The sequence below is a fragment of the Oncorhynchus mykiss genome, chromosome 10 (assembly GCF_057628025.1).
Source record: "Oncorhynchus mykiss isolate SJ-2025 chromosome 10, ASM5762802v1, whole genome shotgun sequence".
NCBI lineage: Eukaryota > Metazoa > Chordata > Actinopteri > Salmoniformes > Salmonidae > Oncorhynchus > Oncorhynchus mykiss.
Window position 1 is genome coordinate 37085977 of NC_143031.1, and position 57063 is coordinate 37143039.

The 57063-nt window shown below is 40.8% G+C and overlaps 3 protein-coding genes and 1 long non-coding RNA gene across 5 annotated transcripts; 2 read left to right on the forward strand and 2 right to left on the reverse strand.

Annotated features, from left to right (window-relative positions):
• Window positions 1-6565: 6565 nt before the first annotated feature.
• On the reverse strand, window positions 6566-9965 carry LOC110533793 (dicarboxylate carrier UCP2). 2 transcript variants are annotated; one of them, XM_021618315.3, is made up of 8 exons: window positions 9773-9965; window positions 9274-9380; window positions 8745-8951; window positions 8373-8580; window positions 8074-8271; window positions 7869-7970; window positions 7594-7774; window positions 6566-7409 (listed from the first exon to the last, which is right to left on the reverse strand). In XM_021618315.3, exons 3-8 carry the CDS (start codon window positions 8868-8870, stop codon window positions 7295-7297), a joined length of 930 nt encoding a protein of 309 aa, XP_021473990.1. In that variant the 5' UTR covers window positions 8871-8951; window positions 9274-9380; window positions 9773-9965; the 3' UTR covers window positions 6566-7294. The 2 variants fall into 2 exon arrangements, with proteins under 2 accessions (XP_021473990.1, XP_021473987.1); XM_021618312.3 differs by having other exon boundaries at window positions 9274-9409; window positions 9773-9934.
• A 5299-nt stretch (window positions 9966-15264) lies between these two features.
• Window positions 15265-15807, forward strand: LOC149980011 (uncharacterized). Its single transcript, XR_016483688.1, has 2 exons — window positions 15265-15362; window positions 15537-15807. It is a non-coding gene; the product is annotated as an uncharacterized LOC149980011 (long non-coding RNA).
• An 11531-nt stretch (window positions 15808-27338) lies between these two features.
• On the forward strand, window positions 27339-50648 carry LOC110533794 (protein phosphatase methylesterase 1). The gene is made up of 14 exons (XM_021618316.3): window positions 27339-27697; window positions 28257-28350; window positions 36147-36239; window positions 38117-38174; window positions 38299-38350; window positions 38835-38989; window positions 39197-39287; window positions 39393-39458; window positions 39527-39653; window positions 42320-42449; window positions 42581-42625; window positions 42812-42876; window positions 49611-49678; window positions 50187-50648. Exons 1-14 carry the CDS (start codon window positions 27612-27614, stop codon window positions 50188-50190), a joined length of 1134 nt encoding a protein of 377 aa, XP_021473991.1. The 5' UTR covers window positions 27339-27611; the 3' UTR covers window positions 50191-50648.
• Window positions 50649-50715: 67 nt separating this feature from the next.
• LOC110533795 (odorant receptor 131-2-like) lies at window positions 50716-51807 on the reverse strand. Its single transcript, XM_021618317.3, has one exon. It carries the CDS (start codon window positions 51805-51807, stop codon window positions 50845-50847), a length of 963 nt encoding a protein of 320 aa, XP_021473992.3. The 3' UTR covers window positions 50716-50844.
• Between the last annotated feature and the right edge of the window lie 5256 nt (window positions 51808-57063).

A 57063-nucleotide genomic window follows, 5' to 3' on the forward strand; every position in this document is an offset into this window, starting at 1 on the left:
ACAATTTCACATTCTTAAAATTAAGTGGTGATCCTAACTGACCTAAGACAGGGAATTCTTACTAGGATTAAATGTCAGGAATTGTGAATGAGTCTAAATGTATTTGGCTAAGGTGTATGTAAACTTCCCGAAATCAACTGTAGCTGATATGGCTGACTTGCTTAAACAAATGTGGTTACTACTGACTCCTTGTGGATTTGGGCAAGTCGATAAGAACCACATTCTCCTTCAATATTAACAAACTCCAAAATGAGTTTGGACTTTTGAACCACATACAAACATTATTACATTTATTTTCACAATTCATAATGTTTATTCTTATATTATTAACACTTAGCTCTAAGTGCAAGCAAACGAGCTACGACGAGGTAGGACTGTTCCTTCAGCACTTTCAAAATGGACACCGACAGAAATTCAGATAGATGTTAGTTCAGATATATTCAGCAAGATGTTGCGGCCTTAACTTTACTCTTCTTTAAGTCACCACACAGAGAGAAAGAGACGGTTAGTCTACCATTTTAATTATTTTATTAGGCATATGTGGTCTAAAAGGGAAGGAAAATACAATCATGAGGGTCCACTTTTATAGACAATATACTGACACACAACCTTCGCAATATGGAATTACTGGCAAACATGGTTACAGACCTAACAACATTATGTAGTATCTTCTCCTGCTCAAGAAAAGCACATGAGCTAATTATAATACACAAAGTAAGCAAAATAATGAAATCATTCCAACATTGCCTAAATGATGAATAAGATACCAATGAGCTAGACTTATATAAGCAATAGGGCTATAACAATTGAGATGTACACACTATGGCATAAGGGATTGATGAGTGATAAAGAGGCAATCCGTAATTTCGATTAAGACATTAATGAGTGAGCTAAGATGGATGTTGTCAAAAAACTATTTGTTCAGCACTTTTGAAAGATACAGTAACATAATTCAGAACATGGGCTGTTCTTACAGGATTCTCCCTGTACACCAAGTCAGAAGCATAGGATAAATAAAGGGGGCATTTAAGCAGACAATGAAAGCTCTTACAATATTCAGTAATAACATTTCTCTAAAACATGCTATAGGCTACATGTGCACCACCAAGTCAGAACAGTAGGTTAAGTTCTGAGGGGGAAAGGGACAGAATTATTAGGGTGAGGCACATGGGCTACTAACAGCTTACTACACAACATACACTTAGTATTACTTTCTTAGCTACAGTATTCATACCTCCCTGGCATATTACATAATTTATGCAGCAGCATACAAGACCTTTTTGGACTCACCATTGTTGTGCTTTGCTCACTTGAACAGGAAGGTTGCACGGTAGTCTTTCTAATGGGCAAATGTTGTCAAACTTTGTCATCAAAGTCTGGCATTCTCTGGATTTATGGTGCTTTCAAGACAACTGGGAACTCTGAAAAAGTTTAAATCATGGCGTAAGTGATCTTCAGGTCAGAGCTCTAGAAAGAGGCCAGAGTTCCCTACTTGGAATTCCGAGTTGGATGACCGTTCAAAATGTATTTTCCCAGTCGGAGCTCATTTGTTTCAGAGTTCCCAGTTGTCTTGAACTCACTGAAGTCTGAGATTTCCCAGTTCCAAGTTTCCAATTGTTTTCAACAGGGAATAAGTCATGCTGTATTGACAGCATGCCCAATGTATTCAACCTTTTCTGACCCATGGTGTTGTGTGTGCATGTTTATCATTTAAAGATTGGAAAAGAGAACCTGTCAGAAATATGTTTTAAATCCTTAAACCCAGACTTGGACCACACACACTCTCCACAGAATGGCAGGCAGGGAAGAAAAATTGTGATTGCTTTGCAACACTTTCAGTTAGCCACTGATTCCTTCCAAACCACTCATTGTTGAATTTGTGATTTCTGAATTTTGTATTATGTTTATGTCCAATAGCCGATGAGCACCAATACGTTTTATCTATAATTTATCTTAATATGACAAGGTTGAAAAGGATTTGCCAGTAGATCGTCAACATGATTCATGTCGATGACTGCTTGTCTAGCTTGCTAGCTAAGATTATGAAAGTATGATGTTGACATGATCAGTCCAATCAAAGCTATGGTAGATATAACGTGCTTTGACATCATTTTATCTGTTGCCAATGACCTTGAGCCTTTTTAGATGGGCAATTCTAATGCAAATCTATGGTAGCACCCAAGGGGGATTGAACTGTCTAGCTCTCCCTGTAGATACTGCGGTGACGTAGTGTCCCCATGAGTGAACACTGACAGAACACTGAGCCAATCATGGCGCAACTAGAGAAGATTACCAACGCCTACGCTCTGTATTTTCTGCTGGATGCCCCTCCACCACAGAAAGTACTGAGCTAGACTGAAACACCTGCATGTTGGAGCTTCCTTACTCAAGAAAGCAAGAAAGAAACCCTGTTTGTGTGCAGCTTTATTCACTCAATAAATGTGTTTTTACATTGTTTGCAAACTGATATGTGACACGAATGAATGCCAAAATAACATGCAAAACAGGCAACGCATTAATTAATTAGTGTTTTTTAGCTAGCCCCACCTGCGCTGAATGATGGGTCGCCACTGTAAACCGTATACCCACTTTTCATTCAGTGAGCATTGCATATACTCACTTCTAAATCCTTACTAATGCATATCAAAGTAGTGTAGTGGAGGTATACAATTTATCAATTATGTGGTACAATAGAGAAATCATGCACAAAGTAGTCTACACATTCGCAAACGTAAAATATATTCACATGCGAGCTGCACACAATCTAGTTTAGTGGAATATCATCTGCAGGTAGAAAGAGTGTGCAGCTCTCAGCTGGTTTTGGAATGGAGCAGCTCACAGAAGAATGACATCAGTAGCCGGTAGGGTAGGAAAGACGTTTCAACTTATGATATCTACCAGTATATGCTAACTAAGGCAACAATGGGTATGCAAACCAAGTATTGAAAAAGTTTAGTCCGAAGTGTTGGTAAGTAGGCTATTTGTGAACAGCAATCAGGGGCACAGACATGGATGAGCCTGGGTGGTCAGAGGCCCACCCACTGGGGAGCCAGGCTCTGACAGGCCCACCCAATCAGATTGATGTGATTTAAGCATTGTTGTGGACTTAGACCATCACATTTTTGAAATATAAAACAACGTGTGGTTTTGAGAGTGAAAATCTGAAAAATCTATCTGACACTCATAGGATTTTTCCCACAGGGTGCTTTCCTTCACTGGGCGAGCCGTTTGGGAACTTTTTGGCAAAATTAGAGTATACCCAGTTCTCCAGGTACCACTGCATAGGGCTGATGGAAAGACAGCAGTCACACACAGCATGATGTTAAAGGATAAGCAGTCCATAAACCTGGACATAACAAGCCAGTAGGTCCCAATCATAAGAATACAAAAACACAACCATTAAAACCTTTTAAGGATGGGCCCCTTTTTTTAAATGTTCACCTAAAATGACATACCCCAATCTAACTGCCTGTAGCTCAGGCCCTGAATTTGTTTATTAATAACTTTTCAAAACTGTGCACTCTCCTCAAACGATAGCATGGTCATCTTTCATTGTAATAGCTACTGTAAATTGGACAGTGCAGTAAGATTAACAAGAATTTAAGCTTTCTGCCAATATCAGATATGTCTACCTCCTGGGAAATGTTCTTGTTACTTACAACCTCATGCTAATCGCATTAGCCTATGTTAGCTCAATCGTCCCACAGAGGACCCACCAATCCTGAAGAAGTTTTAACTACTTTGCGGAAATTAAACAAACAGACAATCATAATATCAGTAAAAAATATTACATTCCCAGTTTATGCTACAAAACCAACTTAATAGGAGGTTTTAAAAATAGGTTATTTGACTCAACGTTCCTGGGAATGTCAATACAATCAAACTAGCAAGGGTAACGATCACAAGTCAGTCATAATGTGGCAAATAGGCTAAAGTATCTATTTATGTAGTAAGCTAAAAACACGGAGCCTAACGTTAGCTAGCTAGGAGGATGTCATATTATGCCATTGGAGGAGTGGGTGAGTGACTGACTTTTTCCCCCTCATATTGTTAGAAATGCAGGTGTGATTTCTACTCCGATTTCAGAGAACTCTCGTCTGAGTGTGCCAAAGTGCAGAGCAGCTGATGAATTTACGAACGTGCAACACCTGCTGAATATGACCGGTGTCAATAAACTTAAACAAAAACACTCTAGAGAACACTCTAGATAACATGTAAACAGCCTAACCAGCTCTGCCACAGCTGGTAAAATGGTCAGAGTGAGTTGTTCTCTTATTTATGTCTGGAAGTAGTTAGCTAGCAAGCTAGCCAACTTTAGCCAGTTAGCTTGGGTGCTTGGTTGGGAAAACCATGCATTGGCAGGCAAGCTGCAGAAGGATAAGGAGGCTACAATTCCCCATAGTTTATCAGTGCAATTTTGAGGGCCAAGTAGATGAAAATGCATTAGTTGTTGATCTTGTTGTTGTTGATGTGCATAACTGAGAGAGAGAGAGAGAGAGAGAGAGAGAGAGAGAGAGAGAGACTACCTTTTCATGGTTGTTTGATAAATAGAACTGTAAAGTTTCCAAATGTAAGAGGACTCCAGTGGCGTTTAAATATTTGCAGAAATCCATTCAGGTTTATTTTGTGGCTTTTGGGAATGTGTTCTAGTGATCTAAAGTCCCGCTGTTGCAACTGCCTGTAAACACTCGGTCGAGTTCAAAGGGAATGATGGCAGGCCCGTATGGCATATTGCTTGTTTATATAAAGGCCTACTGTAGCTCTGATTGGCTATAGAGAAACGGTCTGTGTAGACTCCGGACAATATTTTTTTTTTAAATCTGTTTTATTTACTGCAGTGTCTATTAATTGTCCAAATGCACGGCCGCTTTTCCACTTTATTTGGCTATAGAATTTTCAGAAATGCCTTAGTATACATAATTCCCAAACATTCTAAGGATCTACGAAATGTGAAAATATCTTAGGTGGTCGCTTGTCAGAAAATGTTTTTTAAAAAGTGTCATATTCTACTCACCAGATGATGATCATTTGAAACTGAACTTCTTGTTGAAATTTATTCTAGAAATGGGAGAAGCTAACAAATTAGCAACAACATCCTCTTTGATAACACCTGCTGCAGCCGCTGCAAAGTAGCCAGTAACAAAAGATAGGTAGCTAGACCATGGGAAAACTACTGCTCGCTATTATGAAATGACCTGTTGCAGAAGTTTCCATAGGTTTTTGTAAAAACGTTCCCACCCATTAAGTCAAAATGTGATTGGTTGATTCCTCTGCCCAGTTGAATGGAAGATGCCTTTATCTAGCTAACCAATGGCTGATTTAGCTTGCTAGATTTATCTCCCCAGAGACCAGCAAAGAAAAATCTGGATTGTATCTTTTTTTCTCTTCAGTGTTAACCCTGTCCTTTCCAAAAAAACCTGAAGAGATTAAATCAGAACATAATTGAAAATAATAGTACAATCATCATGATTATTGTATTAATAGAATCATTATTATATAAATCCTTAGCCCCTCTCTGAAGGTGTAGAAAGTCCATTGTTCTCCACTATGTCTGGGTTAGTAATAATTTGTAGAGTGGCTCTATTGTTCCTCAGCAGCATTGATTCACTATTCTGAATGTATAAAGAATCCATATGTTGTTCTGAAATATGAACACAGAAATACTGGAAATGTTGAACTCTTGTGGTGGTGATTTGACAACATTACAGTCATGGTCTTGTATTGGACTCTTGGACATTTTTCTAGCCTCAGTCTTGACTCTGTCTCAGACCCCATGTCCCCCTCCCAGTGTTGGTCTTGACTTGGTCTCAAGTTGGACAAGATGGGTGTGTTACATTTATAAATCTGATCAAGCTGAAGATAATATATATGGATTTACTAACTTTGGACTTAGCCTTAAGTCTAGTCACAGGATTGGAGCCCTGACTACCACCACCTCCACACATGGTTCATCATTGAGCCTCTGGCTTTATCAGCAATCACAGGCTGAGAAGGGCCGTCACTGGGAAACAATCAGCTTCCTCAACTGACACAAGCTGCCCTGTTGATAACAAGGACACATAACAACGCATGGCTGTAATGACCAAGCTCCTTGAGAGGATCAGTAAGTGTATTACTTTAAAACATGAAATTATATTAAAAACAATTGAGTGCATGATGCATGTAGAATCAGTTGGTGCTAATATAACTTTAAGCATTTCCCTCTGTTTCTGGCTTAACTCTGTTGTTACGTGTCTCTCAAATATTATGGAAGAAGGTATTTGGTTCACTAAAGTCAATGGTTTGGGCCTGCAGTTTTAAATCTCACTTAGCACACTATTGTATGTGTATGCCACTCTAAAGTAAGGATAAAGAAAGTATAAAGATGCTCCATTTTGTAAAAGAAAGCAGGTGTGTATCGAGTGAAGTCTCTGTACCACTTACACGCCCATTTTTTTTTTCAGGGGTCAAAATTGAATTTTACAGAGAGAAGATTGATCCCATTAGATAAAGAGCTGTAAGTGAGGTTAGTTCTATACTTCTCTACCATTTATAATGTAATTTTAAGTCCAAAAAGGCAACCCAATTGGGGGGAAAAGTGCAGCTTTATTTATGTTTTAGGTCAACCAAATGTATTGCATTTGCATTGGAATATACATAATTCATGACCTGATAATGAGATATCGACCAGCGATAAACCAAGCTTTCACATCTTAATGAGAAAACGCCACATGTAAACAAATAATACATAGAAATATAAACAACTTCATTATAAGCGCAAAACTGTAAACATTTCTTTACACAGTCAAAGAAAAAGAATGAGGGAGAATAAGAGGAACGGTCTATGGCTCAGCTCTACTATCTAAAAGTGGCCATTGTTTCACAGGCCAATTGCTACCAGTCCATTTTACATGGGCCCCGTTTGGGCCTTACACCTTAACATGCATAGTGGTGGATAATCCTACCACAGGAGGCTGCTGATGGGAGGACGGAGCATAATAATGTCAGGAATGGAGCAAATGGAAGGGCATCAAACACATGGAAACCATGTTGGATGTATTTGATACCATTCCTCTCCAGCCATTACCAGGAGCCTGTCCTCCCCAATTAAGGTGCCACATACTTCCTGTGAATCCTACATATCTGACTCTCTGGCTTTAAAAATGAACATATGTCACCACTGTTAGAAGTCCACTCCAGAAATCCATTTCATGGAACAATGGGGGAGAACAGGCGTGATTTCCACAGTGCTGTGGTGAAGCCTTCATTGCCTGCAAGGCTCAGTCCAGAGAAACATTAGAAAAATAACAAAAAATCAGAATGGTGACTCCCAGGAAGTCTTTGTTCTCATCATAGTCCTCTTGATCTGCTCATAAGACACAAACATCACAATGTTCCAGGACCCCAGTCGCAGGAAGGAGGGCACAAACCTGTGAGAGAGTGGAAAGGAGATGCTATTATAGCTGCGTAGCAGACAGGCGTTTTCAAATCAAAGTTTATTAGTCACGTAGACAGTTTAGCAGATGTTATAGCGGGTGCAGCAGTTTTCCATTCTAATCTAGGATAATGTCATTCAAAAAAAATTCTAGCAAGCCTTCATGATCAAACTCTTACCCCTTGTAGAAGGCTGTTGGCCCCTCCTTAGTCAGCATAGTGTAGGCACAGTTAATTGCGCTGCTGTACTGGCCTGACGTTGAATTCATGAATCTGGTCTTAACCACATCTACTGGTGATGCGACAATGGTGGTACATAACCCTGCACCGAGCGCAGCCGTGAAGTGGCATGGAAGGTTATCTGGGGGAGAAATATCAAACATACATGACATTGACATTACATAGCTACATGTTATGCAACACAGTTCTTGGTCAAAACTAGAGAGTAACCTTACCCGTCATTAGGTCGTACTTCAATATGAGTTCCTTGATGATGTCGTAGGTGACCAGCTCGCAACAATTCACAATGGCATTGCGCGTTATATTCGGCATGCAGCCTGAAACAGAGGAACATAGATTTAAGTATGTTTTTTGTTCTCAGTTGCTCTAATATTTTCAGGACAGGCATTTTTCCTTCCTGACTGTGAGATTGCTACCAACCTTTCCAAAGGCCCCGCACCCCTTCATCTCGGGCGATGGTCCGATAAGCGTCCATAGTACCGTTGTATCTCTTCACCCCGTCAGCCAGACGTACTTGAGCCTGGAAACGCACCTTGACCACGTCTGTGGGCTGAGCAAACATCACAGCCATTGCTCCGGTGGTGCAGCCTGCCATGAGCCGAGTAACAATGCTAGCACCTGAAGAGAGGTGTGCACAGTTAGTTATGGGTCCCCAATAAATTAAGTGTATAAGATTGAGGTCAGCACACGTTAGGTTATATAGGGGTTGTAAAACCTACTGTCAGAGCCATGAGTGTAGAACTGCTTCATGGAATCATAGAGGCCGATACGGACGGAGGCGAAGCTCATCTGCCTCTGGAGCCCTGCCACCAGCCCGCTGTAGAGGCTCCTGGCCCCCTCTGTACGCACCATGGTGGTGATGGTACCAAACACGCCCCGATACCTCACAGCCTGGGCCCCATGCCCCAACTGAGCCTCCCCTTGAATCTGGAATACAAAGTAGATAGGATTGCTGACACCTGCCTGGGGGATGTTCACCACGGCTTGCGCTTCCTCACATTCAATCTACATTTTAACTGATTTGTACAGATTTAATGTTCCGTTTTAATCAAGGCCACCTAGCCTGCCTCTCATCCATCCACGCCCCTCACCTGTAGTCTGACTTTGGCAGTATCCAAGGGGAAGGTCACAAGGTCAGCGATGCAGGCTGCTGTGCCTGCACCAACAAACTTGACAGCCGTAGTTGGCGCCAGGTCTGTGGGTTTTATTCCAACCATAGCTGTGCCGGAGATGTGTTGCTTGAGTTCAAGACAATCAGTTCAACAGTAGAACAACAAGGATCAGCCTGCTGATCAACTCTGTGGTTAACAGAGGGGACAGGACACAGAGATAATGATTGGATACTATATCACATCACACAGAGGTATTTTCATGAAGGACAGGTGACCACTTGCATTTCACCATTCCATTCCATCATATATGAATTTGCACATAGACTTGTCTGGTTAAGATTACTGCTGCTAGCATAGTATGTTCATCCAAACTGACATAGTGTACTTGCATTGTAGCTATACAGAGAATGGTGTGGTCAATCACTGTCTTCCCCTGCTAAGCGGGACATGCTTTGATTTATTTGCTAAGGTTTTCCCATACAGTGCAGCTCTCAGTGGGATGTAGTACCTGTCAGTGAGCGATATTGATGAGGAGAATCTTCAAGTCTCTTTCACTGGTAAATGTCTTGCTTGGAGGTGTTTTCCTGATGAAATGCCTTGGTCCATAAAATCTGCCTGGAGACAGCAAAGCAGCATGCCACTATCTGTGAACGTCAACAAACTTTCATTGATTATTATGATTATGACTATAATGATGGTAAAGTATGACTTTATCTGCCATGAAATATGATAACTTTTCTATTACAACTTAAAATGCTACCACTCATTACAGTTGCTGCTAGTCCTAGCATAGGTACCATTTCTCCTTATTTTACCATCAAGTAGACCTACTGTTGCTACTTCTATTTAAATTTAAAACTATTTTAAATCAACAAAATAACCTAGTTACTTGTAAAACAAATTGTCACAAAATACATCTATAAGTGCAGGCTATAGAGTAAAGTGTAGGTTAAATTATTCAATGCTCTTATTCTGTCATATATCAAGCAATTAATCTGTATATTTACCTCTTGGAATTTTGTTTAAAAAAAATGTAATCCAATATATGACCGCAAAAATAAAAATTAATCCTCAATTTGTTTAATCCTGTTGTGTTTTGCGCCTTGCTGTTTCAGGGTACTGCACTTTTACAAAAGCACTCCTCAATTTATAGGCTCGTCTTACGCACTGCAGCTCAGGCATACCGTCAAATTGCGTAGTGAGTCACACATGCTATGTTTATCTCAAGTCAAGTGTTTATGGTAGGACAACAAGTTCAGGTCGTGCGTCTTGGGCTGTTGTTTACTGTATCTGCATCTTCAACCAAATCTGAACAGAAGTTATTTCTAAACTTGTGAAGTTGTACATTATGCAATGGGCCATTTCAAACATGCTCTTCACAGGTTATTAGGCTGAATTCAAGCCTGTATGAGACCATGTTTTTATCCAAATTATTTAACCTATTTGGTGAATTTCTTAAAATGTATGCTGTCTCACTAATGTATGCCTTTGTAAATAACACATCCAAAAATAATAGGCCTACAATATCTACATTTAGTATACAAGAAACAATATGGTATGAAAATGATTCAAACCATTATAGGCCTCATTTTCATTTTTCAAACACAGATCTAACAGCTGTGTACTGAGCTATTGAAATAGGCCTACATTTAATGTCAAATAGACTATAGAATTTTTATTTATTTAGAAAAACATTTTTGTTCCTAAAGAGCTGTGTGCTTAATTTATTCACATGACGAAATAACATTGACACATCATCTGTCACCTCTTTAACACAGAACATTTATTTACATATACCTCCTAGTATCCTGCTTACATCTTAAGCGCACTCATGTTATTGGTCACGGGTTGTATAATAGGTGAGAGTCTAGCCAATCAGGCGGAGGGGCTTGTCTGGATTCCAAAATTGCTCTTCCTTTTTTTTTCAGTCAGTGAGTGCAGAACTCTCACTACTCTCAGTCCTATGCTGCGTTCACTGGCTAGTCGGAAATGTCTGAGTTTTCTAGTTCCGACCAGTGGCAACCCGTTATTCAAGGCAGGTTCATTCAGGGCAGGTTTTTTGCCTGTTTTGCATGTTATTTTGGCATTAATACATGTCACATATCAGTTTGCAAACAATGTAAAAAAAAAAAAAAATTAAAACATGGTCTCTTTTTTTTCTTTTTTGAGTAAGGCAGCTTCAAAATGCCAGTGTTTCAGCCTAGCTCAGTGTTTTCTGTGGTGGGGCAGCCAGTGGAAAATACAGTGCGTAGGGGTTGGTAATGTTCTCTAATTGCGCCGTGATTGGCTCGGTGTTCTGTCACTCATGGGGACACCGTCACTGCAAAATATACGGGGAGAGCTAGAAAATTCAAGCCCCTTGGGTGCTGCTATAGAGTTACATTAGAAGTGCCCATCCAAGAATGCTCAAGGTCATTGGCCACAGATAAAACAATGTCAAATCACATTATATCTACCGTAGCTTTGCTTGGACTGATCATGTCAACATCGTACTTTCAAAATCTTAGACAAGCAGTCGTCCTGAGTCACATCGACAATCTACTGACAAATCCTTTTCAATCCTTGTCTTACAAAGAGTAATTATATCGGTGCTCATAGGCCATAAGCATTACACAACAAGTTGGAAATCGCAAATTCAACAATGACTGGTTTGGAAGGAATCAGTGGCAAACTGCAAGCGTTGCAAAGCAATCACTAGCCTGCCCATCAGTGGAGTAGGTGTGTGATCCAAGTCTGGGATAAAGGGTCTCTTTTCCAAGCTTAAAATGATAAACATTCAACACCATGGGTCAGAAAAGTCAATCCAGCATGACTTCTGCCCCGTTCAAAACAACTGGAAACTTGGCCAACTCAGACTTCAGTGAGTTCAAGAAAACTGGGAACTCTGAAAAAAACTAGCTCCGACTGGGAAAATAAATTTTGAACGGTCATCCAACTTGGAATTCCAAGTCGGGAACTCGGGTCTCTTTCTAGAGCTCCAACCTGAAGATCACTTACGTTATGATTTAAACTTTTTCAGAGTTCCCAGTTGTCTTGAAAGCACCATAAATCCAGAGAACGACAGTCTTTGATGACAAAATTTGTCGACAAGGACTGTCACGCCACCTTCCTGTTCAAGTGGGCACAGCACAATGGTGAGTCCAAAAATGTCTTCTATGCTGCTGCATAAATTATGTTATATGCCAGGGAGATATGTACTGTATACTGTAGCTAAGAACGTAATACTAAGTGTAAGTTGTTGTAACGGAGACGCTGGAAGTTGAAAAGCAGGTGCAGGTGGTGAGTTTAATAGTACAAGAAACATGGAACGAAACACATAACTAATACTGCCTGGGCAATGGAACTAAGGGAGTGACTGATATAGGGGAGGTAATCAGTGAAGTGATGGATCCCTGCTGCTTCCATTTGTTGAGGCAGTATTCTGTAACGGAGATGCTGGGAGTCGTAAAGCAGGTGCAGGTGGTGCGTTTGCAGGTGGTGCGTTTAATATTACAAGAAACGTGGCCCGAAACAAAACAAGAGTAGCGTCTAAACATGAATTACATAACCAATACTGCCTGGGGAATGGAACTAAGGGAGTGACAGATATAGTGGAGGTAATCAGTGAAGTGATGGATTTCTGGTGTGCCTCATAATGAGGTGAAGGTGCGCGTAATGATGGTGCCAGGTGTGCGTAATGATGGTTGCCAGGACGAGTGGTTAGTAAACCGCCGACTTCGAACGCTGGAGAGGGGGAGCGGGAGTAGACGTGACAGTTAGTAAGCTGTTAGTAGCCATGTGCCTCACCTTAATCATTTGTTCCCTTTCTCGTTTATAGCCTACTGTTCTGACTTGGTGGTAGCCTATAGCCTGTTTAAGAGAAATGTAATCATTGAATATTGTAAGAGCTTTCATTGTCTGCTTATACACCCCCTTTATTTAGCCTACGCTTCTGACTTGGTGTAAAGGGAGAATAAGAATAGAATGTAAGAATAGCCCATGTTCTGAATTCTGTTGCTGTACATTTCAAAAGTGCTGAACCTACACTTATATTAACTACATCCATGCTAGCTCGCTCATTTATGTCTTAATCAAAATTGTGGATGCCTCTTATCCACTCGTCGTCCCCTTATGCTATAGTTTGTACATCTAAATTGTCAGTAGTAACCACATTTGTTTAAGCAAGTCAGCCATATCAGCTATGTTTTATAAAAAGGCAGTAAATGAGGCTGAATGAACTGTTTCACTGCCAGACAAGGCTCCGCTGATAACCAGGTGTAGTGATGGAAAGAAAGCTCTGGTGTTGGGACAGCTTTAAGTAGGCCCTAACAGTTTAAGGGGACCGTTTGCCATCGTTACAATGCAATGAATGTATTGTTTAGTGTTGTGTTGTGAAGTGGCTTTAATGGCATTTATTTTGATACATTGATCTTTATGGTATTTTGTATCTGTATTTTGGAATTTTTGCCCATCCCTGTTTCCTCCACATACACTGCACTCCAGCCTCCTTTTCTGCTCCATCACTTAACTCTTAATGCTGACTTTAGTTTAACTTTTAATATTTATTTTTCCTCTCTCCCACACATGCATGCACACGCACACTGAGCAGAAAATGTTTTTTCTAGCCAGCTGATTTTATATTTAGAAACAGTCCATACACAGATAAAATATTTCACGCAGTATGATGAGTAAATGGCAAAGCCTTACGTAACATCCATTTGCACTTCTATTTGAGTCCCAAAGAAAGGTCAAGCATCGTGCTGGCCTGGGACAGCCCTTCACTGTCTGGGTTGACTTTACTCAAATTAACATTATACAGTGCCTTCAGAAAGTTCATACCCATTGACTTATTCCACATTTTGAGAATGGATTTTTTTTTACATCTCACCCATCTACATACAATACCCCATAATGACAAAGAGAAAACATTTGAGCAAATTTAATTTGAGAAAATTAATTGAAAATTAAATACAGAAATATCAAATGTAGATAAGTATTCACACCCCTAAGTCAATAAATGTTAGAATCACCTTTGGCAGTGATTACAGCTGTAAGTCTTTCTGGGTAAGTCTCTAAGAGCGTTACACACTTGGATTGTACAATATTTGCACATTATTCTTTTTTAAATTCTTCAAGGTCTGTCAAGTTGGTTGTTGTTCACTGCTAGACAGCCATTTCTAGTCTTGTCATAGCTTTTCGAACTGATTTAAGTCAAACTGTAACTAGGCCACTCAGGAACATTAAATGTTGTTGTTGGTTAGCAACTCCAGTTTATATTTGGCCTTATCTTTTAAGTTAGAGTGAGTATTTGTGGCTGAAACTGTGTTTGAAATTCACTGCTCAACTTGGGGACCTTACAGATACAGTAATTGTATGTGTGGGGTACAGAGATGAGGTAGTCATTCAAAAATCATTTTAAACACTATTATTGCACACAGAGTGAGTCCATGCAATATATTATGTGACTTGTTAAGCAAAGGTTTACTCCTGAACTTAGTTAGTCTTACCATAACAAAGGGGTTGAATACTTATTGACTCAAGACATTTCAGCATTTCGTTTTTAACAAATTTGTAAACATTTCAAAAAACAAATCCATTTTGACATTATGGGATATTGTGTGTAGCCCAGTGACACAAAATCTCAATTTAATATATTTTAAATTCAGGCTGTAACACAACAAATCTGGAAAAAGTCAAGGGGTGTGAATACTTTCTGAAGGCACTGTATAATGCAAAACATTTAGTGAAAAAAAACATAATTAGAGTTGAAAATGCGATGGACACCCATTTAACTTGTATTTTTTATTCGGTATATAGCGAAAGCTATTTTTATGTACACTATGCCATCGCACAACAAGTCAATTTGATGGAAACACATCTCTGGTGGGAAAATGCGCAAATTTGAGTTATGCAGATTTGTTAATATTCTCTTGAAAATCTGTTGCCAATTGGATGGAAACCTAGCTACTAACAAACTCAACTGCCACCCAATAGCACTGGAACACACCACTACACCATAGCTCTGCCTTTGTTCAAGCTCCACAAGGCACGACCACAGGAATCACAGGCATGTACTGTAGTTTGGGTACACTGTGACACGTTACTACAGGGGAGGAGAGACTGAGTTTCTGATGCCACCTACATGTCTTCTCTCTCTCTGGCTGGAACCAGTTTCCTTGACACATCCTATGACCTTTACGCACACACTCTGGTAAACAGCCACCCTACCCTCTCGCTCACAAGCCTGCCCTGCCCCCACTTCTCTTCTCTTATAAAACTGAAACTGATTCCAGACATGGCTGCCTCACACAGCCACCAGATGTCTCGTTCCCCTCCTCCCTCAGTCTACTATGTACTCTGGCTCAGGCTGGTGAAATAGATCATTCCTGCATCACTATAAATATATCGGTCAGTACATCCTTAAGAGGTTAGTAAAGCCCACTGACCCGACGGAAAACTGCCGTGTGACTGGACGTTTGTGTGAGGGTGGGTTTTTGTGTGAGGCCTCCTTTGACTGCAATTCATTTCTCAGATAGTATGATACACATGTACACCTGCTCCCTCTATGGACATAAGAGATCAGAACATGACCTATGGTCTATATATGCAAACTGCAAAGTAAGATATTATCAGTTCAAATACTTTACAAACCTTGAGCACTGTCACCTTGTGTCATAGCCTCACAGGTTTGACAAGTTGCCTTATTGACTAAATGAGCGATTTGATTGGATAATGGACTGATTGATTTTACAGGTAGCATATATTTAAACCTTGTTTTTTTCTGTGTTTTAGGTGGCTGCCCATGGGAAGTGATGCAGTCCAGAGGTCTGGCAGGTTACTGTTTGCTGGGCTATGTGTGAGATGGTTTAGGTTGTAGGACAATGGAAGTTAATAGACCATGGACAACCTGCCTCCTGGGCTTGTGTATTTTCCTTTGTTATGTTTTTGTGTTTTAATCCTGCATAGTTTTTAAAGCAATTTATTGATACAATGTAATGGAGCAGCAGAAGATTCTTAAGTTATGGAAAGAACCATGCCCTAAAATAAATGTTTTTGAAACTGATCCTTTGTCTCTACGTCACTCAACTGCTCAACCCTAAGAACCTGGTCATTTTTCCACCTTGTGACATGTACCTAATATGCTGTAAGTTGTTTACTAAGAGGGGTGAGTTAGGGCTTCATGGAAATATCTGGGATCAAGTTTCAAGCCACTGGCCCCCCAGCAAAGCTCTCACACATGAAGACAACTAACACCTTTGTATGAGCACAACACAAAATAGAAAAATAAAGTGTAATCAATTTGTTGAAAATTGTCTCAGAGTGAGAGAGAGCTTGAAGGGGTGTCTGCAGCATAGACTAGGTTAGAGGTCACTGGTGTGTAAACGAGCTGATGGTGGGGTAAGAATCTGCTGACTACCCAGCCAGGTTCCCAGACATACCAGACAATGTTCCTGTTTTCAGATGCACGAGGCTGTATCAAACACATAGCCTGTGGGATATGGGGTGCTTTCTGCCAAGTCACGTTATTGAGTTGCACATGATGGTGTTCACACCACAATGCAGCTCAGTGTAAACAAGCTGACGGTGGGGTCGGAATCTGCTGGCTACCCAGCCGCCAGCTCTCCCCAGGTACCCACAGCCCGTATCACATTTGAGCTTACAGCAAACTTCCACCATCAGCCCCCAGTCTTTACTAGGTCAGTTGGTGGGGGTCAGAGGGCATGTAGTGGTGTAGGATGATGACCCAGCTCCACATTCTGTGCCAACCCTCCCTGCACAATGACAGAAATAGTTGGGCAGTGAGACAGGCTGACAGGGCGTATTCAAGTGTGTGGCACTGGCACCATCATATCGGATCAATCGTATGAAATGGAGGTTGTTGTAGTACAGATTGTTGAACCCTTCAGTGAGAACTTTCAATTGACATTTTACATGGATTTACTCTACCACATATAAAAACGGTTTGATGTTGTACCGTATCTGATGACCATGCTACATCAGTCATCTATCCACTATGCCCACATGGCACTGACCCACCATATACATTCAGACCCCTTCCCCTTTTCCACATTTTGTTACGTTACAGTCTTATTCTAAAATTGATTAAATAAAACATTTCCTCATTAATCTACACACAATAACTCATAATGACAAAGCAAAAACAGGTTTTTAGAAATGTTTGCAAATGTATTAAAAACAAAAAAACAGAAATTGCTTATTTACATAACTATTCAGACCTTTTGCTAATGAGACTCGAAATTGAGATCAGGTGCATGCTGTTTCCATGACCTCAGACTGGGGTGAAGGTACACCTCCCAACAGGACAACGACCCTAAGCACAAAGCCAAGACACTGCAGGAGTGGCTTCGGGATAAGTCTCTGCATGTCCTTGAGTGGCCCAGCCAGAGCCCAGACTTGAACCCAATCGAACATCTCTGGAGACCTGAAAATAGCTGTGCAGCAAAGCTCCCCGTCCAACCTGACAGTTTGAGAGGATCTGCAGAGAAGAATGGGAGAAACTCCCCAAATACAGGTGTGCCAAGCTTGTAGCATCATACGCAATAAGACTTGAGGCTGTAATCGCTGCCAAAGGTGCTTCAAAGTACTGACTAAAGAATGGGCCTGAATAAATATGTAAATGTTATATTTCAGTTTTTTATCTTTAATACATTTGCAAACATTTCTAATAACTTGTTTTTGCTTTGTCATTATGGGCTATTGAGTGTAGATTGAGGGGGAAAAGCAATTTAATAGATTTTAGAATAAGGCTGTAGCGTAACAAAATGTGGAAAAAGTCAAGGGGTCTGAATACTTTCCGAATGACCTGTATGCCAACGAGCCAAGCGGGGACAGACTGCCCATTGTCACAGTTCCAAGACCAGTCAGAAATGTCAAACTAACGCTACGCCAATGACGCTGGTGCATCTCAAAACTGAACTTGGATCCGCTTTACGTAGCAATGATATCCTTCGCCACCGTAGTCTTACGACATGACAGATAGCTTAAACCTGTCATGACTATTAAAAATAATAATAATTTTAAAGATTCTATCTAGCTAATTTCTTACATGATTGTATAACTAGCAAAATAGTTTTGAAGTTGAGAATGCAGTATTTAGGAAGTTTGGCAATGGTTCCGCTAGCTTAGCCCAAAGGACCAGGGTTCTGGTCTAGAAGCACGGTTTCGACTCCTACGGTTTTGATTCGTTACTGCAGTTTAACTGACTCCCGGCCCAGAAAGAAAATTTCCATACGGCCACATAGAAAGTCAGATTAGAAAATGACTAAACTATTTTGTCATCAGCTTTGTGCACAAAACATCCATTGAATTATTTAAATAATTGTCGCTGAGGCCTTTATATTCATCCAATGTCTGCCATGTTTTTGGATGACGTTGTCCCAACTCGCGCTGCTCCCTGTGCGCACTGAGTGCTAGTGCACAGGTAATGTTGGTCTGTATAAACCGGATGCAACCTGTTACCTTAACAAGTGGACATCTTGGACACAGTCTCCAGTTCTTATTATACCTCAGTCAAAGACAGTATGAAGATAGGATAAAACTGCTTCTCCAATAGAAATCCCTGATCACACTTGTAAGAGATGTCACGGCAACGTTGGCTAGCTAAACTCATGCGTAGGAGGAACACTTCATCGGGTCTAATGGTCGTCTAGCCGAACTACGCATGAGCAGGCTGTCAAATCAAAGGCACTCATTTGATTGAAAGTTGTTTTGACAAATTTAAACGTGTCAGTTTGTCACTTTCACGAGGTTGGAGTTAAGTGTTTAAAGACATTGGCTTGAATCTAGGTTGTGCCTTTACATTTTGAGAAAATTAACTAAGAAATCATTTTTCGCTTCTCTCATTGACTTCTCAAACCCCAAACCCCGGCTTGGTCTGTTTCACAAGCGTTCCCAGAAGTCTCCTGTATTGCACCTTGGTTTAGAAACTCTGTGCCTCAGTGGATTAGCCAAGGAAAACCGGGGAAAACAAATTCAGACAGGATATAGCTGGGAGCACACTAGGATAATTCAGGACACAGATTGCAGTTTTTATGCCCTGAAATCAGGAACTGGCGTTGAAAAGTTTGATTAAACAATTCAGAGACTGAAACGAATACATCAGATTACAAATATTTAAGGAGCGCTAATTGATATACAACTCCGAAATCAGCTGTTACTGTCAATAGTAAAACAAAGCTTAAAATGGTGTTTGAATTAACCTGAATCCTGAAAATGAATAGTGAAGTTGCTTCTGGACATGGTAGACTACTCCTCCTTCTTATTTTTCACTCCTTTTCCCTCCCCAATTGGTAGTAGTTACAGTCTTGTCTCATCGCTGCAATTCCCGTACGGACTCGGGAGAGGCGAAGGTCGAGAGCCATGCGTCATCTGAAACACAACCCAACCAAGCCGCACTGCTTCCTGACACAATGCCCGTCCAACCCGAAAGCCAGCCGCACCAATGTGTCGGAGGAAACACCGTACACCTGGCTGGCGACAGCATCAACGTGCACTGCGCCCGGCCCACCACAGGAGTTGCTAGTGCGCGATGAGACAAGGATATCCCTGCCGGCCAAACCCTCTCTAACCCAGACGACGCTGGGCCAATTGTGCACCGCCCCATGGGCCTCCCGGTCGCGGCCAGCTGCGACAGAGCCTGGAATCCAACCCAGAATCTCTAGTGGCACAGCGAGCACTGCGATGCAGTGCCTTAGACCACTGTGCCACTCAGGAGGCACCACCATTCTATACCTGGGTATACCCTCCACTACACCACTGCACCACTCGGGAGGCACCACCATTCTATACCTGGGTATACCCTCCACTACACCACTGATATGGAAGAAAGAACGGAAAACTGGTTACTGACACTGTGAACAATGTAGCACATGCTGTTCTGGAACAATGTAGCACATGCTGTTCTGGAACAATGGAGCACATGCTGTTCTGGAACAATGTAGCACATGCTGTTCTGGAACAATGGAGCACATGCTGTTCTGGAACAATGTAGCACATGCTGTTCTGGAACAATGTAGCACATGCTGTTCTGGAACAATGTAGCATATGCTGTTCTGGAACAATATAGCACATGCTGTTCAGGAGCAATGAGGGTGAGATTGGGGCGGAAGGCTAAAATACAGAGAGAGGAAAGTGCCGAGTAAGCAAAATGGTGTTGAAAATACTTATTTTAGATGTCTTTTCCAGACATCACATGCATTTCAGGTGCTGAATGAAAGGTTGGAAGACATATTTTCAGGACGTAAAAAATAAGTCTTATGCTGTTTATACAGTATACCTTAGTTGAATACACTGTTAGTCACTCTGGAAAAGAGCACCTGCTGAATGACCAAAGTTCAAATGTAAAACAAACTAGATGCAAACCAGATCCAAATCTGAACGAATCATAGACGTCTAGGCTATGTTTCACAAGTTTGATCATCACAGTACAGTACAGCCCAGTTTAGTACAGCAGAGCAGACTAAAACACAGAAGAGTACAGTACAGTTCAGTACAGTACGGTATGGTACAGGAGAGTATAGTTTAATTCAGTAGAGTACAGTACAGTACGGCACAGTACAGATTAATTTAGTAGAGTGCAGTAGAGTACAGTACACGACAGAACAGTATAGTTTAATTCAGTAGAGTAGAGTACATTAGAGTAAAGTAGGGTACAATACAATACGTCTATGATTGGTTTAGATTTGGTCCGGTCCGGAACAAAAATCAACATCCGTGGATGTTGAAATCAAGGCTGGTCTGGACTGCACCAAAAAAAGACGGAGGACCAAAAAAAGATGTCCAAAAGACATCAAATGCTTAGTTGGTGTGCAGTTTTGTACTAGGGTACCGCACTCTGCGCTTCTAATGAGGGGTTTACTAGAAAGAAGAGTATGGGTTTACTAGTGAGAGCAACACAGGATCCCAGTACAGAGATACAGTATTAAATAGAGACTGTTTAACTCAAGCAACGCACGCACTCGCACACCCACACCCACACACAAACACACTCACTCACTCACTCACTCACTCACTCACTCACTCACTCACTCACACACAGGAGGAGAGAGGATATATACTACATGTATGTGGACACCTGATCGCCAAACATGTAATTCCAAACTCCTGGGTATTAATATGGAGTTGCTATAACAACCTCCACTCTTCTGGGAAGGCTTCCACTAGATGTTGGGACATTGTTGTGGGGACTTCCATTTAGCCAAAATAACATTAGTGAGGTTGGGCACAGATGTTGGGCGATTAGGTCTGGCTCGCAGTCGGCATTCCAAATCATCCTAAAGGTGTTTGATGGTGTTGAGATCAGGGCTCTGTGCAGGCCAGTCAAGTTCTTCCACTCCGATCTCGAAAAAGCATTTCTATATGGACCTCGCTTTGTGCACAGGGGCATTGTCATGCTGAAACAGGAAAGGGCCTTCCCCAAACTGTTGCCACATAGCTGGAAGAACAGAATCGTATAGAATGTCATTGTATTCTGTAGCGTTAAGGTTTTCCTTAGCTGAAACTAAGGGGCCTAGCCCGAACCGTGAAAGACAGCCCCAGACCATTATTCCTCCTCCACCAAAATGTACAGTTGGCACTATGCATTGGTGCAGGTAACGTTCTCCTGGCATCCGCAAAACCAAGTTTTGTCCGTCGGACTGCCAGATGGTGAAGCGTGATTCATCACACCAGAGAACATGTTTCCACTACTCCAGAGTCCAATGGTGGCGAGCTTTACACCACTCCAGAGGACACTTGGCATTGCGCATGGTAATCTTAGGCCTGTATGCGGCTGCTCGGCCATGGAAACCATGGAGCTTCAGCACTTCAGCACTACGAGCTTCAGCACTCAGTGGTCCCATTCTGTGCGCTTGTGTGGGATTGTGCATTCCTATTGTAACTCGGGCAGTTGTTGTTGCCATCCTGTACCTGTCCCGCAGGTGTGATGTTCGGATGTACCGATCCTATGCAAGCGTTGTTACACATGGTCTGCCACTGCGAGGACGATCAGCTGTCTGTCCTATCTCCCTGTAGCACTGTCTTAGGCATCTCACAGTACGGCCACATCTGCAGTCCTCATGCGTCCTTGCAGCATGCCTAAGGCACGTTCATGCAGATGAGCAGGGACCCTGGGCATCTTTCTTTTGGTGTTTTTCAGAGTCAGTAGAAAGGCCTCTTTAGTGTCCTAAGTTTTCATAACTGTGACCTTAATTGCCTACCGTCTGTAAGCTGTTAGTGCCTTAACGACCATTCCACAGGTACATGTTCATTCATTGATTATGGTTCATTGAACAAGCACGGGAAACAGTGTTTAAACCCTTTACAATGAAGATCTGTGAAGTTATTTGGATTTTTACGAATTATCTTTGAAAGACAGGGGCCTGGAAAAGAGACGTTTCTTTTTTTGCAGAGTTTACTTGAGTCGTTTTTTGGGTTTCTGTACTTTACTTTACTATCTATATTTTTGACAACTTTTACTTTTACTCCACTATATTCCTATAGAAAATAATATACTTTTTACTCCATACATTTTCCCTGACACCCAAAAGTACTTGTTACATTTTTAATACTTAGCAGGACAGAAACATTTTCAAATTCACGTGCTTATCAAGAGAACATGCACGGTCATCCCTACTGCCTCTGATCTGACGGACTCACTAAACACAAATGCTTAGTTTGTAAATTATGTGTGAGTGTTGGAGTGTGCCCCTGGCTATCTGTAAATGTTAAAAACAAGAAAACTGTGCCATCTGGTTGTTTTAATATAAGGATTTTGAAATGATTTATACTTTTACTTTTTATACTGAAGTATATTTTAGCAATTACATTTACTTTTGATACTTAAGTAGATTTAAAACCAAATACTTTTAGACTTTTACTCAAGTAGTATTTTACTAGATCACTTTCACTTTTACTTGAGTATTTTTTTATTAAGGTATCTTTACTTTTACACAAGTATGACAATTGGATACTTTTCCCACCACTGTTCATTTGTAACTGTTGTCTGAGTGTTGGAGTGTGGGTATCCTAAATAAAAAAAAAACAAGCAAATCCTGCTGTCTGGTTTGGCTAATATAAGGAATTTTAAATGATTTATACTTTTACTCAAGTATGAAAATTGGATACTTTTTCCACCACTGATCATACTGGGGGACGGGAGGAGAGAAGGAGGCGAAATGGAGAGATGTGAGTTGCTCCTCAGTGGTTGTTGTTGTGGGAGTGGTAGGGGAGGTTGTAGGGATACGTGTGGGATGGATTGAGAGATGACATACATCTTGCAAGGTCATGTGAGGGAGAGGAACATATAGTGTATGCCCTAGATGGTCCCCCCTCCTTTCTAAAGGATACATCACCTGTTACAGATGAGAGTAAACTGAACCATATGGTCCATATCCACCATAAATCCTCAGGTCCAGTGTTTTTCCCATCATTATCGGAAATGACTAAGCACGTTGTGTGGTACGCCAAATTAAAATGTGATTCACATTTATCATTTATCATCACATTTATCACAAATATTTTTTAAATATTGTTTTTCTCCACATTTTCAAACGGCCCATTTATATTAGCCAACAGGGCTATACATTTGGGTGATGTTTTTTCGAGCGAATAAAAAAGGATTAATGGTAAATAAAAAAGCAAGGCCGCATTCCTAGAGTCACATATGAGCTCTACTGGTAGTACTGCTACTACCAGCAGTACTACACCTGCACCTGTCGACGGCACAAGTTGTTCTGCTTCCACAAGCACATCCAATGCTAGCATCAGTAATTATTTTGTTGTTAGCCCAGCTAGCATGGACAGTTGTGAATCTGATGCAGCCGAAGAGCGATTGACCCCTTTCCAAGAAAGCGACGAACAACAGACAGGGACGTTGGACCATCGAAGAGGCGCAAATATGATGAGAACTACATTGATTTGGGGTTCACTTATATTGGGAGTAGTGCCTTTCCACAGCCACAGTGTGTTATACTGTTTAAGTCGGAAGTTAACAAACACTGTAGCCAAATACATTTAAACTCAGTTTTTCACAATTCCTGACATTTAATCGTCGTAAAAATTCTTGTCTTAGGTTAGTTAGGATCACCACTTTATTTTAAGAATGTGAAATGTCAGAATAATGGTAGAGAGAATGATTTATTTCAGCTTTTATTTCTTTCATCACATTTCCAGTGGGTCAGAAGTTTACATACACTCAATTAGTATTTGGTAGCATTGCCTTTAAATTGTTTAACTTGGGTCAAACGTTTTGGGTAGCCTTCCACAAGCTTCCCACAATAAGTTGGGTGAATTTTGGCCCATTCCTCCTGACAGAGCTGGTGTAACTGAGTCAGGTTTGTAGGCTCCCTTGCTCGCACACACTTTTTCAGTTCTGCCCACAAATTTTCTATGGGATTGAGGTCAGGGCTTTGTGATGGCCACTCCAATACCTTGACTTTGTTGTCCTTAAGCCATTTTGCCACAAATTTGGAAGTATGCTTGGCTTCATTGTCCATTTGGAAGACCCATTTGCGACCAAGCTTTAACTTCCTGACTGATGTCTTGAGATGTTGCTTCAATATATCCACATAATTTTCCTTTGTCATGATGCCATCTATTTTGTGAAGTGCACCAGTCCCTCCTGCCTCAAAGCACCTCTACAACATGATGCTGCCACCCCCGTGCTTCTCGGTTGGGATGATGTTCCTCGGCTTGCAAGCATCCCCCTTTTTCCTCTAAACATAAGAATGTTCATTATTGCCAAACAATTCTATTTTTATTTATTTCATCAGACCAGAGGATCTTTGTCCCCATGTGCAGTTGCAAACCGTAGTCTGGCTTTTTTATGGCGGTTTTGGAGCAGTGGCTTCTTCCTATCTTTCCATCAATGTATGATTTTTTGTGTGCAAAGGAACTCAAGCTTACGGACAATGTCAAATGTGATATAGCGAAGCACCTGAGTTGGGTGCGCAATTACGCATGTCCTTTCTGGAAACGGATGACACAAACAACTGGATTCGTTATCCATATACAAGAAAGCCTCATCGAAATTGCAACAAGCGGTTCTGTGAAAATTGTATTTTATCAGAAGTCACTGCCAGATTTCTGGATTGGGCTGCGCTCAGAGTATCCTGCCTTGGCAAATCGCACTGTTAAGACACTGATGCCCTTTGCAACCACGTTCCTATGTGAGAGTGGATTCTCGGCCCTCACTAGCACAAAAACAATAAATCCAGGCATAGACTGTGTGTGGAAAAAGACTGAGACTCTCTTCAATACAACCCAATATTGTAGAGTTGTGCATCTTTTCAAGCACACCCTTCTCATTAACCTGTGGTGAGTTATTCACAATTTTTGATGAACAAATAAGGTTTTATATGTAAGCTGGCTTAGTAAAAAGCAAAATGATTGATTATTATTATATTATTATTTGTTTCCTGGTCCTATAAGAGTTCTTTCTCACTTCCCACAAGCTGGGTTGTGACAAACTCATTCTTATGTTAAATAAATGTATCATATAGTGTGTGTGTGGCAGGCTTACAATGATGGCAAAAAACAACATTTGAGAGTGTGCTGACCCTGGTGCTAGCTGGAGGTTGAATGTTTGAAATGGTACGGGACTATAAAAAGTTTGGGAACCACTGGTTTAGAGCAACATCTGTTCATTCTTCCCCTTGATGCATAGGAAAGGCAAGAGTAAGAGTGGAATGTGTATACACAATTGCAGCCCATCAAGAGGCTAAGTTAGGAGGAACACTGTTTTGGTCTTTACAAACTGGATCAAACATCAATCATCAGAATTAGATTGTGTCAACCAAAAGGATATTTTCTTCTTGCATAAATAAAAGATGAGACAAAACAAACTCACATAAATGTGATGTGCACAAAATACAGCAACACTGAGTGAGGATAAATAATAGTCTGGGGTGGCAGATACTAGTACTGTCTGTTAAAATCAAATCATGTCTTCTCGTAGCAATAGTCACTTCAGTACAGCATTGCTCCTCTACATGGCAAACTGAGTAAACAAAGGAGAAGGGTGTTTCTTGACTTACTATATTAGAAAATGGATGCTCTGCAAGCATTCAGAAGCAGGTGTTTGTTCAGTCTCCTAAGCATTTTGGGCAGCACCTATGGCCTACTGATTGGTGTTGTGCACTATATCTCTACATGAAAACCATGGCAATAGCAGCCAGAGTCTGCCTGCCAGTACTTGGTTTCACTGATACTATATAAAACATATTGGAATCTTGTACGCTGATTCAGTAATGGGTAAAAGTACATACAGTATGCATGTGGTACATTGAGCACCTGCTGCATGTGCAGAAAGTGAATGCTGTGATACAGTGAAATAGGTTCCTCTGAGGAACATTGGGGATTTGTTAGTTCCATGTAAAACTCTGATTCTATAAGCCTGACGGTTCATTTCCTGCTGTGTCACTAGTATTACTAGTATGAGAGGCCCTTTAAACACTGGAGAGCGTCACAGCTGACATCTGAAAGACTTCTTGAGTGTGTGTTCATGCTTGAAGCGAGCAAGAGAGTGTGTATGTGTTTATGTCTGTGCTCAATGATAGTCTCCCACCACCTCTTTCAAGTTAACAGTACCAGGAAGTTTACAAACCACAGCTTTGTGGTTCTCTATCACATCAATAAGCCACAACTTCACCAACAACTGTTATGTCTGCTGAGTTATGATACGGAAACCAAGGGTGTTATACTGTATGTACTTTAGGTACAGTGTAGAGGGGAACCGTAAACAATGATTGGTCTATTACTCAGTCACTCTCTGTAGCCAAGGACAGTTTGTTCCTGAGAGAGCTCTACAGGGTTATACAGGTCTGTAGTTGAGCTCTGATAATATCTTCTGTATTGCCCTCTAGGTAATTTAATAGATGACATGACCATATACATAGGGAGGATGACTCTATTTTCATTAATGACAGTTTACATGCTTTCAGGATAGAGGAAGACATTATTTGAGTATAGAAGGTTAACTGAAGGACATAGCAGTAACGGGGGTTGTTACCTGTGTTCTCCATGATTACATAATATGTGTGCTGTTACCTCATGGCATTCAGCACCTCACAAGGGAATCTCAGAAATATCAACCTTCATCCTGGTCAGGGTGGAAGGGAATGATGGGGGAGATTGAAGCAATGATGATGATGGCATGGTGTAACAATCCCTGTTACCACAGACACACAAGAGCATACACACATCATTGCACATGTCAGAAGTGAGGCTATTTCTTAATTGCTTTGACTGAGGAGTCAGGTGTGTATAAAAAGGACACTGCTCATCTCTGCCCTGCATCACACTGCATTCTACTGGTTACTGTATGGTAGTGCCCACCAGTAATATACTTCACCTCCTTTTATTGGTGCACACTTGCACACATAGGTGTACATACCTGTATGCAGGGGACTGATGCCTTTCACCCATAGAGGTATTACATTAACTTGCACCCCAGGGATGATGATGATGATTAGGTTTCCAGTTATGACTATTATGATCATAACAGTTGGTATTATGATAATGATTATAATTTCGATAAAAATGATTACGTCATCTTTTACTATTTACATATGTCAAGCCACGTTTTCTGGGAAATGTAGTTTTTGTATGTCTGTATCTCGGTGTTTTAGTTGAGAATAGTGTACAGTGTGCAGACATATCCCAGAGTGCAATGTGGCAAATGGGTTGTGGGAGAGGATTGGTTGTGTCGTGAAATGAGAACAATATTAGCTGCATTTGCAGATTTCTTTTCAATTAGTTGCTGCGAAAAAGCTACCCGGTATTGGAAGAAAAATCGTAGCGTATGGTTGGTTAGAAGGAGGGGCAAGATTTGGTAGTTGACTGAACGGCCTTGGCCCCGCGTTCGACTGAATGGAGAAACAGCTGCATTTGAATTTGTTAGCCTCCAGACCTCCGGTGCCAGGAGGTTTGCAGTCTGGGTCTAAAATGAGAATGGGGTGAGTTCATAGTCAGTACAGTAGTTGAGTGCTTGGCGAGGTTTTCTCTGATAGTTGTGACTAAGCACTTCAACTGGAGAATGCATAGCTAACTAATATGAGCCAACAACAGTCTATTTCTATTTTGAACTGTGGCAAAGCTAGCTAGCTAAGTTCACAACATTGCTAGCAAGCTAAATGGGTAACGTTAGCAAGCTAGCTAAAGTAACAGTTCAATCTATCTGACAGTTGACATTGGGTACTGAAACTAGTGAGGCGTTTCAATTATATTATCTTGTCGTGAACAATGCTCTTATTCACTTGTTGTTCCATTCAAGTGCGACAGACAGCTGGTTTTGACAGGTCAGAAGGCTGTCATCAGTAACTTGTCAAGTGACCGTTCTGAAAGCAGTTGCTAAGCTTTCTAGCTACGACTCTTTTATGGGTTGTGCTGCCTCCATATTCATCACTTTTGTTATTTGAGTGTGTACTACTGGGCTTGAACTAGAGGATAATGTAGGACTGACTATTTTAAACAAACAGTGTAATCTTCGTGTTTCTTGTACTCCACCTGATACAGACCTGGACGGAAGAGAGACTTCTCCCCTCTGTCCTGGAGTCAATACTTTGAAACGATGGAAGATGTTGAAGTGGAAAACGATAACGGCAAAGATATATCCTTTACTGCGGAGCCCATAAGCTTGCTACTGCACTTCTACATTATTCATGGTTCTATTCAATGTGTATCTTATTTTTGAAAAATAATACAAAGCCTTTCATACAGTGTGTAAATCCTGATCCAGTGCATCATGAGCATATAATGTGGCACTGGACAACGTGACCGGGAAGATTTTAATTTACCGCCATTTGAGAAATGTAAATTGTAAGAGACAATTTATGCTTGAACTGAAAATGTGGTCGGAGACTCCATATGGAGGATGTGTTAATTGCTGAGTACTGCATCACCATGCGCTGCCCACATTTTGTAACAATGCGGAGGGCTCCATATAGCTCTGCATTGACATGATTGGTTGACAGTAGGTGGGGGCAGGAGGTCCTGGAAACACAAACTCACTTCCTTGACAACAGCTCTGCACTTCTCTTCGAAGTGCAAGAGGTATGAATGCCCTGCCTTCTGGAGTGGCTGTAAATGCTGCACGGCCAATACAGACGGCAGATTGACCATGCAGCGTCTTTAAGAACCCATTAGGGCGTCCACCCATGGTGCTCAGAATGACATGCATCACATTTAGATTATGTTAATGTGTTTTAACATAACGTGTAACTCCTGTGACGAAGCAGCTAATAAAACTTCATTTTCAAGCAATTGCCAAAATGCAATTCGTGGGAAAACAACATTCTAAACAGCAAACCTTATAGCAGTTCCATATTTTAGAAACTTAGAATAGAGGGTTAATCTTAAGATGCAACAACTAGGATGGGTTGCTATTATGACTAGTACAGTATGGTGCCTTTGGCTTCTGGACATCAATAGAAAGTTGAGATGAAAACCAATAGAACAGGAGAGAAATGGCATAGCGGTGGATCCAATACTAAAGTAAATGGAAATATTACTTGGCCACAGCGGAATCGATAATCATTAACTTATAAAAAGAAAAATAGCTGTGAATTGTTTTAAATCATAAACTCGTAGACCTATGCCTATTTGGGGGTGCCCGCAATTTTGGCAGCGCCGGTGGCAATAGTCCCAGCTGATTATTTAGTTGCTGCTGTCAGTGAACAGTATCTTAAATATTTGTGAAGATAATGTGCCTTGAACAGTGGTGATTTTGGCATGTAAATCTTGGTGGGGCAAACTCCTTTAACATTTTAAAAATTATTTTGTTTAATACTTATCCATGCCACTAAACAATAAATGAATTGCACTATAAAGGTGACAATCGGTGCCCACAAACTGTTAGGGCCTATGTAAAGCTGTCCCAACAACTGAGCTTTCTTTTCAGCACCATGGAGTGATTTCTTACCATTGCTACACCTGGCTTTCAGCAGAGCCTTGTCTGGCAGCGAAACAGTTAATTTAGCCTCATTTACTGCCTTTAAAAAAAACAAACAGCTGATATAGATGACTTGCTTAATTTCTACTTACAATTGAAATGTACGAACTATGGCATAAGGGAATGATGAGGAGATAAGAGGCCATCTGTAATTTTGATTAGGACATTGATGAGCGAGCTAAGACGGGCGTAGTCAATATAACTATTTTTGGGGGGAACTTTTGAAATGTACAGTGACAGAATTCAGAACATGGGCCATTCTTAGTTTTCTCCCTGTACACCAAGTCAGAACCGTGGTATAAATAACGGGGTCGTATAAGAAGACAATGAAAGCTTTCAATATTTGATGATAACATTTCTCTAAAACATGCTATAGGCTACATGTGCACCACCAAGTCAGAACAGTAGGCTAAATTCTGAGGGGGAAAGGGACCAAATTATTAGGGGGTGGCACATGGGCTACTAACAGCTTACTACACAACATACACTTCGTATTACTTTCCTAGCTACAGTATACGTATCTCCTTGGCATATCATTTATGGAGCAGCAGACAAGACCTTTTTGGATTCATCATTGTGCTGCACTCACTTGAACAGGAAGTTGGCGCGGTGCTCCATCTTTTGGGCAAATTTTGTCATGAAACATTGTCATCAAAGTTTTGCATTCTCTGGATTTGTGGTGCTCAAGACAGCTGGGAACTCGGAAAAAAACTAGAGGCCCGAGTTCACGACTTGGAATTCTGAGTTGGATCACCGTTCAAAATGTATTTTCCCCAGTTGGAGCTAGTTTTTTTTCCCAGAGTTCCCAGTTGTCTTGAACTCACTGAAGTCTGAAATTACCCAGTTCCGGGTTTCCATTTGTTTTGAACGCAGCAGAAGTCATGCTGGATTGACAGCATAACCAATCTATTCAACCTTTTCTGGCTCATAGTGTTGCATGTGAATGTTAATCCTTTAAGCTTGAAAAAGACACCCTTAAACTGAGACTTGGACCACACTCCCTCCACCGAATACCAGGCAGGGGACGCAAAATAGTGATTGCTTTGGAACGCTTGCAGTTAGCCACTTATTCCTTCCAAACCACTCATTGTTGAATTTGCGATTTCCAACTTGTTGTTTAATGTTTGTCCAATGGCCGATGAGCACCGATACGTTTTATCTAAATTTATGTCAAGGTTGAAAACGATTTGCCAGTATATTGTTGACATGATTCATGATGACTGGTTGCCTGCTAAAATGTTGAAAGTATGATATTGACAGTCCAATCAAAGCTACGGTAGATGCAGTGCATCTTCACGTTTTCCACATTTTTGTTACGTTATAGCTTTTTACTTAGGTATTTGGCAGCGATTACAGCCTCTAGTCTTCTTGGGTATGATGCTATAAGCTTGGCACATCTGTATTTGGGGAGTTTCTCCATTAGTTTTTTCTGCAGATCCTCTCAAGCTCTGTCAGGTTGGATGGGGAGCGTTGCTGCACAGCTATTTTCAGGTGTCTCCAGAGATGTTAGATCAGGTTCAACTCCGTGCTCTGGCTGGTTCACTCAAGGACATTCAGAGACTTGTCCTGAAGCCACTCCTGCATTGTCTTGGCTGTGTGCTTAGGGTCGTTGTCCTGTTGGAAGGTGAACCTTCGCGCCAGTCTGAGGTCCTGAGCCCTCTGGAGCAGGTTTTCAAATTGGATCTCTCAGTACTTAGTTCTGGTGTGGCTTCTGTCTGTCCACTCTCGTCACCACTCTGATTGGTGGAGCACTTTAGAGATACGCTGCAGAGATAGGCTGCTTTGAAGCAAGCTAAGACATGCCTCATATGAAGTAAACCATTCAGGTTTCAAACAATGAACTCGTTTTTTTTTTCAAAATGCAGACTGCTTCCAGTTCACATTGTAAAGTAGTGGGTGATGCGCTGATAGCCTGTTGCCTGCAGTTTAATGGTGCTTCAATTACCAATAAAAATGGTAGCTTTTTTTTATTATGCACTGAAACTGTTCTTAACAGGCAATTGCTTTTACATTTTTTATTCAATTTATGGGCTATGGAGAAGCAAAATAAATCCCCATTTAAAATCGGTTCTGTATGTTATGCACATAAACTCAGCAAAAAAAAGAAATGTCCCTTTTTCAGAACCTTATCTTTCAAAGATAATTTGTAAAAATCCAAATAACTTCACAGCTCTTCATTTGTAAAGGGGTTAAACACTGATTTCCATGCATGTTCAATGAACAATAAATAATTAATAAACATGCACTTGTGGAACGGTCGTTAAGACACTAGCAGTTTACAGACGGTAGGCAATTAAGGTCACAGTTATGAAAACTTAGGACACTAAAAGAGGCCTTTCTACTGGCTCTGAAAAACACAGAAAGATGCTCAAGGTCCCTGCTCATGTGGACTGTAGATGTGGCCAGGGCAATAAATTGCAATGTCTGTCATGTGAGACGCCAAAAACAGCGCTACAAGTAGACAGGACGGACAGCTGAACGTCCTCTCCGTGGCAGACCATGTGTAATAATGCCTGCACAGGATCGGTACATCCGATCATCACACCTGTGGGACCGGTACAACAACAACTGTTGTGACATTTCTGTAATTAATTAAATTAATTAAGCAAGTACCAATCAAAAGTTTGGACACCTTCTCATTCCAGGATTTCTTTATTTTTACTATTTTCTACTGCTAGGTTCTTATTTTTCAGAGTAAATGACTCACGGACACTAGAGAAGCTTAACCAAGTTTAATACTTCCCAAAGGTTCTGTACAGCTGTGTTCAGACAGCAAAACATTTCTCACCATCACAGTTATATACATCCCACTTAAGACACTACTCCTTCCCTCCAATCCTTACATCTTATGGTTCAACAGGAAAAGGGTAACAGGATACCAAACCCTTATTACACCCTTAAGGGGATCTGACCTCACCTCCTGACCTTACCTAATCCACAGATGTCCATCTGTCTTTCCTGTATCAACGCAGTGCTCTCCTCCCTTCCCCCAACACATTCCAACGCCATCTGGCTTTCTACAGAAAACCATTAACTTCTGACCTAAAACCCAGTCGTCTCTTTCACTCCTAATGTTCTATGCTTCTTCTCTATCATTTATTTAATATCTCAATGTTCAAAATGTTGAATCCAACACTACATTGTAGGATAATAGTGAAGACATCACAACTATGAAATAACACACATGGAATCAGTTAAGAACAAATTCTTATTTACAGGGACAGCCTACTCCATACTCCCCATCGGGGAATTGAACCCCGGTCTCCCGCTTGCCCGCATTCTCTATTTCAGCCATTATTGAGGGTACTTGAGGTCACCGGGAAAATCTGGACATGGCCTGCTCTCCCTTATGTAAGGAATTAGGCACTTTCCAATGTTTACTACAGTATGAATTAGAGGTCGACCGATTATGATTTTTCAACACCGATACCGATTATTGGAGGACCCAACCAAAAAAACGATACCGATTAATTGGCCAATTTTTATATATATATATATATATATATATATATATATATATATATATATATATATATATTTGTAATAATGACAAATACAACAATACTGAATGAACAATGAACACTTATTTTGACTTAATATAATACATCAATAAAATCAATTTAGTCTCAAATAATGAAACATGTTCAATTTGGTTTAAATAATGCAAAAACAAAGTGTTGGAGAAGAAAGTAAAAGTGCAATAATTGCCATGTAAGAAAGCTAACGTTTAAGTTCCTTGCTCAGAACATGAGAACATATGAAAGCTGGTGGTTCCTTTAAACATGAGTCTTGAATATTCCCAGGTAAGAAGTTTTAGGTTGTAGTTATTATAGGACTTTCTCTCTTTACCATTTATATTTCATATGCCTTTGACTATTGGATGTTCTAATAGGTACTTTAGTATTGCCAGCCTAATCTCGGGAGTTGATAGGCTTGAAGTCATAAACAGCACAATGCTTGAAGCATTGGGAAGAGCTGCTGGCAAACGCAGGGATGTGCTGTTTGAATGAATGCTTACGAGCCTGCTGCTGCCTACCACCGCTCAGTCAGACTGCGCTATCATAGACTTAATTATAATGTAATAACACACAGAAATACGAGCATTAGTTTACGGATTTGACCATATTAATGACCTATCATTTAGAAAACAAAACGTTTATTCTTTCAGTGAAATACGGAACTGTTCCGTATTTTATCTAACGGGTGGCATCCATAAGTTTAAATATTGCTGTTACATTACATAACCTTTTATGTTATGTCATAATTATGCAAAATCATGGCAAATTAGTTCGCAACGAGTCAGATGGCCCAAACTGTTGCATATACCCTGACTCTGCATGCAATGAACGCAAGAGAAGTGACACAATTTGCCTAGTTAATATTGCATGCTAACATGAATTTCTTTTAACTAAATATGCAGGTTTCAAAAAATTATACTTCTGTGTATTGATTTTAAGAAAGGCATTGATGTTTATGGTTAGGTACATTCGTGCAACGATTGTGTTTTTTTTTGCAAATGCGCTTTTGTTAAATCATCCCCCTTTTGGCGAAGTTGGCTGTCTTTGTTAGGAAGAAATGGTCTTCACACAGTTCGCAACGAGCCAGGCGGCCCAAACTGCTGCATACCCTGACTCTGTTGCACAGAACGCAAGAGAAGTGACACAATTTCCCTAGTTAAAGGAATTTCATGTTAGCAGGCAATATTAACTAAATATGCAGGTTTAAAAATATATACTTGTGTATTGATTTTAAGAAAGATGTTTATGGTTAGGTACACTGATGCAACGTCAGGGCTTTTTTTCGCGAATGCTTTGTTAAATCACCCGTTTGGTGAAGTAGGCTGTGATTCAATGATAAATTAACAGGCACCGCATTGATTATATACAACGCAGGATAAACTAGTAATATCATCAACCATGTGTAGTTAACAAGTGATTGTTAAGATTGTTTTTAATGCTAACTAGCACCTTACATTGGCTCCTTGCAGCACTCGCATAACAGGTAGTCAGCCTGCCATGCAGTCTCCTCGTGGAGTGCAATGTAATCGGCCATAATCGGTGTAAAAAAAATGCAGGTTACCGATTGTTATGAAAAACTTGAAATCGGCCCTAATTAATCGGTTGGCCTCTAGTATGCATTGTATGTCGGCTATGTTTACTTGTCAGATGGCAACAACAACTGCCCGAGTTACAACAGGAATGCTCTCCATCAGTGCTCAGACTGTCCGCAATAGGCTGAGAGAGGCTGAACTGAACTGAACACAACGTTGCCTATGGGCACAAAACCACCGTCGCTGGACCCAGACAGGATTGGCAAAAAGTGCTCTTCACTAACAAGTGGTTTTGTCTCACCAGGGGTGATGGTCAGATTCATGTTTCTCTGGAGAGAGATCGATTTGAGAGATCGATTTGGAGGTGGAGTTTCCGTCATGGTCTGGGGCGGTGAGCTTGTTGTCATTGCAGGCAATCTCTTTTTTTATTATTATTATATTTTTTTAGAATTTTACCCCTTTTTCTCCCCAATTTTGTGGTATCCAATTGGATATCTTGTCTCATTGCTACAACTCCCGTACGGGCTCGGGAGAGACGAAGGCTGAATGTCATGCGTCCTCCGATACACGTCCTCCGATACACAACCCAACCAGCCGTACTGCTTCTTAACACAGCGCGCATCCAACCCGGAAGCCAGCCGCACCAATGTGTCGGAGGAAACACCTGGCAACCTTGGCGCGCACTGCGCCCGGCCCGCCACAGGAGTCGCTGGTGCGCAATGAGACCCCTACCGACCAATCCCTCCCTAACCCGGACCTCCCGGTCGCGGCCGGTTACGACAGAGCCTGGGCGCGAACCCAGGGGCTCTGATGGCACAGCTGGTGCTGCAGTTCAGCGCCCTTAACCACTGCGCCACCCTCATTGCAGGCAATCTCACAGCAAGAACTGGCAAATCTGGTGCAGTCCATGAGGAGGAGATGCAATGCAATGCAGCTGGTGTCCACACCAGATACTGACTGTTACTTCTGATTTTGACCCCCCCCTCCTTTATTCAGGGACACATTATTCAATTTCTGTTTGTCACATGTCTTTGGAACTTGTTCCGTTTGTCTTAGTTGTTGAATCTTGTTATGTTCATTCAAATATTTACTAATGTTAAGTTTGCTGAAAATAAACGCAGTTGACAGTGTGAGGACGGTCTTTTTACTTTAGTTGTGATAGTTGTTGGATAAATAAGATACACAATGACTCGAGGCCGAATTCCACAAAGTTGTCGAAATTATCCTATAGACCGATAAGCATGAGGGTCTACTGTATTTCCATCAATTGGTATTTCCATCAATGAATATAAAGTATTATTTTGCCATAGGATATATATATATATATTTTTTTCCTGGCAAGTTTTATTGGCTTTAACAGAAGCCCTGATGTGTCTAGACTCTATATTCCTTGACTACTCTGCACACGTTCAGAATCTATAGCAGTGGCCAGCATGGTCCTGTGCTTCTACTGCTCCATGGAGGAGGCCACTCTGCTCTCTCCTGGGCTGTGTTCACTGTGAGTAATACTATCAAATACCAGATAGAGCACCCATCCTGTTTTATGTACACACACTACAGTGGTTCCTCCTTTAAATGTTGCAACATTACGCTGGGGGACTTAGAGGTAATTTGTGATTTAGTACGGTACCCTGCGTCACCACGTCATTGCTCCAGACCAGCACAAGGGGGAGTTAGTTCTGATTCTGCTTTTGGGTCCTACTGTGTCTCTGACAATGAATGGGTGACATAAATCTAAAAAAATAAAAATAAATTGCGGCTGTCAGTGAAACTGAATTGTGTGTATTGTAGGCTATGTTTACTTGTCAGACTACACAGTAGCCTAATAAACAAATGCAGGTGGCTTATATTTTCAAAATGCTTTTATTATCCAAATGTAAAACATATTGTACAGTACCGTATTTCTTCATCAGCATCTTTATATTGTCATTAATAAAATAATGATATAAATACTCTTTCAAAATGTAGATGTTGATTTAGTTATGGATCCATAATGAATTACTATGGGAATAAATATCACTGAAATACAGAAATATTGTAACAAAGTTGCCTAATGAAGGCATAGAAATAGTTGCTTACTGGAAAATACTCTTTCAAACACACATGCTCATGTTGTACAGCATCATTATGGCTATTGGCAGAGCTATATTTTGGCCTTAATAAATATTATTTTGGCCTTTTTATTCAGATTACAATTGTCGTTTTCAAAACAAAGACAGTGAGCGATCTCCAAAATATCATATATATATATGTATGTATGTGTGTGTTTATGTATATATATGTATGTGTGTTTATGTATATATGTGTATGTGTGTGTTTATGTATGCGCCTTCCCGCTGTGGACGTCTATTTCAGCACTGTTTTGCGCTGCTCTGAGACAAGCATGGAGAAACAAATGTTCAATTATATTCTTAAGATATGTGTTGACAGAATATAAGCAAGTGATGTATGCTAAATAATCAATTTAGGTTTCTCCTGAAATAAATTATTCTAAATGGCAAACTGGCTTTATTTACAAATTAGTGAGACTGTCTCACCCCATGTTCAAGAATTGCCTTTTTCTCACTCACTCTAGGTTAAATGAAAACGAAATCTCCAAAATATCTTTACTTTTTAAACAAGCGATTTATTATTAATTAATTTAGAATTCTATAAAAGCCCCTTAGATATTCTCACAGATGCTAACGGAAAATGCCCCTTAGATATCAATGTAAAATCCTCAATGTAATTATTAGCGGAGAGTCACGTCATTGAAAAACATATTTTTAGATATACCATATGCCTGCCATAGGCTAAATGAGTATTGCTTACACTACAATTAGGGTGTGGAAATGTTATGCCCCTTGGATATTAATTTAGAATCCTCCAATCCTCTTATGCTGTAGCCTACTCCCGACCGTCACGTTGAACAGCGCAATATTTTCCATTCCATCCTAATGGAAACCCTGAGGGTTTCGTCTTTCTCGGAATAGAAACACCATAATATGAATCTAATTAATTAAGCCACATTTCTTAATCAATCCCATATACTATGTTATTACAAAAAATGTTTTCAATTATCTAGTAATGCCAATATGGAAGACTATTAAATGCTCCTCAAAGTTGCACTGGTGGTCAAACTAGCACTAACTTGCAATAACTTAAAAAATGGCTGACAATTAAATAACATGCCATAGAATGCTGCAGCAGCCCGCAAGGTGTGCTGCAGTATAATGCAACTTTTTTAAAGGAGGAACCACATGTCTTGCATTTAAGGTTGTGTTAAGTGACTGTTGAATATGGAGCAGGATGTTTGTGAGCATGCCTTATAGCACAGATTGACACTGCATTCAGGCCAGAGTTAACAGTTTACACAGAGTTGTTTTGTGTTTTCAGGAGGTGATATACAACAGAATTAACTGCAGGGTGGTGGCTATGGACCTCAGGGCCCATGGTGAGTGGCTAACTCTTCCTCATGATAACACACATTTCATCTGGTTACCTCACATTCAATCGTCTCAATAGTATTTGTTTTTTAAAATTATTATTATTTTTTTACAATTTTCTGTCCCACACAGGTGACACCAAAGTAAAGAATTCTGACGATCTCTCAGCGGAAACAATGGCCAAGTAAGTTGTCAGGAATATTTTGGCTACTAACATTTACAGATAAAATTACCCACACGCTCTGTCATTCAGAGATGAGTGTTCTGCAGGGCGAGGGATGAGGGAGGTATTGTGTTGTTGAGATGATATGGGAGTGAACAGGACTGGACAGGAGGCAGTGGTGTAGGTGTACTGCAGGGGGGTGAAGAGAACCTGCTGGAGAGAGAGGACTGAGTCAGATGAACCATCTGCTGCTGCCTCCCACTGAGACACTAATCTGCTGTTTGATGCAAGGAGAAAACAGGCTTGCTGCATCCCCAACATAGTGTTTATATCAACAAAGTGCCAGTGGGAAGAAACTGACGTCTCTGCTCTGGAAACTAAGGGACAGAGATTCCTATATTGTCCATATTCTGTTGTCTGTGGTTGTTTGAGGAGCTGGATAAGGCTGGTTTGTATGAGTGAGATCGTTCCTGCAGTTGGTTGATGCTGGTGTTGTCTCCACCAGGGACATTGGCAAAGTGGTTGAAGCACTCTATGGCGAAAACCCACCTCCGATCATGATGATTGGACACAGCATGGGTGGAGCTATAGCAGTTCATACCGCTGCAGCCAACCACGTGCCGTCGTTACTTGGCCTTTGTGTCATTGACGTCGTGGAAGGTGAGTATAGTACTTGTGTTGTTTTTTTTTGTCCCATGATCGGGACTTTTGATGATCAAACAAGCAGCAATTGGGGAGCTGGAAAAAGAGAATTGATTAATTCATTGTTTTATATGCTAGTAAAGTGATATGACACAGCTAGGCGTATTCATCAATTTATTGATTGACTGATTAGTTAATCATATTTGTGTTATTGTATTTATTCAGGCACAGCAATGGATGCCTTAAACAGTATGCAGAATTTCCTCAGGAGTCGACCAAAGACCTTTAAGTCTGTGGAGAATGCCATTGAGTGGAGGTGAGATGCTGTCTATACACGCTGAAGTGTAAAAATACTCAAATGCTTTACTAATAGAGCATAATCAAAGTAATGTGTTTTCTGAACTTGTCCATCCCCCATCAGTGTGAAGAGTGGACAGATCCGAAACGTTGAGTCAGCCCGGGTGTCCATGGGAGGCCAGGTGAAAAAGTAAGTCTGGACTTTCAGATGTGACTGTTCAGGACCTGTAACTAAATAAGTCTTTACCTCTTCCATAGATGTGAGGAACCCCTTAACAGTCCAGGTGTCTCCAAAAGCATCGGTGAAGTCATCATTGAAGAGGAGGAGGAGGAGGAGGAGGATGGAGAATCCAATCACAAGAGAAAGAAGGAGGACGACCAAGAGGTCAGGGCTGAGCTGATTAGTGGGAAATGTTGTTGATTTAAAAACTACATTTTATACCTACAGTGCATTTGGAAAGTATTCAGACCCCTTGACTTTTTCCACATTTTGTTACGTTGCAGCCTTATTCTAAAATGGATTAAACCATTTCCCCCCCACTCAATCTACACACTGACCCATAATAACAAAGCAAAACCGGTTTTTAGAAATCTTTACAAATTTATATAAAAAATTTGAGAGAGAGAGAACACACACGATCTCATCTTCCTGGCTTCTGGGAAGCTAAGTAAAATACCATCCTGTGTAGATAACCAAGGTGGCTTATGGGAAGGTTAGAAGTGACTGACTAAGCAATCTTGGTATCAGCTATAGGAAAACTGCATCGTCTGTAAAGGCTAGACTCTCCGCCTAACAGTCCATCAAGACTCGTGGGCTGACGGTCTCATTATTGCAATAATTAATCGATATTAAATAAAGATTATTGTTTGAAGAAATTACCAAGACCAAGTCTCTCTCAGTACTGCATTTTCACGACAGTCTTCTTGGATATGATGCTACAAGCTTGGCACACCTGTATTTGGGGAGGTTCTTCTATTCTCTGCAGATCCTCTCAAGCGCCGTCAGGTTGGATGGGGAGCTTCGCTGCACAGCTATTTTCAGGTCTCTCCAGAGATGTTCGATCGGGTTCAAGTTCAGGCTCTGGTTGGGCCACTCAAGGACATGCAGAGACTTATCCCGAAGCCACTCCTGCATGGTATTGGCTGTGTGCTATGGGTCACTGTCCTGTTGGAAGGTGAACCTTCGCCCCAGTCTGAGGTCCTGAGCACTCTGGAGCAGGTTTCATCAAGGAACTCTCAGTACTTTCCCCCGATCCTGACTAGTCTCCCAGTCCCTGCTGCTGAAAAATGTCCCCGCAGCATGATGCTGCCGCCACCATGCTTCACCGTATGGATGGTGCCAGGTTTACTCCAGACGTGACGCTTGTAGTTCAGGCCAAAGAGTTCAATCTTGGTTTCATCAGACCAGAGAATCTTCTTTCTCATGGTCTGAGAGTCCTTTAGGTGCCTTTTGGCGAACTCCAAGCAGGCTGTCATGTGCCTTTTACTGAGGAGTAACTTCTGTCTGGCCACTCTACCATAAAGGTCTGATTGGTAGAGTGCTGCAGAGATGGTTGTCCTTCTTGAAGGTTCTCCCATCTCCACAGTGGAGCTCTGTCAGAGTGACCATTGGGTTCTTGGTCATCTACCTGACCTATCCCACGATTGCTCAGTGTGGCCGGGCAGCCAGCTCTAGGAAGAGTCTACGTAGTTCCAAACGTCTCCCATTTAAGAATGATGGAGGCCACTGTGTTGTTGGGGACCTTCAATGCTGCAGACATTTTGTGGTACACTTTCCCAGATCTGTGCCTCGACACAATCCTGTCTCAGAGCTCTACTGACAATTCCTTCGACCTCATCGCTTGGTTTTTGCTCTGACATGCACTGTTAACTGTAGGACCTTAAATAGACAGGTGTGTGCCTTTCCAAATCATGTCCAATCAATTGAATTTACCACATGTGGACTCCAATCATGATGATAAAACCGGACTCAATTTTGAGTCTCATAGCAAATGGTCTGATTATTTATTGTAAATAAGGTATTTCTTTTTTTTAAATTTTGAATGCTAACATTTCTAAATGTTGTTTTGCTTTGTCATTATTGGGTATTGTGTGTAGATTGATGGGAAAACATTTTATTTAATACATTTAGAATAGGGCTGTAACGCAACAATGTGGGGAAAGGGTCAGAATACTTTCCGAATGTACTGTATGTATTCAGGTGGGTTTGTATGCACGAGTCTTCTTAGGCATTAGTGGCTGGGCCATTCCACAAATGCGGTACATGTTGAGAAGTGTAACTTGTTTCTTTAGACATTTTTTTAAATTTTTATTAATGGTTTTACCATATTAAAATGAGAGTTCAGTTCACGTTACAGGGGTGACCATAAAATGAGGGACAAATTAATAACTAATCAGATGAAATAAATAAGAAATTAATCAAAAGCAACAAAATAACTAGGGCTTTTCAATTCTGGTTCAAATCTTCCTGGAAGTGATGGTGTTGATGGAGAGATGTCAAAATACTGAATTTTGGCCCCTTAGCGAGCCTTTATTTATACTGAACAAAAAATGTATACAGATGTAAAGTGTTGGTTTAATGAGTTAAAAAGATCCCTGAAATTTTCCATATGCACAAAAAGCTTATTTCTCTAAAATGTTGTGCACACATTTGTTTACATCCCTGTTAGTGAGCATTTCTCCTTTGCCAAGATAATCCATCCACCTGACAAGTATGGCATATCAAGAAGCTGATTAAACAGCATTATCATTACACAGATGCACCTTGTGCTGGGGTGAAAAAATATATAAAAGGCCATTCTTTTTCTTGGAACAACCCAGTTGATGTATACATCTGGGTGCATATGTCATCTTGGGGAAGTGTATTACATTTCCCACCTTTACACAGTCTGTTGTAGTGTGTACATGAAGAGTAAATTAACATAGGGCGGCGCACAATTGGCCCAGTGTCGTCTGGGTTAAGGCTTGGCTGTGGTAGGCCGTCATTGTAAATAAGAATTTGATCTTAACTGACTTGCCTAGTTAAATAAACTGTCTCTTGGCCTTCTTTAGGTGAAGAAGGAGAGCCTCTATACCTGGCAGATTGATCTGTCAAAGACAGAGAAGTACTGGGAGGGCTGGTTCAGTGGACTGTCTGCCCTCTTCCTCTCCTGCCCTGTGCCAAAACTGCTCCTGCTCGCTGGTGAGTCCCTTTAGTTAAGTCAGTTTTAATCCACATGACTGTAAATTGTTTTCAATATAATTAAAATACCTTTTTGTCTTTGACATTGGACTAGAGCACACATTGTTGATATAACATTTCCCTCTTTACAGGTGTGGACAGGCTTGATAAAGATCTCACAATTGGACAGATGCAAGGTGAGGACGGCCTCATAGATTAATGTGTGTTAGGTTGGTTGGTTGTTTACAATTATGGCGCCGATAGTGACCGTGAAATCCCACTGTAGATCTTTCCCCACCCACTCCTTGTTGGTTTACTGTCACATCCTTTAAATCCAATAGAAGTGTGTTGCACATGAAGATTTGTGTTCTGTTTGTGTTCAGGGAAGTTCCAGATGCAGGTGCTCCCTCAGTGTGGCCATGCTGTCCATGAGGACGCCCCTGAAAAAGTGAGTGGGTTTTAACCGTCTGGATATGAAGGTATGAGGCTAAACAACTGCTTGGTGCATGTGCAGGCAGGTTACTAGAAACACATGTCGATTTTGGAGGTTTGAAAAGAGAATGTTGATAAATGCTGTCCTCGGCGCTCACCCCAAAAATTAAAAACTACGGCAGAGCTCTGGGCTGGAACACACGATGCTCAGATCCAGAGCACGCTGCTTAGACCACTGTGCCCGGCAGTTCACAATTGTCTAGCAAGCAGGGAGAGTACTTGATGATACTAAATTAAAGCCCTTTTAATTTATTTATTTTTATATAAACATTTTATGCTTTCCCCAAACCATAGCCCTAACCTTGACCACTTTATTATGAATGCCTAAACTTAACCCATTGAGTTGTTTCTGTTTTAACCCTGTGTCTATGTAGCCTCACTACTTTTATAGCCTCGCGACTGTATATAGCCTGTCTTTTTACTGTTTTATTTCTTTACTTACCTATTGTTCCCCAAATATTTTTTTTTGCACTATTGGTTAGAGCCTGTAAGTAAGCATTTCACTGTATGGTCTACTACACCTGTTGTATTATTCGGCGCACGTGACAAATAAACTTTGATTTGAACCACGCGGAATTAATTGTTAAAACATGTACGTTCATCCAAATCCTGACATGAAACTATGAGATCAAGTTGGCATTTCTTTGTTTCCCATTTTGTTGCGATAGTCGAGGTTCAGGGAAAGTAATATTGCACACAAAATACTATTCTCAATTAGGGCTGGACGATATGGCCAAAATATCATATATTTTTTTTTAAATGGACTATTTTTGTTTTTGACTAGCCTGGTTAAATAAAGGTGAAATAATATATATATATATTTTTTTTAAATACTGTTGAATTCAACTTCAACCTAAAATAATTTCCTGCATTTCTGTCAATTTCTGCATTTCCTCCACTCATTTGAGATCATTTCCACACTGCCATGATATGGGCAAATATACTAGGCTTTATTTTTAACCAAATGTTGCCATTGCGATTTAGATCAAAACACTTGGGTGAACTTTTGGAATCATGGAAATATAATATTTATTATAATTATATAGTTAGAATATAATTTAATAGTGGGCACTTTGAGTACAGTGTTTGACATGACAACAAATGAAAATGCTATGGATGAGTTATTGTGACAGGGTAGGAACCAAAGTTATGTTCAGTGTTTCCTCAGGAACCCTACAATCTTTGGCTACATTAAATATTTATTCACACAGCCAACATATTCATGCTTTGCCTATTCCTCTTTGATTTAGAAGATACTGTTGCACAAACAACATGCTGATTTAGGCCTCCACCAGTACTGGTATCAGGCTGTATTAGCTAGCTACGTTTGCTCTGACTCAGTACTTTTATTAGCTTGTTTATTTTTTATTGAATATCCAAAACATACAATGTACTTGCAGTGAAGCCGCTCAACAGCTACATCATACCAGTCATCCAACAGATCCCATTCAGAGCGATACACAGAAGCATCCAGGGTCAATTCCCAGCTCAAGGGCACGTTGACAGATCTCCCGTCAGGCCAAAAAATGTAAACCCGAACCTCCAAGATTCCCCCTCCCCCCGAATGGTTGAGCTGTTCCTCAACCATTCGAGACCCCTCCCACAGTCATACCCCCAATAATAATAATAATAATAATAATACAAAATACAAGGAAAAGACAAGAAAACAGCAAACATTTTTTTTAATGATTTTTAATTTTAAACAAAGGACATCAAGGACAACTCAAATCATAACAGCAATGCTAACTGTATATGTTTGTGTGCATGTCTGGCACTATTACATGTACGGTATGTGTGTGTTCTTCTATGCGTTTATTGGAATGAGAGTGTGTATATGTACAAACACCTGCACGGCATCAGCCTCAGGCAAACCGGCATTAGTTGTTAAATCACTGCCCCTCAGTGTCATTCAAACATACTTTTTATTATGTTTATTTAGACTTTTTAAAATGTTTTACTTTGACAATCATATCTCCCGCACAGCAACTCCACTCCCGCTTGTCTCCAATTCCACATCCCAACATTCAGCTTCCCTCAGCCCATCCCACCTATCTCTGCTGGCCACCTTCTTCGGATTTCTACGCAACACATATCTTTCAACTATGCTGTGATGTTTAACGTACAATTTCAATCTATCTAATCGAATAGAATCCACAGATTGCGAGTTGAAAATAAATATTTTTGCTAAGGGTATTAGGAATTGACTTGCCCGCTTTCTCCAGATCTCCTAACAATACTATTTCTAGGGTCAATTTTAGATCAATGCTATGCAATTTCAGCCATTCCTGAACCTGAGACCAGAAACAGGCTACCTGAGGGCAATACCAAAATAAATGGTCTATTGATGCTGTATCCTCACAACAAAATCTTGCAGAGCTTCGATGATTTTATGCCCCAAATATTTTGTTGGTGGCAAGAAGTCTATATAATTTAGCTGAAAAGCACAAAGTCTTGAATCTTGCGTTTTTATATATCAACTCATACACCCTGTACCATGGAATCGGTACATCAAAAATCTCTCCCCAACTATTTTGCAATCTGTATGGCACAGTTGTCAACATCCTGGTCCTCAAATGAAACTGGTATACTTTCCTATTTATGCTATTTTTATTCCTCTGCCAGTTTTGATCCTTAATATTAGGCAGACAGATCAGTTCCCTACCTCCTCCCGCTGCTACCCGCCTCCTCAATTTTTGGGGCAATGCTGTAATCAATTGGTTGTACTCTTGGATTGAGCAAACCTTCCCGTACAATTCTCATAACTCCATGAAGGACAAAACTCTACCATTCCAATTTACAATATAATTTAAGAACAAAATACAATTTTCAAACATCTTTCCCATAAATACAGGTATTTTATCAACCAGCACATGTCTATTTTTACTAGTTTTCTATCTTTTGTGATATGAATACCAAGTATGTCTACTTCACCATCAGCCCATTTTATTGGTAAATTGCTGGGTAACGTAAAAGTTGTATTTTTTAAAGATCTAACACATAATATTGTACACTTATCATAATTAGGTTTTAGTCCAGAGAGTACAGAAAAGTTATCTAGATCTTCAGTGAGACATTTGCAGGGATCTAGCTTCCAGACTTAATATAAAACTTGAATCATCGGCATACGTGGACACCTTTGGTTTTAAGCCTTGGATTTCTAATCCTCTGTTGTTATTAGACCTGATTTTTAATAGCTAGCATTTTGATGGCCATAACAAACAGATATGGTGACAGCGGACCCCCTGTTTAATGCCTCTTGACAATTCAAAACTCTCTGAGAAGTAGCTGTTATTTACTATTGTACACTTGGGGTTGCCTTACATTATGTTTACCCATTTTATAAGAGAATTACCGAAATTGAAAAAAATCCAGGCATTTATAAATAAAATCCAGTCTTAATTTATCAAATGCCTTTTCAAAATCCGCTATAAATACCAGGCCTGGCTTTCATGATGTTCTATTATTTCTAGTAGTTGTCGTATATTATCTCCAATGTATCGTCCATGTAAAAAACCTGTCTGCTCACGATGAACAATACCTGGTAAAACCCTTTTTTAATTCTGAGTGCTATGCATTTCGCTAGTGTATTTGCATCACAACATTGAAGTGTAAGGGGCCTCCAGTTTTTTAGATAGACTGGGTCTTTATATTTGCCATCTGGGTCTTAGCCATCTTGTTTTAGTAAAAGAGAACTCAGACCTTCCTGCTGAATACCTGACAGACTGCCATTTTCTATAGGAGTAGTTTAAAACAATCTAACAATGGGGCTTTTAGTATATCAAAAAAGGCTTGATATACCTCTACCAGTATGCCATCAAGCCCTGGGGTTTTTCCAGACTGAAAGGATTTAATAGCCTCAATTTAAGTACTGGAAATAATTCCTTACCGTAATCTTCATTCAGTGGGAGAGGATGAGACAGAAAGGAGAACATCTGCCTAAAATAATTAGCTTTCTCTTTTCAAATATTATTCGGAGAATCATGGATGACTCTGTATTCAGTAACGAGTTTCTGCATATTCTTTTTGTTAGCGTTCCTGTATTGGAGATTTCAGGTCTTTTGCTTTATTTTTGCAATAGATTACATTAGATTGTACTTGAAAAAGTTCAAGTTATTTTTGTTTTTCCTCTAACTTATTTTGTATCTCTGTAGTTTTTATTTATATCTATCTACCTGTACTATTAGTGCATGGATTTACCTTTTTAGTCATGCCTCTTTAGCCAGAAACTGCTTTTTTATTATTGATGAATATTGAATTGAATGACCTCTGAAGGTACTTTTAAAGGTAACCCAAACAATAAGGGTATTTGCTGAACCTATATTATACTGGAAAAATTCAGTTAAAATAATTTTGTCTTAGTTAAAAATAAGTTATCCTCCAGTAAACTTTGATTAAATTTCCAATATCCCCGTCGAATCTATGAGTTATGTGAATGCCAATTAGATGATGATCCGATCACATTGTCTCCTATCCAAACTTTTTACAACTTTGAAGCAAGAGGGAAAGAGACAGTAGTCAAGACGACTAGCTTGATTAAGTCTCCTCGGTCTATCTCACTAGGTCTGGGTTTTTTAGTCTCCAAATATCCACTATTTCTAATGTGTCCATAATATTTGTGTTTTCCTTAAGGGCACGGTGATAGTTTGTGGAGTGATTACCTTTACGGTCCATTGAGGTACTTAACACTGTTTTATAAACTCAGCAATTAAAGAAACGTCCTCTCACTGTCAACTGCGTTTATTTTCAGCAAGCTTAACATGTGTAAATATTTGTATGAACATAACAAGATTCAACAACTGAGACATAAACTGAACAAGTTCCACAGACATGTGACTAATGGAAATGGAATAATGTGTCCCTGAACAAAGGGGGGGTCAAAATCAAAAGTAACAGTCAGTATCTGGTGTGGCCACCAGCACTGCAGTACTTAATGCAGAATCTCCTCCTCATGGACTGCACTAAATTTGCCAGTTCTTGCTGCACCTGCAAGTTCCCGGACATTTCTGCGGGGAATGGCCCTAGCCCTCACCCTCTGATCCAACAAGTCCCAGACGTGCTCAATAGGATTGAGATCCGGGTTCTTCGCTGGCCATGGCAGAACACTGACATTCTTGTTTTGCACGAAATCGCGCATAGAACGAGCAGTATGGCTGGTGGCATTGTCATGCTGGAGGGTCATGTCAGGATGAGCCTGCAGGGAGGGTACCACTTGAGGGAGGAGGATGTCTTCCCTGTAACGCATAGCGTTGAGATTGCCTGCAATGACAACAAGCTCCGTCCAATGATGGTGTGACACACCGCCCCAGACCATGACGGACCCTCCACCTCCAAATTGATCCCGCTCCAGGGTACATGCCTCGGTGTGATACTCATTCCTTCGATGATAAACGCGAATCTGACCATCACCCCTGGTGAGACAAAACCCGCGACTCATCAGTGAAGAGCACTTTTTGCCAGTCATGTCTGGTCCAGCGACGGTGGGTTTGTGCCTATAGGCGACATTGTTGCCGGTGATGTCTGGTGAGGACCTGCCTTACAACAGGCCTACAAGCCCTCAGTCCAGCCTCTCTCAGCCTTTTACGGACAGTCTGAGCACAGATGGAGGGATTGTGCGTTCCTGGTGTAACTCGGGCAGTTGTTGTTGCCATCCTGTACCTGTCCCACAGGTGTGATGATCGGATGTACCGATCCTGTGTTACACGTGGTCTGCCGCTGCGAGGACGATCAGCTGTCCGTCCTGTCTCCCTGTAGCGTTGTCTTAGGCGTCTCACAGTACGGACATTGCAATTTATTGCCCGGGCCACATCTGCAGTCCTCATGCCTCCTTGAAGCATGCCTGAGGTACGTTCATGCAGATCAGCAGGGACCATGGACATCTTTCTTTTGGTGTTTTTCAGAGTCGGTAGAAAGGCCTCTTTTAGTGTCCTAAATTTTCATAACTGTGACCTTAGTTGCCTACCGTCTGTAAGCTGTTAGTGCCTTAACGACCGTTCCACAGGTGCATGTTCATTCATTGATTATGGTTCATTGAACAAGCATTGGAAACCGTGTTTAGACCCTTTACAATGAAGATCTGAAGTTATTTGGATTTTTACGAATTATCTTTGAAAGACAGGGTCCTGAAAAAAGGATGTTTATTTTTTGCTGAGTTTAGTCTCCTACCATAGCCAGCTAACTAGCGATTAGCATAAGTGGCTAACACGTTTTAGCTTAACTTGCTAAGAAAATACACACTAGCTGTTTGCAGATGTAAGAATCAAAAACTAATATTGTAATTATAGAACACTTGTGGATTTATATTAAGATCAAAGTGGAAACAGCATCATTGTCATCAACATTGTTGCATGTGCTGCTTTGAGCATGCAGACTGAACTAAAGTGTCTCATGGTCAAGCAACATGCGCTCCTTGAGTGACAGGATGGGACTAGCTAGGTCTGTGTGGAAAGGGGCATGGAGAGAGGGATGACTCAAGTAGCGGAGTAAACTGTAAAAATGGACGTTACACACGGCGTATCACATTTAACAAACAAAACATTCAAATACCGTTATAGAAGGTAATGTAAAAACCCAAACCGGTCCGTGCATAAATACTGGTGTATATAGTTAAATACAGTATACCGCCCAACCCTATTCTCAATGTCTGGGAAGTAGAGTCTGCGAACTAAACCCACATTGCTTTTGTTTCCCCAGGTAGCAGACGCTCTGGCCTCGTTCATGGTCCGTCACAAGTTCACTGAACTCAAGGAGGGTTTCCTGTGGTAAGACTCATTTAACTCGAATAGAAACATATCACACATTTGTTTACAATGTTGTTTATTACTTTTAAGTCTACTTGTCCAATAGTCAATGTACAATCTCATTGTTAAGACCTGCACAAACATGTATCGCTTCTCTGAACTGTTAAAATCACATGATTTATGGCCTAGCAGTTAGGACTGCTGCCTACAACACATGCTTGCTAGTGTCGGCGGGGGTACAAATCGGTCCCACTGCCTTTGTGACTATCTCTCTCCTCTGTCAAATAAAAAACAAAACCCTCAATGTACATATATGTACATTAAAAAAATCAACTCATAAATTATGGACGTCATACAATATAAAGTTTTGTAACGATTAACGATACACCAATATTGGTAGTTACTGTATAAGTTACTGTATAAGTAATTATTTTCGATATCTAATGGGATGCTAACTGGTACAGGAAAACCAAAAGGCATGTGTTTTATGCTTTCGTGTTCTTGTTTTTTTGTTGTCAAATTGTAACAGCTAATGGGAATGGGATCCAAATAAATAGTCAACTACATAGAAAAGTCCCAGTTTTGCCCTGGACCCAAACAGCACTTATGGAGGAGTTGCCTGGAGCCTCATGGACACCATCTTCTGCAAATTACTCCCAACTGGAAGAAAATAGATCGGGATAAATTAAATAAACTTGAGCACTGTACAACTGCAAAATTCTCAGCACTTTGGTTCTTAAATTTAAATTATCTTTTGAAAATGAGTTATTACTTTGCGAAATGTACATGTAAATCTTTTGCCAATATGACTTTGCCTTTTTGTTTTTTAATAAGGCAGGGATTTGGTTTCACCCATCCCACTCAACCTTTTTTTTTTCTTTTCCTGTGATGGCTTGCATGTTTCTTGTTCAATTTTGGGTAACTCCATGTTGTGCTATGTGTTTAATAACATCGTTGGATTTTAAGAATGATTAAAAATGCATTAGGACAATTTCTACAGATCTTTTCATTTCTGTTCTGTTGCATGTCTGGTTTATGCACTGTTTACTTCCATGGTGAACAGAGACACCCATTAGGGACTATTCTGCCAGTGTACCAGACTGACGATGGGCTCCCAATTGTCTTAACTGACCGGGTAAGTTATCTGGCTTGAAGGAACATGAAGAAAAATAGTGCCAGGTTTTCTTCTATTGTACCATCACAGCAGCCTTGACCTTTCTAGTTCTGCAAGTTAAGTAGTGTAGGAACAGGGGTCGTACGGCATCATCCCTCAGCCCGTAGATGAGTGGGCTCAGACATCTTGGCAGGATGATGAGGAAGAGGAAGTTTAAGTATCGCAGGTCAATAAAGATGGTAGTACTGCCTACACTGGCCAGTGCACTTTCTATGGGTGTGTACAGAAAAGATGAGAGCGACAGGCCCAGCTGAACCAGGTGCAGCAGCACTGTCTTGTGGGCCTTACTGGCTTTCGTTTTGTCAGAGGCAGACCTGGCTGTGACAATTATGGCAATGTATGTGTAAATGATGATGAGAGATACAGCTACAAAGCAAAAAGCATTGAACCCCTGAAACACTTGCATCTGCCACAACGCAATGAATAAATTCTGCCGTGTGCAAAATATCGGGGTAACAAAAAAGCCGGGATCTTTTACTGTAGAATAAAGCATATCAATTATAAGATTTATGAATATGACAAGCCAGATGACAGCAATGGCAATGCCAGATCTTTTGGGTGTGGCTATGTCACTATGCCGTAGAGGGAGGCAGATGGCTGCATAGCGTTCTAGAGACATCAACGCCAGGTTAAGTGGGGCAACACGGGACATGCCACTGCCAAACATGACAAACAGTCCACAGACAACCTTTACCAATCGTAGATAAACCAAGGCAAACACATACATAAGGCAGCTGACCAGCAACTGCATGGAGTCATTTAATAGCAAATGTGTGAAGAGAATGTAGCGGGGAATTTCCATAAAAGTAATTCTGCTACTCATAGCAACAATCATCACGCAATTTATGTAGATAAAACATACAGCCATCAGGATTGCCACTGCCACTTTAACCATATTCCTCTCATTCATCTCAAATATGATCATCTGTTCATATATAAAAGAAGTCTCCTGAAAGGTTTCATTGGTTACTGCCATACTGAGTGCCTTTGAAAAGAAAGAGATTGAGAGGAGAACCTATTAGAACATCATTATTACAAGAAACTAAATGGTTATCTGATTAACATTATTCAAAATCTGTAAAAAAAATATAAAAAATCAGAGGTGACAGTTCTAACAAGTCCATAGATCTGTACACCGAAATCTGAAATACAAACCTTTGTGATTGGTAGGACTGAGGGAGCCTTCCTCAGACTGTTGTTGTGATGTTGAGATCTATATTTATAAATGGATGAAGTCGGTGACATCATGGTATCATTGGCCCTAAGGTAAAGATCATCTCTGATTGGGCTACATTTTCACTCACTCACACACACACACACATGAGATGGGTACCAATACTCCCCAATAACAGAATGATCTGAGAGGAGAGATGGTCAGTTGACAACTTATTGATCGTTCTCCCAGTTTACTTCAGTAGCACCGTATAGGCAGTGGTGGAAAAAGTACCCAAAAGTAAAGATACCTTATTATAAAATGACTCAAGTGAAAGTCACCCAGTAAAATACTACTTGATTAAAATTATTAAAGTATTTGGTTTTAAATATAGCTACAGTGCCTTGCGAAAGTATTCGGCCCCCTTGAACTTTGCGACCTTTTGCCACATTTCAGGCTTCAAACATAAAGATATAAAACTATTTTTTTGTGAAGAATCAACAACAAGTGGGACACAATCATGAAGTGGAACGACATTTATTGGATATTTCAAACTTTTTTGAAAAATTGGGCGTGCAAAATTATTCCGCCCCTTTACTTTCAGTGCAGCAAACTCTCCAGAAGTTCAGTGAGGATCTCTGAATGATCCAATGTTGACCTAAATGACTAATGATGATAAATACAATCCACCTGTGTGTAATCAAGTCTCCGTATAAATGCACCTGCACTGTGATAGTCTCAGAGGTCCGTTAAAAGCGCAGAGAGCATCATGAAGAACAAGGAACACACCAGGCAGGTCCGAGATACTGTTGTGAAGAAGTGTAAAGCCGGATTTGGATACAAAAAGATTTCCCAAGCTTTAAACATCCCAAGGAGCACTGTGCAAGCGATAATATTGAAATGGAAGGAGTATCAGACCACTGCAAATCTACCAAGACCTGGCCGTCCCTCTAAACTTTCAGCTCATACAAGGAGAAGACTGATCAGAGATGCAGCCAAGAGGCCCATGATCACTCTGGATGAACTGCAGAGATCTACAGCTGAGGTGGGAGACTCTGTCCATAGGACAACAATCAGTCGTATATTGCACAAATCTGGCCTTTATGGAAGAGTGGCAAGAAGAAAGCCATTTCTTAAAGATATCCATAAAAAGTGTTGTTTAAAGTTTGCCACAAGCCACCTGGGAGACACACCAAACATGTGGAAGAAGGTGCTCTGGTCAGATGAAACCAAAATTGAACTTTTTTGGCAACAATGCAAAACGTTATGTTTGGCGTAAAAGCAACACAGCTGAACACACCATCCCCACTGTCAAACATGGTGGTGGCAGCATCATGGTTTGGGCCTGCTTTTCTTCAGCAGGGACAGGGAAGATGGTTAAAATTGATGGGAAGATGGATGGAGCCAAATACAGGACCATTCTGGAAGAAGACCTGAGACTGGGACGGAGATTTGTCTTCCAACAAGACAATGATCCAAAACATAAAGCAAAATCTACAATGGAATGGTTCAAAAATAAACATATCCAGGTGTTAGAATGGCCAAGTCAAAGTCCAGACCTGAATCCAATTGAGAATCTGTGGAAAGAACTGAAAACTGCTGTTCACAAATGCTCTCCATCCAACCTCACTGAGCTCGAGCTGTTTTGCAAGGAGGAATGGGAAAAAATGTCAGTCTCTCGATGTGCAAAACTGATAGAGACATACCCCAAGCGACTTACAGCTGTAATCGCAGCAAAAGGTGGCGCTACAAAGTATTAACTTAAGGGGGCTGAATAATTTTGCACGCCCAATTTTTCCGTTTTTGATTTGTTAAAAAAGTTTGAAATATCCAATAAATGTCGTTCCACTTCATGATTGTGTCCCACTTGTTGTTGATTCTTCACAAAAAAATACAGTTTTATATCTTTATGTTTGAAGCCTGAAATGTGGCAAAAGGTCGCAAAGTTCAAGGGGGCCGAATACTTTCGCAAGGCACTGTAAGTATCAAAAGTAAAAGTATAAATCATTTAAAATTCCTTATATTAAGCCAACCAGACGGCACAATTTTCTTGTTTTTTAAATTTACAGATCGCCAGGGGCGCACTCCAAAACTCAGACATAATTTACAAATGATGTTTAGTGAGTCTGCCAGATCAGAGGCAGTAGGGATGACCAGGGATGTTCTCTGTTTAGTGAGTCTGCCAGATCAGAGGCAGTAGGGATGACCAGGGATGTTCTCTGTTTAGTGCGTCTGCCAGATCAGAGGCAGTAGGCATGACCAGGGATGTTCTCTGTTTAGTGAGTCTGCCAGATCAGAGGCAGTAGGGATGACCAGGGATGTTCTCTGTTTAGTGAGTCTGCCAGATCAGAGGCAGTAGGGATGACCAGGGATGTTCTCTGTTTAGTGAGTCTGCCAGATCAGAGGCAGTAGGGATGACCAGGGATGTTCTCTGTTTAGTGAGTCTGCCAGATCAGAGGCAGTAGGGATGACCAGGGATGTTCTCTGTTTAGTGCGTCTGCCAGATCAGAGGCAGTAGGGATGACCAGGGATGTTCTCTGTTTAGTGAGTCTGCCAGATCAGAGGCAGTAGGGATGACCAGGGATGTTCTCTGTTTAGTGAGTCTGCCAGATCAGAGGCAGTAGGGATGACCAGGGATGTTCTCTGTTTAGTGAGTCTGCCAGATCAGAGGCAGTAGGGATGACCAGGGATGTTCTCTGTTTAGTGAGTCTGCCAGATCAGAGGCAGTAGGGATGACCAGGTATGTTCTCTGTTTAGTGAGTCTGCCAGATCAGAGGCAGTAGGGATGACCAGGGATGTTCTCTGTTTAGTGAGTCTGCCAGATCAGAGGCAGTAGGGATGACCAGGGATGTTCTCTGTTTAGTGAGTCTGCCAGATCAGAGGCAGTAGGGATGACCAGGGATGTTCTCTGTTTAGTGCGTCTGCCAGATCAGAGGCAGTAGGCATGACCAGGGATGTTCTCTGTTTAGTGAGTCTGCCAGATCAGAGGCAGTAGGGATGACCAGGGATGTTCTCTGTTTAGTGAGTCTGCCAGATCAGAGGCAGTAGGGATGACCAGGGATGTTCTCTGTTTAGTGAGTCTGCCAGATCAGAGGCAGTAGGGATGACCAGGGATGTTCTCTGTTTAGTGAGTCTGCCAGATCAGAGGCAGTAGGGATGACCAGGGATGTTCTCTGTTTAGTGAGTCTGCCAGATCAGAGGCAGTAGGGATGACCAGGGATGTTCTCTTGGTAACTGTGAATTGGACCATTTTTCTGTTTTGCTAAACATTTATTATGTAGTTAGTACTTTTGGGTGTCAGTGAAAATGTATGGAGTAAAAAGTACATTATTTTCTTTAGGAATGAGGTGAAGTAGAGGTAAAAGTTGTCAAATACGGGGTTGGAAAAATGATGTATTGAACTATACACTGATTGTACAAAACATATTGAGTTGCACCCACTTTTGGAAGCATCAATTCATATTGGCATGGACTCTACAAGGTGTCGAAAGCGTTCCTATGGCATGCTGGCCCATGTTAACGCCAATGCTTCTCACAGTTGTCTATTTGGCTGGATGTCCTTTGGGTGGTGGACCATTCTTGATACACGTGGGAAACTGTTGAGTGTGAAAAACCCAGCAGCGTTGCAATTCTTGATGTGCCTGGCCTCTACTACCATACCCCATTCAAAGGCACTTTAATATTTTGTCTTGCCCATTCAGCCTATGAATGGCACACATACACAATCCATGTCTCAAGGCTTAAAAATCCTTCTTTAACCTGTCTCCTCCCCTTCATCTACACGGATTGGAGTGGATTTAACAGGCGACATCAATAAGGGATCATAGCTTTCACCTGGATTCCCCTGGTCAGTCTGTCATGGAAAGAGCAGGTGTTCCTAATGTTTTGGAGACTGTGTATGGTGGTATTCAAAATGCAGCTACATGTACAGTTATTCTGGCCAAATACATTGACACCCTTGCACTTTTCTTAAATAATTCCCTATTTCCTCTAAAATAAGTTACTGGATTTTCAACATTGCAGAATACATTTTATTATTGTAAAAAAAAAGAAGAAAAGATAAATGGCATGGACAAAATGATTGGCACCCCGGAGCTAGTATTTGCTTGCACATCCTTTAGCCAAGATAACTGCTGACAAATATGCAATCAATGAGCTTGCTGCACCTTTATACCTGCACGTTGGCCCACTTTTCAGCAGCAAACTGCTCTAATTCTTCAATGTTTGAGGAGTGCCCTCCGCCAACTGCTGTTTTCAGATCTCGCCATAGATTTTGGATGTGATTCACATCTGGACTCTTTCCTGGCCACTCCAGAACAGTCCAGTGTTTCTTCTGGAACCATTCCAGGGTGCTTTAGATGTGTGTTTGTGGTTGTTGTCCTGCTAGAAGACACACAACCTTCAACTGAGAGAGTTTTTAGACACTGGGTTGAACATTGCACTCCAAAACACCTTGATAATCTGCTGATTTCATGATGTCTTGCGCACGTTCAAGGCCCCCAGTACCAGAGGCAGCAGAGCAACCCCACAGCAATAAACCAACCTCCCCATGTTTGATTATAGGGAGGGTGTCATTTTCTTTCAATGCTTAATTAAGTTGTTGGTAAACATAGAAAGACCCCAATGTTGAGAGAATGTTATGTGGACTCATTTTGCAGTACATGTCAGAGCTGTGTTTACCAACGACCAATATATTTGGCCGCAACTGCACCTGTCTGTCTCATTAGACCTCTGTCTATCCTGCTGTGAGTTGTCTTGACCCATATTCACAAAGCATTTCAAAGTGGGAGTGCTGATCTAGGTACAGGTCCCCTCTCTTATTCATTATGATTTATAAAGCTAAACTGATCCTAGATCAGCACTCCTACTCTAAGATGCTTTGTGATTACATGTACTGGACTCCTCCTCTACAGTATGTATTTCAACTACTGGGTGCTGCCTAGGATTAAAATCTGATGACACATGGTCATCAACAACAACAAAAAACAGGCACAACGAAAACATAGCAACAGCACATCCTTACAGAAAGAAAAACAAAAATATTTACAATAGAACATGTGAATCATCACATTAAATATG

Coding starts and splice junctions, on each gene's coding strand:
- LOC110533794 (XM_021618316.3), top strand. CDS start 27,612: ATGGAGAAACAGCTGCATTTGAATTTGTTAGCCTCCAGACCTCCGGTG. Junction 39,459..39,526: donor ATGGGAGGCCAGGTGAAAAA/GTAAGTCTGGAC, acceptor CCTCTTCCATAG/ATGTGAGGAACCCCTTAACA. Junction 42,450..42,580: donor AAAACTGCTCCTGCTCGCTG/GTGAGTCCCTTT, acceptor CCCTCTTTACAG/GTGTGGACAGGCTTGATAAA.
- LOC110533793 (XM_021618315.3), bottom strand. CDS start 8,870: ATGGTTGGAATAAAACCCACAGACCTGGCGCCAACTACGGCTGTCAAG. Junction 8,272..8,372: donor CTACACTCATGGCTCTGACA/GTAGGTTTTACA, acceptor ACCTCTCTTCAG/GTGCTAGCATTGTTACTCGG. Junction 7,775..7,868: donor GAAGTACGACCTAATGACGG/GTAAGGTTACTC, acceptor TTTCTCCCCCAG/ATAACCTTCCATGCCACTTC.
- LOC110533795 (XM_021618317.3), bottom strand. CDS start 51,807: ATGGCAGTAACCAATGAAACCTTTCAGGAGACTTCTTTTATATATGAA.